The sequence below is a fragment of the Pinus tabuliformis genome, chromosome 5_2, assembly GCF_031772625.1.
Source record: "Pinus tabuliformis cultivar Carrire ecotype Pingquan chromosome 5_2, CPIR1, whole genome shotgun sequence".
In the NCBI taxonomy this organism is placed as follows: Eukaryota; Viridiplantae; Streptophyta; class Pinopsida; order Pinales; family Pinaceae; genus Pinus; species Pinus tabuliformis.
This window is the reverse complement of record NC_142306.1, coordinates 537073950-537146038: the sequence shown is the minus strand read 5'-3', so window position 1 is coordinate 537146038 and position 72089 is coordinate 537073950. Positions and strand designations below refer to the sequence as shown.

At 38.4% G+C, this 72089-nt stretch overlaps 1 protein-coding gene, 1 long non-coding RNA gene and 1 pseudogene across 2 annotated transcripts; 2 read left to right on the top strand and 1 right to left on the bottom strand.

Annotated features, from left to right (window-relative positions):
* Positions 1 to 38073: 38073 nt before the first annotated feature.
* Positions 38074 to 41741, bottom strand: LOC149160088 (ABC transporter G family member 29-like; annotated as a pseudogene).
* Positions 41742 to 42596: 855 nt separating this feature from the next.
* LOC149160087 (uncharacterized) lies at positions 42597 to 42976 on the top strand. Its single transcript, XR_016261437.1, has 2 exons — positions 42597 to 42658; positions 42844 to 42976. It is a non-coding gene; the product is annotated as an uncharacterized LOC149160087 (long non-coding RNA).
* Positions 42977 to 67835: 24859 nt separating this feature from the next.
* LOC149160086 (uncharacterized) lies at positions 67836 to 69499 on the top strand. The gene is made up of 2 exons (XM_089433643.1): positions 67836 to 68890; positions 69000 to 69499. Exons 1-2 carry the CDS (start codon positions 67909 to 67911, stop codon positions 69017 to 69019), a joined length of 1002 nt encoding a protein of 333 aa, XP_089289769.1. The 5' UTR covers positions 67836 to 67908; the 3' UTR covers positions 69020 to 69499.
* The last annotated feature ends 2590 nt before the right edge of the window (positions 69500 to 72089 follow it).

Sequence of the window (72089 nt, the reverse complement as noted above, 5' to 3'; positions counted from 1 at the left end):
AATGCTTGAGTAGTTATGGATGCTTCTGTATAAAATTCTCATCCTCCCATGTGGAATCTTTAGTAGGTAATTTCTTCCACTTGATGAGATACTCTGAAATTGATCGATTTCATAGCTGTCAGGTTCTTGTTTCCGTGACTACTTCAGGTTCCAATATGAATTTTCCTTCCTCGTCAAGTTTCGACAATATTGTTTGAACTGGGATCTTGTCACCTATAACCTTCTTTAGGCATGAAACATGGAAAATTGAGGGCACTCAGGAAGATGTAGGAAGCTCCAACTTGTATGACAAAGTACCAATCTTTTGCAGCACCTTATAAGGACCATAGTACTTCGGTGATAATTTATTATCCTTAGCTTGCTTGAGGGACATTTGTTTGTATGGTTGTATTCATAAAGATACCTAGTTGCCTATATCAAAACGTCTTTCACTGCGATGTTGATCTTCCTGTTCTTTCATTCGATTCTACGTGAAAGTGAGGCTATCATTTTTCTTCTTGATATGTCCTTCTCTCTTGAGAGTTTGAGGAGTGGTAATTCTTGCCAATGCATTACAATATATGGTCGGATTCATTTATTCTTTCTCTGGGTTTGGGTCCTGGTGTATATCCTCTTCTTTTGACATTTCTTGATCCTTTTCTTCCTCCTCTTCACAATTAATGTAAAATAATTTCTTCTCAGCACACTTATGACCTTTAGTGTATTTTCTAACACAACTGTAAGAAAGCCCCTTTGATCCTTTTTCTTCCAATTGTTCTGGTATCAACCTTGTAGGTTATGGAAGGCTAAGGGAAGCAACACTTCCATCTTTATAGTTGTGAGTGGTAGGCTTCCTTGTTGCCATATTTTTTCTTGCCAACCTGAATGCCTTCTCCAATGAATCAAGTTCCCAAAGGCAAACCTCGTGTTGGATGTTATCCTTTAAATTCCCCACGAACACATCAATCCTCTGCACCTCTGGAATATCTTTTAAAATTATATTCAATTTTTGGAAGTCCTCAATGTGCTCCATCATTGAACACTTTTGTTTAAGATTTATCAATTGGCTAAAAAAAGTGTTGTTTTTTGTATCCTCATAATGTGCTATCATTTCTTCCATAAAAATTGGCCAAATGACAATTTGTTTATGTTGAAAACAGCAACAAGAAATGATAAAAATAGAATCGAGAAATTCCAATTTTAATTTTTCCTTGAATTGAAATTGTGAATTAAAATCGAATTTAGTCTCACCAGCTGCTTGGAAATAATTAATTAATTCATTGTGGATTAATTAGTTGGATAAATTCAAGTTATAAGTCTTTCTAAAGTCATGCAACAATTATCCCTTAAATTAAGGAGATTATCCCTTAATTAAGGAGATAATATTGAGTTATATTTGAGTTGTAATTAGTTAACTCAGTTTACTGAGTTAAGTCCAGTTAAATTAGTTCCAAATTGTTTGAGGAACTAATTGTGAGTTATCAGTCAGCTGATGCATGCATGCACTCAACCAGTCTACTCCAGATAATTGAAGATTCCCTCATCAGAAACTCATGCATTTCTATTCTGAGAAAGACCCAATTGAGCTAAATGTCAAGGACAGTGTACTATTAGTTGCATGTTTTTTCCTATAAAGGAAACTCATGCATGCAGTCAACAGAAGGTTCCTTGAGGATTGCGCAATTTTGATAGTGTGTTAGAGAAATGTGTGAGAGCAGTGTTCCACTAGGTGAAGGGGATCATACAAGAGGAACTACGCAAGGAAATAGGAGCTTGGAGGGTAGAGGAGAAGGCTTGTGAGAATCTTTGATTGCCTATGAGCATCCAGGAGGATTTTACTGAGAGTTGGCTAGCTGTGAGAGCTAAGGCTTTGTATAATCTCTATGTATTTCCACCTTGAATGATAATACAGGTAGTGGGGTTTTTAGTTGATGCTTTCCCCTGAGTATTTTCTATGTTTCATGTGCATTGATTCTTCTTCTTCTAGTTATATTGTTCAGCTCTGATTTAGCTCGATCTTTAAGCTTCCGCAAAGCAAATTGATAGTAGAAGTAGATTATAGTATTTTTCTTTGGTATATTACATTATCGGGTTAATCTACAGTCAAATTTTCTACATGGTCTTAGAGCAATATTTGTAGAGAATTTGCAGAATTTGTACATGGTATCAGAGCTAGATGATCTATAGAGAAATTTCTACATGGTATTAGAGCTAGCTGATCTATAGAGAAATTTCTACATGGTATTAGAGCTAGATGATCTATAGAGAAATTTCTACATGGTAGTGGCGCCAAGTTAATTGGAGCTCTGAACAATATACGAAGAAGAGAATTCGAAGTTTGAAGTTCGGGGTTGCAGGTGCAAATCAAATTCATATCATACTTCAATTGAGATGGGACATTATGCGACTAATTCCCCATCGAAGAAGTCCAAGAAGGGATCCTCAAAAGGATCGGAAGGTGAGGCATTAGCCTCTCAGTTCGAAATGGAATTTACCATCATTGCATGCATGGTGTCATCGGTGATGGGTTGTGTTTGGTATCTTGACAGTGGAGCCTCATTCCACATGACCGGTGATAAAATTTTATTCAGTGCCTTGGAGCAGAAAGACCTAAATATGCACATAGATATGGGTGACAACGGAAGGTATAATGTTACAGGAGTGGGCATGATTACTTTTCAGAGGGAGCATGGGGCTCCTATCACCTTGACAAATGTGAAGTATGTGCCTGGATTGAAGAAGAACTTGGTATCGGTCGTGATGTTGGAGGACAAAGGCCATGGTGTTGTCTTTAGTAAGGGAAAGGTTTTCCTTAGACACATCACCACGAGACAGGTGAAACAAAACGGTTCATGAGTTAAGAACCTGTATGCTCTTGAGATTCAAGATGCATGCAAAGCCTTGAGGAGCAAGGAAAATGTGAGAGACTTGGTGGTTGAGAGGGAGAGTAAATTACCTCTCAACATGCAGCCCCAGAATAAGTCTCAGACAATTGTGGAGGAGCCACAATTGGAGAAGCATAGGGGAGACTGAGTGAAGAGATCCACTCATGCAGATACCTCCATTAGGGGGGAATTTTGATCCAAGTGGGCAGAGGGATCACATGCATCCATACCTCCAAGTATGAGGTGGGGCGATGTGAAGTGATAGTCCCAAGAAGGCTAATGTTGGGTAGGGTCCATTGAGAGGTTTTATCTCATTGTTCGTACCTTGCTACAGGAGCCCAAAGTACATAGTAGTGGGAGGAATTAGTGGGATTGATGCAGTCAGAGATCAAAGTGACAGGGGCTAGGATAGTCAGATACTGAAGAGCATAGAGAAGGACTGACAACAATGCAGAAAGGAAGAGTCAGCAGAAGCGCAAAGTTTTCAGTTGATAGAGGCAATAGCAGTCAAAGACTTTGATGACAGATGCATCATACTGATTCAGGTTGGATGTTTTTTTTGTTTCTAGAATTGTTGGAGCAACAACACTAGAGAGAAGTTTTGCATGCATAACATTCCAAAGGTTCATGATTGCGATCGAGTTGAATTCCTTTCTTGTTGAGAGGGAGTGTTGAAAATAGCAACAAGAAATGATAAAAATAGAATCCATAAATTCCAATTTTAATTTTTCCTTGAATTCAAATTGTGAATTAAAATCGAATTTAGACTCACCAGCTGCTTGGAAATAATTAACTAATTCATTATGGATTAATTAGTTGGATAAATTCAAGTTAGAAGTCTTTTTGAAGTCATGCAATAGTTATCCCTTAAATTAAGGAGATTATCCCTTAATTAAGGATATAAGATTGAGTTATATTTGAGTTGTAATTAGTTAACTCAGTTTACTAAGTTAAGTCTAGTTAAATTAGTTCCAAATTGTTTGAGGAACTAATTGTGAGTTATCAGTCAATTGATGCATGCATGCACTCAACCAGTGTACTCCAAATAACTGAAGATTCCCTCATTAGAAACTCATGCATGTCTATTCTAAGAAAGACCCAGTTGAGATAAATGTCAAGGACAGTTTACTATTAGTTGCATGTGTTTTCCTATAAAGGAAACTCATGCATGCAGTCAAGGGAAGGTTCCTTGAGGATTTTGCAGTTCTGACAGTGTGTTACAGCAATGTGTGAGAGCAGTGTTCCACTGGGTGAAGGAGAGCATCCCAGAGGAACTGCACAAGGAAATAGGAGCTTGGAGGGTAGAGGATAAGGATTGTGAGAAGCTTTGATTGCCTGTGAGCATCTAGGAGGATTGTACTGAGAGCTGGCTAGCTGCGAGAGCTAAGGCTTTGTATAATATCTATGTATTTCCACCTTGTATGATAGTACAGATAGTGGGGTTTTTAGCTAAGGCTTTCCCTTGAGTATTTTCTGTGTTTCACGTGCATTGATTCTTCTTCATCTGGTTATATTGTTCAGCTCTAATTCATCGCGATCTTTAAGCTTCCGCATAGAAAATTGATAGTAGAAGTAGATTATAGTATTTTTCTTTGGTATATTGCAATATCGGGTTAATCTATAGTCAGATTTTCTACATGGTCTTAGAGCGAGATTTGTAGAGAATTTTCAGAATTTGTACAATTTACAAGATAAAAGCCATCTATACCATACAAACTAATTTGGTTCTAAATATAAAGTTGCAATACGTACCTTTTGTTTGTTTCGCACATTATGGAGATCGAAATATTGCTCCATCTAGTATCCATGTAATGGGATCCTTGCCATCAAAATTCCTCATATCGATATTTGGAACAGGGTGGGTCTTCAATCCACTATTAGAGTGCTATGGGATAAAATGCACGGTGTATGTAAGATGAAAACTACCCTCAAAGGCCTTCCTGAGACCTTCGATAGACTGTAAGATTATCTGCAGAAGCTACCAAGTTATGCACATGTTCATCTATCAAACATAAATTGACAAGGTATGAAAATAGGATCACCTTTATTTCCTTCTAGATTTGTTTGGAGATCTGTTATGAAACCAGCTCAAGAAAAGATAGAAAAGATAGATCAACACCTTAGAATTCAGCCTCTTCGAGGGGGAAACCTCCTTTACATTACATGAATGAACAATTCTTGGATGATACAAATGACAAAACCTCCTTTCTATATATAGGAGTCTAAGGAGTCACAATATAATCTAACCGACCTAACAATAATAATATAAAGCCACAAAAATAACAATAGAGGGATTCTATGGGGCATAGAAATAACAATATGGGGGTAATAGGGGCACAACAATATAAATAAGGGGTATAACTACAATAGTAATGGGTTAATCAATAGTATTATAGGGACCCAACATGTCCCTCTCCTTCAAAAAAGTGTTGTCCTCAACGCTTGAGTAGTTCTAGATACTTCTGCATAAAATTCTCATCCTCCCATGTGGAATCTTCAGCGGATAAGTTCTTCCACTTGATAAGATACTCTGAAATTGATCGATTTCGTAGCTGTCGAGTTCTTGTTTCTGTGACTGCTTCTAGTTCCAATATAATTTTTCCTTCCTTGTCAAGTTCTGGCAATATTGTTTGAATTGGGAGCTTGTCACCTATAACCTTCTTTAAACATGAAACATGGAAAACTGGGTGCAATCGAGAAGCTGCAGGAAGCTCCAATTTGTATGCCATAGTACCAATCTTTTGCAACACCTTGTATGGACCATAATACTTTGGTGATAATTTATTATCCTTCTTAGCTTGCTTTAGGGACATTTGCTTATATGGTTGTAGCCGTAGGAATACCCAATCACCTACATCAAAACTTCTTTCACTGCGATGTTGATCTGCCTGTTGTTTCATTCTATTTTGTGCCAACACGAGGTTATCCTTTAAGAGTTGGAGGACTTGTTGTTGATGTTCGATGTGATGTTCCACTGCCTGAACCTTAGAATTTTCTCTTAAATATGATGTGATGGATGGTGGTTGATACCCATAAAGTGCCATAAATGGGGTCATTTTTGTTGCTGTATGGAAGGAAGTGTTATACCACCATTCAGCCAGAGGCAACCATTTGACCCATTGTGTCTGTTTATCAGATACAAAGCAACGAAGATATCCTTCCAAACATTTGTTTACTATCTCAGTTTGCCCATCAGATTGAGGATGATAAGATGAGCTATGAGCTAACTGAGTACCAAGACAAGAAAATAATTGTCCAAAAATTTCCAGTGAAAATGGGATCTCTGTCACTTACAATAATCTTTGGGTTTCCATGTAGCTTTTGAACTGTTTCCATAAATGCAGTAGAAACTGTACTGGCTTTAAATGGATGTGATAATGCACAAAAGTGTGCATACTTGGTAAGTCTGTCAACTACCACCATGATGACACTCTTTCCCTCAGACTTGGGTAAACCTGTGATAAAATCCATTGAAACCTCCTCCCAACGTTGGCTTGGAATGGATAAAGGTTGTAATAGACCTGGTGTCTTAATTGTTTCAACTTTATTTTGCTGGCAAACCAAACATTCCGCCACAAACTTTTGAATATCTGATTTAAGGCCATCCCAAAAAAATTCCTTCTTAACCCTGTGGTAAGTTTTTAAAAATCCTGAGTGCCCTCCTAAGGGAGAAGTGTGCAATTCCATAAGAATCTTTTGTTTTAGCTGGGAATTCTTACAGAGGTATAAGCGATCTTTGTACCATAACGAATCATTTTGCCAGCTAAATGTATCAGAAGTACTGGAATCTTGTTGTAGCTTTCGAATAAGTGCCCACACTTCTTCGTCATTCTTCCATTCCTCCCTTGCTTCGTTTATCCAATCTGGTTGGATAATAGAAATGGCACACAACAATGCTTCCACATCCTCATCCTTTCTTGAGAGTGCATCTGCCACCACATTTTGCTTCCCTTTTTTGTAGATGATTTCAAAGTCATAACCCAACATCTTTGTGACCCACTTTTGTTGCTCTTCAGAGGATAATCTTTGTTCTAAAAAGTATTTAAGGCTATCATGATCCATTTTTACCTTGAAGTGTCTTCCCATTAGGTAGGGTCGCCATTTCTTAAGTGCATGGAGTATTGCCAACATTTCCTTCTCATAAATAGCTTTGCTTAAAAACTTTCCCTTGATTGGACGACTTTCAAAAGCAATGGGTCTTTCATCTTGCATTAGAACAGCACCAATTCCATTTCCTGAAGCATCACATTCCACAATAAAGGTTTTTGTGAAGTCTGGTGTAGCTAAGACCGGTGCTTGGCACATTGCCTCTTTAAGATGTTCAAAGGCCTTTGTTGCTTCCGAAGTCCATGAAAATGAATCTTTCTTCAATAATGTTGTTAGAGGTGCTGCTATTCTCCCATAATTCTTAACAAACTTGCGATAATACCCTGTCAACCCAAGAAATCCTCGCAGATGCTTTATGGATGTGGGGATTTTCCATTCCTTAATGGCTTTAATTTTGCTAGGGTCTACCTTAACTCCTTCATGAGATACAATATGACCCAAATATTCCACCTCCTGGACTCCAAAGAAACATTTGGATCTTTTTGCATATAATTGTTTCTCCTCCAATAGTTGTAGCACCCTGTCAACATGTTCAACATGATCCTTCCAAGACTTGCTGTAGATTAGTATATCATCAAAAAATACTAACACAAATTTTCTAAGGAATGGTTTGAAAATTGAATTCATCAAACCTTGAAATGTTGAAGGTGCATTGGTAAGGCCAAAAGGCATGACCAAAAATTCATAATGACCCTCATGAGTTCTAAATGCTGTTTTCGGAATGTCTTCAATCTTCATTCTGATTTGATGATATCCCGAACGAAGATCCAACTTGGTGAAGTAAATTGATCCATGCAATTCATCCAGTAATTCATCAATAACAGGAATGGGGAACTTATCTTTAATAGTGAGCTTGTTGAGCTCCCTATAATCCGGACACATGCGCCATGATCCATCCTTCTTGTGCACCAATACTACTGGAGCTGAGAAAGAACTTTGACTTGGTTGAATTATACCAGCCTCTAGCATTTCTGCAACCATACGTTCAATTTCACTTTTTTGGACATAGGGATATCTGTACGGCCTGATGTTTGGAGGAACACTTCCTGGAATCAGATGAATAGCATGATCATGATCACGCATAGGTGGGAGACCCTTGGGAGTCTCAAATACCTTGGAATGATTGTCCAGGACTTTTTGGAGATCTGGAGAAATAGATGATTCCAATGTGGAAACATCTAGCGAACATAATTGTGCAATTACACCTCTTTGCTCCTTTTTTAGAAGCTTTGTCATACCATTAGAGCTGATTATCTTTCCTGGTTTCCCTGCAATACCCCTTAATTCAACTTCCTTTCCTTTCGTAGAAAATTTGATGAAAAGTTCTTGAAAATTAAAAGCTATTGTACCCAAGGATTGTAGCCATTGGACTCCTAGTACAACATCAGCACCTCCCATTGGAATGGAAAGCATTGGGCTAGTCAATACATATTCTCCCATGGATAGCTTGATATTATGGCACTTTCCAGAGCAATTTATTGTTCCTCCATTTGCAATCATCACTTGACACTCTGGTGCTGGATATAGGAAGCAATTCAATTCTTTTGCTACCCTACAATGAATAAAATTGTGGGTGCTTCCTGAATCAATCAACACTATTACCTTTTTCTTCTTGATTTGTCCTTCTATCTTGATGGTTTGAGGAGTGGTAATTCCCGCCAATGCATTACAAGATATGGTCGGATTTATTTTTTCTTCATCTAGGCTTTGTTCCTGGAGTATATCTTCTTCTTTTGACCTTTCTTGCTCCTTTTCTTCTTCCTCTTCACAATCTATGTAGAATAATTTCTTCTCAGCACACTTATGACCTTTAGTGTATTTGCTATCACAACTGTAACAAAGCCCTTTTGCTCTTTTTTCTTCCAATTTTTGTGGTGTCAACCTTATAGGTTGTGGAAGACTAGGGGCAACAACACTTCCATCTTTATAGTTGTGAGTGGTATGCTTCCTGGTTGCCATAATTTTGCTTTCCATTTTTCTTGCTAACCTGAATGCCTTCTCTAATGAATCAGGTTCCAAAGGCGAACATCATGTTGGATATTATCCTTTAAAGACCCTATGAACACATCAATCCTATGCTCCTCTGGAATATCTTTTACCCTTATGTTCAATTTTTGGAACTCCTCAATGTGCTCCATTACTGAACCCTTTTGTTTGAGACTTATCAATTGGCTAAAAAAAGTGTTGCTTTTTGTATCTTCATAATGTGCTATCAATTCTTCCGTAAAAATTGCCCAAGTGATAAATTGTTTACGAGAGCAAAGCCATTGATACCATACAAACTGATTTGGTTCCAAATATACAGTTGCCATACGTACCTTTTGTGCGTTTTGCACATTATTGAGATCGAAGAATTGCTCCATCTGTAATATCCATGTGGCGGGATCCTTGCCATCAAAATTCCTCATATCGATTTTTGGAAAATGGTGATTCTTCGATCCAACAGTAATGTCTATGGAATCATGATTAACATTTCTTTTGTTCTCATCATGAGTTTCCTTTACTACCTTTTCACCATTAGTGACCCTTTCTTGTAGCAACTTCTTCAATTCTTCCATGTCTGTCTTCAAATCTATCTTCAAATCTGCCATGTCTCTCTTCAAATCTGTCTTTGAATCATCCATCTTAGCTTCCATGCCCTTCATCTTAGATTCCACGCCATTTATCTTAGATTCCACACGATTTATCTTAGATTCCATGCCACTTATCTTAGCTTCTGTTAGCTTTTGTGAGCGTGACATTTGTTGCACTTGTTCTTGTAATTTTGATATATCATGTAGCATTTCTTCCTCTTCTTCATGAGTCATGCTAGAGCTTTCAGGTTCCTTACTAGGTGTTTTCATTTTCTTTCCTCGGGGCATCAGTTACCGATAATAATGCTTTACTATGCCCTTTGAATTCCGTTAAACCAAGCTTACACAAAAATTAAAAAAAAAAACTACACACCTTTTTCCACTTTATAGAAACCTAATATTGAATCTGATGTATCTTTGTAATTTCGGATCATCCAGTTCTGAAATTTCTACCCATAGTAGCCTTTTGTGTCCTCTTTCCAATGCCACAAGTCTGAGCCAAATTGGATTCTCCAAGGAAGAGTTATGTGAAATCTCCCACAGTGACTTGCTTTTAGACTGGTTCAGTAGAGAGAACTTGTACGACGTGCCACGAGTCACTGTTTCAACCTTTGAATCTTAAACACACATACAAGAAACTACAGTCTGTCCTCTTTCTGTACCTTCTTACGAAATTTCAATCCGATCCCCAGAGAGAAAGTTATGACGATTTTCCCCAGGTCACCTGTTTTGAATGTAATTCAAGAGTCTGCAAAAAGACCAACTTCCTCAGATCATATCTCCGCAAATATCGCGCAAAAAGCTCTGAAATTCGGACCCAAGGTTCAGTGTGATTTCTTCTCAAATGGATTTTTTTTGCGACTTCTGAAACGTCACAAAAAAAAAGTTATATCGAAAATGACACGATGACCTATTTGGAGCAGCGAAACCCTAGAATCCAAAGCTCTAATACCAAATGTTATGAAACCAGGTCAAGAAAAGATAGAAAAGATAGATCAACGCCTTAGAATTCAGCCTCTTCGAGGGGGCAAACTCCTTTACATTACATGAATGAACAATTCTTGGATGATACAAATGAAAAAACCTCCTTTCTATATATAGGAGTCTAGGGAGTCACAATATAATCCAGCCGACCTAACAATAATAATATAAAGCCACAAAAATAACAATAGAGGGATTCTATGGGGCACAGAAATAACAATATGGGGGTAATAGGGGCACAACAATATAAATAAGTGGTATAACTACAATAGTAATGGGGTAATCAATAGTATTATAGGGACCCAATAAGATCTCTATGTGGCAAGAAGAACTCCCTCAAGGCCGGCTCCAAGACAATTCCTGCACAAAGGAAAAGGTAAACTAATCACAACATATGCTCTTGAAAAATAATGTAAGAATGCACAATAAACATATATTAGTGTATAACTTAACTACTCATCTTGACAAGCATCAGAATGAACAAATAAATGAACAACATTACCAACACTATGGAGTAGGGAACACAATTGCAATTCTATATTTATAATGGAAGAGTGATTACAATCACCTGTTCTTCAGCCTTCCTTTACCCCTTCTTCCTCTCTCTCTCTCTCCCTCTTTCATCTCACTTCTTCAAGTTTATGACAGTTCACAACAATTCAATGGGCTATCCTTCCAAATGCTCAGGCCCCTTTCACAATGGCCCTCTCGCTGCTTATGTAGCAATTGAATTAGGGCTGCCAAGTTCCTCTTAGAGTTCATTAGGGAAAAAGCCATGAACTTGCCCTATTTTCAAGCTTTTTCCCATTTGCCTTCATTCTCAGATTGGAATTTCTCCAAATATCTTGATTTTTGGAGTTTCCTTTCTTTTCTTGAGCAAATTTAGGGATTAATATCTAGATATTTATGAGTAGATTCATTGGCTTGATATTCTGAACTTACCTTAGGTTCACTAACGCTCCCCCTGGTCTAACAACTTGAGTTAGGAGGGTGACCAACGCTCCTCTATACTTGGTAACAAGCTTTATAAACTAAGTTAGCAGTGTGTAGAGAGCGTTAGTGTGGAATCAAGGTTTGCAATTGTGGTCTTTGCTTCAGTCATCTTGTCTTTCAACTATGAGTTCATGAGGAGGTCATTTTGTCCTATAATAGATGCCCCCTAAAGTATGAGATCAGAGGCAAAGACAATGGCCGAAATACTTTAGAAAAAACTGTAATTTTCTGTCAAAATTTTTGTAGAGAGAGAGAGAAGTTTCGGGCGGCAAGGAAAACCTGATACAACACATACATATATATAAACTGCTAAAATCATGTCCTGAGTTGGGCATTCCCATGCTCAGTAGCTATGTCAGAGTAATTTTCTCTTCTGAGATATAACAATGCTAGCCGCCGATAAGCACAAAGCGGATCCAGTGTCATAATAGATCATCTTGAAATAGCTGTCTCCAAAGAACAATATTCACAGCTTGGGAGAGGAAACAAGGCTGAATGATGCAAGCCTCCACCCAAGGTCTTGATTTCCACTTCACCGAACAGCATAGATCAGTACATGTGATAAGATGTGTTCACTTCGAACATGCACGAAATCGTCTGATTACCAGTCAATAATGGAGATCGTTAACAGATTCGAGGAAGGCCACTGATGATGGTGATGGTCTCCAAGATGCACAGTGCAAACTAGCGAGTTTGAAAAATTTCTTTTTCATCGAACACTTGTAGAATCGCTTAACCAGGAGCCAATAATGAAAACCCGTGATCAAGCACAAGGTAACCTACCACTAATGTCTAGAAGTACCAAGGCACTGAATGTGTTTCTGGGTTATCTTCCTAGATAGAGTGTTGAAGTCGATAAGAAGAAACCTATCGAAAGGTAGGCAATGACATGTCCTACATCAGTCAACACGAAACCGGACAAGAATGATTTTGTTTTTTGAGGAATCTTTTGAGAATTTGGGTCTAAACAACGGAGGGCATGATGAAAGGATATGTATGATCGGTTGATAGAGGAAACAAATGGGGACCCTTGAACAATAGAAGGCACGACAACGGTTTTAACCAGACAGCACTAGACTCATGAACACTACAGAGTGTTAAGATACGGAGATGCAATTACATCAGGGTATATAGGCTAAAACTCATAGATTGGTAGGGTTCATATTGAGAGGCTATCAAAATGAAGGTTTATCTTAGGGAGTGCCATGTTCAAGGGAATGATTACTGCCAAACCATGCTTTCAAATATGGAATACAGTTGTATTGTCCACTTTCCCTGTTTGATTTTTTAAAGAGTCCAGATGAGTAAACTCATTGATCTTTTCATGTTTAAAGAGTCTGAAAAGGATCGCAAAAAGAACGACTCTTTTCCCTATCTAATTAGTTTAATGAGTCCAGATAGGCAAACTCATCGACTTTTTCATGTTTTAAGAGTTTGAAAAGTATCGTAAAAAGAACGACTTTGTATCTTGTCTGTGTATTTAAAGAGTCTAGACTAGACATCTCGGTGGTCTTTTCATGCTTAGAGAGTCTGAAAAGATTGTAAAGAGAGACTCCATGGTGGTCCCTTTATTATAGTTTTTAACTGGGTGCGACAAAAGGTTAATAGTATACCCAGATTGGTTACTTTTCCGTCTTTTAATCTATTTAACCCGGATAAAGAGAAACCTTTTTCCAATAGATTTCGACCTCATTTTGTTACAAGTACGAGGCAACGGACTAAACTCGTGTTTTTGTCGTGAATTTTTAACGCGCCCAGTAACAAAAAATCGATATTTTTCAATTTTAACAAGCGAGAAAAGTACCTAAAATAATGCTTGGGTCGTCTTTAGCAAGTTTAATGAGCAGCAAGGCAACTCGGGATTTTTTTTCTTCAGTTTAAAGAGCGAGGAAAAAGCACCTAAAAAGAATGCTCCTTTGGTCTTTTTCAGTTTATGAGTTGGAAAAAGATCAAAAAGGAGTTTCTCAGATCATCGTTACATGTATTTAACGAGCGTAATGAAGAAAACTCAGAGATGTTTTTTATTTTTTAAAGAGCAATAAAAAATCACAAAAAGTTCTCTGACCATCATCGCAAAGATTTAACGAGCTTAACGATGAAAACTCGGAGATGTTTATATTTTTTAAAGAGCAATAAAATATCCCTAAAAGTGTCCTATTGATCACGGTATATGTTTAACGAGCCCCGCGACAAAAAACTCGGAGATGTTTATGTTGTGGGGAAAAGTATCCAACACGGAATGACCCTATCCCACTCTAAGGGTGATAGTTCCTTAGCAACAGCTGAAGCAAAGCTATCTAAAGTTACTTCTTTATGACATGCAAGAGATGAAAGGAAGAGATCCACTTACCGATGTCTTGCACAAATGGTCGATCCAATCTCCTCTATTTGCCGCTCGCTCCCAGCTCCATGTCTTCTCACGGGCCCAGCTACACGAGATCCTGCGAACAAGACAAGAAAAGGAAACTACAAGAAGCATGCATTCATAATTGATTCAAGGATTAGCATAAATCAAATACGCAAGTAAGACAATACACCATTGAAACACATGCGAATAGAAGAACCTCAAATGCTTTATTAATATAAGGAAGTAAGGTTCAGGCGGTGATACAACCGTGAGAGGTCCAATCCAGCATCACCTTCCCGACGGAAAGAAATCTCCTCTTCACCTCCCTCAAGCAATCACCCAATACTCACAACTGTAAACCAACAGCAATTCTTTGCACAAAATTCTGGCCTCTAGATCCCATGGGATGAGATCCTTATATAGAGTTTTGGAGTGAAGATAAGTCAGCTTGATGTGTGACTTGTTGTCCTCTTCAACTCCAGTTGTTCTTCAGTCCTTGAGTCCACTCGGAGTTTCTACCTTCCACTTGGAGTTTTAGAACCTCTTTACTCATCATTAGGCGAATCTTCTGATCCAAGTGTCATTTTGGAAGCTTCCTGGGCCCTGGCACATTGAGAAAAGATTCCTCCACATGTCAAAGTACGCCCAGCGCAGGTAGCCTTTGTTGCACTTGCTATGCAGCGTAGGTACACCATGGAGCTTTTGACATTCAGCGCAGATGCTTAGTGGAGCAGCTGCTTTGATCCAAAATTGACCTGTTTTTGAGTGTTTTTCAGTGGAGAACTGATCTGAAGTGCTGTGGTTTGCTGACCTTGTTCCTCTAGGGGTAGGAACAACATGTTTAGGGACTTTGGATCCCTCAGATTATTGACATTTCATGCTCCATGCTGTAAGGCACAAAAATGTCTATAATAGTTGCCCCCTAAAGTATGAGGTCGTTTATCGGGTGAAATGCTTTATTAGGAGGATCCGAAGTTCATTCAATCGTCGGGAGGTGACCTGTAACAAAATACAATACAATACATTATCTTTTCATACTTTCTTTTCATGATCTAGCTGATGCGGGCATTTCCCATGCTCAGCTTTATAAATACATTTGCTGTACATAAACAGACGATCGTCTGATAATTCTCTGCTTTTAATTATCATCCTTTTAGTAGGATGATCATCTGCTGCACATGTCTATGTTTTTATCTCCTGAATATATATCGCAGCCCGGATGGATGAAACTAGATCCGGGGTCTTCAAACTTGTCCGATCTTCACTCTAGTACAAGTCGATCCATGTGAGAATTTCTTGAAGTCGAACATGGAAATACATCGCTTGATTACCAGTCAATAATGTAAACTGTTAACAAGCGCGAGAGGAATCACCGATAATGATGATGACCCTCAAGGTACTGCAGCACAATTCACATGGCGTGAATATAGGATCTGACGTCGAACACCACGCAAAGTCCCCCGGTCGAAGGTCATTAATGTATACCTATCGCCGGAAGTGAGAAACTTGCCATTGAGGCATGCAAGCTTCAAAGTACTGGGGGGGTGTTCCTAGATCAACTTCTTGGATAGTGAGCTGATGTCGACAAGAAGTGATCCGTCAAAGGAGGGCCTTAATGAATCCCACATCAGTGACATGGAACGGAGCTAGTGATGATGGTGAAAACGATCTGTGAAATATGATTCAGGGTGGCGGTCATGGAAGGACGAAAGATGATGTATGGTAGTGGATGGGACCCGGTTGACACTTTCTGAATGACATCCCTTGAACATATAACGACACTGATGTGATGGATCGGTAGCATTACCCCATGTATGGATGGTATGGCGAGACCATGGTGAAGGGACCGGTGAATGATAATAACCCAACCCGATATTTACAGAGGCAAAAGTGTCATGTTCAAGAGCGACTTGCTACCATTAAGCTTTGAGGTTCTTCCCAATTTTTCCCCAATCATTTCTGACCAGTACCTCTTTATTTTTGTCAAGCTTGAGGAGGATAACATATGCTTGTTCTATAACCTGCCGTTCGGGCAAGCCCATCGCTATGTTTTAACGAGCTTAACGATAGGGAAACTCGTTCTCGTCTAAAGACAAGTTTGTCGCTATCTAATATTTTTAACGAGCCCAGCGACAAAGACAACTCGGTCCTTTTCATCTTTAGAGAGTCTGAAAAGGGTACATAAAGTGGACTCCAGGGGTCCTTTTCCGTCATCTAATCCCTTAAGTCCGAAAAAGTATAAAACAATACAAAAGGGATGAATGTTCGATATCTTTATCGAGCCGAACTAGACAAGCGCTCGATCTTTTTGTGCAATAATCCCTCAGGTCCAAAAAGATTAAAATCTAGAGGAGGGATAGCTCTTCCGGTCCTTTTAACGAGCTGGAAGGCCAAAACTCGGAAAACTTTTCATATTTTACGAGTCAGTGAAAAGAGCTCAAAGAAGACTCGTATTTTGAGGAACGAGTGATAAACAGGGATAGCAGCAGATTCCAGGTACAGGTTGGAATTTTCCAATCACGGCAGTGTCACAAGGATGGCTAGGTGAAATCACTCTTCGCAGCTGTTCCTCAAAATAGGTAAACAATCAAGTGGATGTGAATGATCGGCCAAATGAAAAGTGGAGGTGACGGTGCACAAACACGACCAAGGCTTTTATGGCTGATGAATTTACGGTCTCAAATGGTTATTTACCAGTTCATTTTTTCTGGATGAGCTTGAACTCTGGGGGGGAAGCCTGCTCACATGCTTATGTTTATTTTTTAACGAGCATGAAGTCCGCGTTAAAACTGCTCGGATCTTGTGTTTATTTTTTAACGAGCATGAACTTTGCCAAAACTGCTCGTTTTGTTTGCATGCCCCCAGCATCATAATAACGCATGTCAAAGGAGGGTGCCCCCCAAGCTTCATTACATTCAACTTGGTGGTTGGAATGAAGGTTTACCTTTGAATTTTGAAAAGGGGATTTGTTTCACTTTTTAATGAGGTTGACACAGTAAAAGAACTACCCTCATGACTCCTTGTTTCATTTTTTAACGAGGTTGACACGAGATAAGAACCTTCCTCGGGGCCCACTGTATTTACAGTATTTCCATTAGGGCGACGATCCATGCTGACAAAATATTTAGGAATCTTCCGAATCCGTTGGATATAGAAGATTTCATATTGTAGGTTTCCACTGTGGCTACTTCCGCCAGGTTACCTGCCGGCGGTAGGGCAAAAGTACCCATTAAGGCAGGGTCTTTTAGGAGACCTACTCCAATATTTTGGAGCGATTGATTACTTTCATGGATCATTGTGCTGCTTCCCGTAACTTGGGAACTGTTGAGGAGAAATGTTTGTTGGTCGACGATTGTAATTTTTCCTTGAAAAGGAAATACAATCCTCCTGAAGTAGGTCGACACAACTGCAGCCATGGCATATATCCAAGGCCTTCCCAGTAGGATGTTGTAATCGAGGTTTCCGTCGATTACTTCAACATCAACTTCTACTGTTTTGCCCCCCAGTTCAACTTGCAAGTTACTTAAAATCCCGTATGGAGTGTATGATCGTCCATCAAATGCTTTTAATGTCGTTGACTATTTCGACAAGGGTGGTGAGCCTAAATTTTTCCAGCAACTCATCGACATAAGACATGTAGATGCCCCCTCATCAATAATTGTTCAATGAACAGTTTTGTTGAGGGATTTCACTTGAATAAGGAAAGCTAGTTGAGCTGGTAACTGAGGGTCATATCCATTATGATCAAAGGCCACAAGATTGGAATCCATTGGGCCAATCCCACTTATCGCTAATAGTAAAGCTTGCTCTTGGGAGGGGCAATTTTGCGGTACCTCAAGCGTCGACATAGTGGACGGCGAATGGGCCAGGTCCTCTACTATATTATAATTCTGTGCTATTTTTGCACGAGGATTAAATGTCGATTTGTGTACTACTCCCTTTGGCGACTTTATCATTGGTTCAGGAATGATGGGTGGCACGACTTTGGTCAAAGTTGTTGTTGAACTACTAGGTTGTTTATTTGCCTTGTTGTTCAACTGCTTTGGATTCCTGTAATCTTTATTCCTTGTCAAACGATTATTCTGCTGCTTTGAGGTGGACAACATAAGCACTTGGGATCGGGAAGCATTTCGATTAGCAACCAGATTTTGGCCTGGGTTAGGAAACGGATCAGTCAATATTGCTGGGGTTTTCAAACTCTTAAAGAGCTTCTTAACTTCAGCTATATGTGGACAATCTTTCGTCCAATGATCCTCATCGCATATATGACACCCTGTCGGGGGTTTCCCTTTCCTTTTCTTTTTCTTCTTGCCCCCTGGTTGCTTCAGTTGTTTGCCCTTGTCGGTCGACATGGCATTTAATTCTGAGGCAAGAAGTTCCTCATTTGCATTTTGACTAGAAATTTTGCGTTTGCCAGTCACGCCATTACTGGCGTGATAGTCAGTATTCGATTTAGGAGGGGGAGGAATTGAAAATTCAGGTCTAGGGGCATCAGGTATTTTGTCGTAGAGCGTGCCGGACTGAGTATATACTAAGTCTAAATATTGAGCGCGAGCAATGACTTGCTCCTCTGTTACGACTCCTCCCTTGGCCACATCTTCCGTTATAGCCGGAAGTAACGACTTTATAAACCATTCAGCTAATAGCTGATCAGGAACGTATGTTTTCACCATCCTACGACGACGACGCCACTCATGTATATGATCAGATATGTGAGTGGCCGTTGTCTGTTTGAAGTTGGTAAGGAGTTCTGTTCCCGTTTCATACCTTATCGGTAATTGAAAATGGGTTAAGAAAGTCGTGGCTAAGGAGCTGAAATTGTCGAAAGAGGCTCTTGGCAATTCAATGTACCATTTAGCCGCTGGACCTGTCAATGTCCTCTGGAAGAGGCGAAGTCTTATCAAATCATCGCTTAGCGTGTTCGATGAACACCACAGATGAAAAGTCATGACGTGATTAGACGGGTCTTCACCTGGATTTCCATTGAATTTAGGAATGTCCGATGGAAGTTTATGCGGAATTGCTGGCCACCAAGGGGCATAAGCAATTGGATCATTCGTCAGCCGGTTTAGATCTGGTAATTCTAGAGTTGCTACAAAGGGCAACTGTTGGTTCGGGTTAGGCGAAGCATATCCAGGATAAGATGGTATCGCCTGAGCAATGGGTCTTTGCAGACCAGCATAATGCTGACAACTTTGACAAAGTTGATGGGCATAACCATTATAGCATGGTTGCCCATTACTTACAAGGACTTGTTGCTCAGGTCCTTGATATGATTGCTGGAATGGCGGTTGTTGAGATTGGACCAGCTCTGGTTGTTGGACCATTTGTTGTTGACCAATACTGGATGATTGACCAAGATGAGGAGTCACAGTACTTGTTTGAGCCTGAGTCGCTCCAGATAAGGAGGCACTACTCTGAGATTGTGATTGAGCCACTGAGACAAGAGGTTGTTGTATTACAACAGGTAGCGCTTGTACTTGCAACGCATTCGCCATAGCAGGTGTGGTGGTAATATTCGACGCAGGGTGTACTGGTTGCATTGAATATACAACTCCTGGTTGTTGGGGCAGTATTGGTACCCAACCGCTGGATGTAATTCCAGTTTGACCTGAACCTTGTTGTAAACTCCCATATGGTTGTTCTCCGGGAGGGAACAATGAAAGAGCATACTGCCCTCCATATGGTGGAAATCCATTACTTAAAGGGTAAATTGGCCTTTGAAGACACATTGGATCAGTTTGTTGAGTTTCAACATAAGAAGTACCAGATGATAATCCGGATGAAGAAATAGGAACTAACCATATTGTCGCCCCCGATTGGACTCCGGCTTGTTGTTGACAATTTGCCGGGACAGATGGTATACCAGCGAACATCGTTGGAGTAGCAGCAGGAGGTTCTGCTGCTGCTGTGTCAGACGACACAGTCCTAGATGTCGACGGTTGTTCAGACATATCTAGTCTATCCAAAAGATTTCTTGGCAATTCTACAAGAACTTACGATGCCAAAAGACTAACTTCGAAGATCAACACAGGAATAGGAGGTGATTATGTTCCGTTTAAAATGAATTTTATATGACGACGCTTTAGACACAACTTGCTTTTTCACTTTTTAAGAGTCGAGAAAAAGCTAAAGATGACTCTAGTCTCCTTCGATGTATTAACAAGCCCGAAGTGACAAATGCTCGGATGGACTTTTTCAGTTATAGAGTTTGAAAAAGGCCAAAAGAAACTACTCTGGAGTTCTAGGCAGAGGGTGTGCCAAACCTTTCGCGAAACCACAGAATACGTTTTACGGTACGAGTGGTCGATCTTCGTGAATGCTGTGTTCACTGCATCGCGATCAGTAGGGCGGCCGACACGGCTTCCTATGGATAAAGGCTTTGTTCCTATAGGGGTCCCCCAATATACGCGACGGTACGCGGGGGCACAAATCCATATTAGTGCTATCGTCCCTCAGGAGGAATCACCCACCTTCATAGAGATCGACAGTCACTATGTTTAACGACGCCGGAACACGTCTCTACCTAGACCTCTACTGTGTTTCGTTATGTTTCAAAGCGTTGTTAGATAAATTCAGTTCTTTTTAGGTTGATCTTGCTTAGCAGTTTGCCTTTATGGATCACCATGTGATGTATGATACAACTCCTAAATGCAGTCTAAGAATGATAAGCAAGCTTTTTCAATTCTTTCAACTTATGAAAATCTTAACTACTGAGGGAAAAGAAAGACATCATCTTTTCAAACAGATCATAGAGCACACACTGATGCACTTTTCCTAAATCGACATGCAAACTGTCAAAATGCACATGCACAATGCAAGTATTTCTTTTCTTCTTCCTTAATGTTGATGTATTACAAAAAGAAAGTTGTTGTATAATTTCGAATTCAATTTCAAGTGAAAGAAAACAAGTTTTTGTCCAATAATCAAAAGAACACCTTAAGATTCACTCGTTTCAACACAAGAAATACTAAAATTCGAACCATATAACGAAAGCAAATGTTCAAGCAGCTATGAACAGTAATAAACTAGCTCTTAGAATCACAACGACACTTTCTTACAGGCCTACATCCAAGAGGTCACAGCAAGACTAGTTCACTTTCGCTATGGGAAACTGTGAATGAAAGCAAGAAATACAATAAGAACAATCACGGTTTCTTCATACAACTGAGGCGGAATGAAAGCAAAGAAAGGTAGTTTCAGCTGGGTATACAGGTTGACAACAGGCTGCAAAAACAATATTGAAAACTGGGCAACAGACAGTAGGGAACCCCAGTTGCACAAGGCAAAACTGGATCAGCGCAGGTACTGCACTGTCAATCTGACATGCAGCGCAGGTAGCCCCTTCAGGACCTGCGTTGCAGCGCAGGTATCCTTTGCTGCAGCTGCACTGAAGAGACAACTCTCGTCTCTCTCAGATTCCAGGTCACAGTTTGCTCAAAAATCAATGGTTTTTGGCCAAATCAGAGGCTATCAGCCAAGTATACACTAGAGGATGATTAAGGAAGATGAACACTATCACAAAGAGCTAAAAAGAGTCCTTGTGGATCAGCTCTTCAAATCATAAACATGCCCAGCACTGAGCTAGAGTAGCTGCCCTCTACTTTGCATTCGAAGGATTCGAATGCAGTTCGATTCGGTACTCCCTTTGTTTAGGAAATGAATAGCAAGAAACACAAGCTACCAACAAGACACGATCCCCAGCGGAGTTGCCAGTCTGTTGTGGGGAAAAGTATCCAACACGGAATGACCCTATCCCACTCTAAGGGTGATAGTTCCTTAGCAACAGCTGAAGCAAAGCTATCTAAAGTTACTTCTTTATGACATGCAAGAGATGAAAGGAAGAGATCCACTTACCGATGTCTTGCGCAAATGGTCGATCCAATCTCCTCTATTTGCCGCTCGCTCCTAGCTCCAAGTCTTCTCACGGGCCCAGCTACACGAGATCCTGCGAACAAGACAAGAAAAGGAAACTACAAGAAGCATGCATTCATAATTGATTCAAGGATTAGCATAAATCAAATACGCAAGTAAGACAATACACCATTGAAACACATGCGAATAGAAGAACCTCAAATGCTTTATTAATATAAGGAAGTAAGGTTCAGGCGGTGATACAACCGTGAGAGGTCCAATCCAGCATCACCTTCCCGACGGAAAGAAATCTCCTCTTCACCTCCCTCAAGCAATCACCCAATACTCACAACTGTAAACCAACAGCAATTCTTTGCACAAAATTCCGGCCTCTAGATCCCATGGGATGAGATCCTTATATAGAGTTTTGGAGTGAAGATAAGTCAGCTTGATGTGTGACTTGTTGTCCTCTTCAACTCCAGTTGTTCTTCAGTCCTTGAGTCCACTCGGAGTTTCTACCTTCCACTTGGAGTTTTAGAACCTCTTTACTCATCATTAGGCGAATCTTCTGATCCAAGTGTCATTTTGGAAGCTTCCTGGGCACTGGCACATTGAGAAAAGATTCCTCCACATGTCAAAGTACGCCCATCGCAGGTAGCCTTTGTTGCACTTGCTATGCAGCGCAGGTACACCATGGAGCTTTTGACATTCAGCGCAGATGCTTAGTGGAGCAGCTGCTTTGATCCAAAATTGACCTGTTTTTGAGTGTTTTTCAGTGGAGAACTGATCTGAAGTGCTGTGGTTTGCTGACCTTGTTCCTCTAGGGGTAGGAACAACATGTTTAGGGACTTTGGATCCCTCAGATTATTGACATTTCATGCTCCATGTTGTAAGGCACAAAAATGTCTATAACAGTTTATATTTTTTAAAGAGAAATAAAATATCTCCAAAAGTGCTTTATTGATTGTGGTATATGTTTAACGAGCCCCACAACAAAAAACTTAGAGATGTTTATATTTTTTAAAGAGCAATAAAATATCTCCAAAAGTTCTCTAATGAGAATTGCATGCAGCTTTTACTACTTTTCATTCCTGAAAGTACTTTCATCAAAAGCGGTAAAAAGTATAAAAAAGCAGCAATTCCTATTATCTAGGTTCATGCATGATAAAAAATCATGGAGAATGGACTACTTCCTCTTTAATGATTTTCAAAAAATCATGTCTCTCAAATTTATATAAGGAGATTCTTTGAGCTTTCACATGCATCATTTTCACTATTTTGAAGTTTGTGAGAGCTTTCTGGAGCTAAAGAGGAGCAAATTTTCCACAAATCATTGCAGGAGATTCGGGCAACCATTCGATGTGTCGTCAGTCCCAGGTGAGAGCTAAAACCTTTCTCTATGCCTTACTAAACCTTCCTTAACAATTTTATGGGTGGAATTTTATAGATCCGAGGTGCCCTGGAGCCTTATTTGTGCACTTACGCCCTCCAGATGACAAATAGGGAGTGTTAAACACTCTATATGAGCCACTAGAGGGCATTAATCCTCCCTGTGCAGCACTAGGGGTAGCGTTAGGGCTATAGGGCGTAGTTAAAACCCTCATGCATGGATTTCTTAATTGTTTTTGCCCCATTTTAACTGTTTTTAGGATTATTTTGTGCATGTTTCAGGCTTAAATGACTCACCTATGGACATAATGGGCCCATGACAATGAGGAATTTCTTATGCGAAACTATCCAGTATGCATACTTGCATTGTGCCGCTGCAGTTTGTTGAAGCATGCAAAGCTAGAGCTGATGAAAGGACAAGAGGATTTACTGAGATGGATCATACAGCATTGGGATGAACACAAGAAAGTATTCAGGATTGAATATCAAGTGTTGGTGATTTCCCTGGATGACATTTACTTTTTGACTAGTTTGTCATTCTGTGGGGCACAAGAAAACATACCGGTGGCAGGTCAAATCCACGATCTACTTCAGAGCTGGTACAGATCTACTGCATCTCTTAGAGTGGACTAGTCAGCAACAGAGTCCCTATAGAAAGGATTCGATCTCGGTCTGTGAGGGTAGTTTTATGATTGATTGTACAGTTGGCGGGGTCAAAAGTCCCCATGTAGTGACAAAGGCCCAACTATTGCTTGTGATTGACTGTGTCCAGCCACAAATGTTCAACTGGTGTGAAGCAGTGCCTCGCCAGTTGAAGGTAGAATTAACAGCATGCAAGACCCATACCCAACACAGCTTTGGGTATGGTACTATCATAGTCTCATTTTTCCTTGAGAGGGTACCTTTCATGCGCCCACGGATGAGCGTAGGTCCCTTTGATCCGAGGGAGCCAAGGCAGGGTTGCTGGTCATCACTCGATCCTTGCACAGGAGGAGGACCACTCCGACACTTTTTTGACAAAGACTTATTCCAGTGGCTCCGTAGCTAGATTGTGATTATTGATGACTATGCCTATGAAGGCATGGACTTTACCAGCGACCCAGACTTGATGCTACCACCCGGGACCAACTGGGGTCCTCAAGGTGAGAATAATTTTGACAGTACTTAAGTATTTTTGCGCTTTTGAATGTATATGTAATGTTTTTTAAAGGTGAAATAAGAACTGACATGAAACTTTTATGCTTAACACAGATGTGGCACCAGTACGACCTGCAGGCGAACCTCGCTATGTGCAACAAGGCGGCCAACTACTTGCTGGAGGGGGCAATGCCGACAGTCTCCGTGAGGTTCTGAGGAACCTAGAGGGTTTAACTATGGGTGCCCCCCCCTCCTATGAGGGAGATTCCCACTCATATGCAGCGGCACACCGTTGGTGTACCTGAGCGGTTTCTGGTTCCTCTTCGGAGGGTAGCTAGAGTTGTTTTAGCTTTTTTGGAGCAATAGGATCTTTTTAGCAGGTGTTTTGGCATAGCCATATGAGTGTTTGTAGCTAGGATTTGAGCCATTTTGTACTTAAATCATCCAAGTTTTGGAATATTTTGATGTAAAAAACTAGATTTCAATCTATATACATATACAGATATTTTTGGTATTTTGGTGGTGTAAATGTGTTTTTAAATTTTTTTTGTAACAAATTTTTAACTTTAGTAAATGTTTTTACTTCTCATGCATGCTGCTATAAAGAATGAGACAAATGCCAATCCAATACATAGTTATCTAACGAATCAGCAACTGTATTTAATTCTCGAGGAACATGCTCATATGTGATTATTTCAAATCAACGTTCCAAGAGTCACACCCTTAGATAGTTACATAACAAGGCTGGATTACGAATGTGATAATGGTTTGTCAATTGCATAATGACTAGCTGGGAGTCTAACCTGACCACCAGATTGGAGATTCCCCTTGATGACGCTTCCGTGAGAAGTGAAACGACAGACATGTACTCGGCAATATTGTTGGTGGTGGTACCAAGAAAGACCCCCCCAGAGCAAAATAGTTCTGACTCGAGTGTGTAGATGACCCAAGCAGTTGATGCAATGTGCCATGTGTGACGACTGGCACCATCCACGTATCCTACGTATGCTAAGGGCAATGACGACATCTGCATTGCGAGAAGAATGCATGAGACAAGTATGCCACTAAATAACAAAACAATCCAATCACATCAAAAAAGGTAAGAAAAACTTATGAATACATAAAATTACAAAGCACATGCCTAGTGTAATACTAGGCACAATACTTTTTTAGATAGAGCCCATATTTGGGCTCCTTGAGTGGGATTCCTTCCCGGTCCTGTAGTTCATATGCCCCCGTGGGGAGGACTTTCGTTATGACATAGGGACCTAGCCAAATGGGTCGAAGTGTGCATGCCTCCAAGAAGTTATCTTTTGGATGATAGAGCGATACGAGGTCGCCCTCTTGGAAAGAACAAAACCTAACCTCTTTCGCAAATTGGGATTGTACCCGCTCCTTGTGAGCTGTGAGTGCCAAATCGGCATCTCGATGGGTTTTATCCAGCTATTTAAGGTATAGTAGGTGTTCTTCTTTGGCAGTAGGGCCAGGCATGGGTTCAACGGCTATTTCTAGGGAAGGGATTGGCCACCCATTTCATTTTGCCTCATTGTAAAGTTGGATCTCATGCGCAACAAACGACGGATTAAAGTCAAGCATTTCCTCATGAGACCAAACAAATTCATCATGGAATTCCTCATGTAGGTAGGTGGAGCTTGCAATTTCCTCAGGACTGCAATTTGCTCGCATCTGGGTGTCTTCCACGATGCCTGTCGTGACTGAAATATCTATGGGTAATGACCTGGAAGTGTCATCCATGTTTCCTTCCGCATCTTTGGATGACTGCATATGGTGAGGAAACAATTTCTGGTAAGTCAGAGGACAGGATTTCAAGAGGCATCATGTCAGAATTAGATATCGGGGGACGATGTTGCCAATCCTCCAAATGTTGCTCTCCAAAACTCATAATATCCTGAACAACTTCATCTGTAGGTATCAGTTGATTGAATGGATCTAAAGGAGGAGCGGTTATGGGAAGGGCAGTGGTACTGTCAGCAATAGCCAACATGACCGGAGATGTGGATGCTGATTGAATGCCTTGATAGGTTGATTCAGCTGGTGACAGCGGCATCAGGTCTCCGAATGTGTCAAGGTTTGAAGGAGCCATTAGGATCCAGGGATCGGTCAGTTCATGAGGAATTGATGAAAGCATGTTGACTGATTGTGAAACCTGGGGTGGCTGAAGAGGAAAACAACCCATAAGGGAAGAAGCCTTTAGTAGACTGGTACCTATACTAACATAACTGTCAGTTCCACCTCCTACTAGGGGTACAGAGCCACTTGGTAATGGTGAATAATCGGGAGTGTAGAAAGACAACTGATCCACTGTAACAACTTTTCCATCCAATGGAAATAGGATGATACGAAAGATAGTTAATATGACAGCCATCATGGCATATGTCCAATTGCGACTCAGCAACAGATTATAGTCGAGTTTCTTGTCCATGACTTTTACATCCACCGTTACTATTTTCACAGCCAAAGTGATGGGAAAACTGGCTAGATATCCTTTTGGGATAAAGGTGTGGCCATCGAAAGCTTTAAGGGAGTTTGATGGCGGGGATAGGGTTGGGGAACCCAGGGCGAGCCAACATGAAGCCGACATGACGTAGGTTGAAGCACCTTCATTGATGACAGTTCTATGTATACATTTACCTTTCGAAGTGATATGCACTTGAAATTCAAGCTGGTGGGAAAGGGGAGGCTTACACTTGTCCATGTTGAAAATAGCAAGCATGGAATCCGTAGGGTCAATACCACTGATAGCGGAAATCAAAGCTTTCCTTTGGCTGGGGCATGTTTGTAATATTTTGAGCGTCGACATAGCCGACGGCACTTGTGCCAAATCCTCTATGATATTGTAGTGTTGGGCGGCATGTGCAAATGTATTGTACATTGTGCGTCGAAGTGCCCCCTTGGGGGATCAAATTAGAAAGTCCTCAACCGGCTTTTCGATATGCAGATAATTGGGCGGCGATGGGTTTTGACCTAAGGATGGTTTTGCTACCGGAGCGACAGGAGCTCCATAAGATTTTGCTCTTGTGTTGAGTTCTACCATTTCAAATGTGTAAACAATATAACTTCCTTCACCAACTGAAGGATGTTGCAAACCATTGTTGCCCCCTAGCGTGGGTTACGGTTGGTTGGCAACGAGATTTTGGTGTTGTTGAGTAGGAAAAGGATTTATAAGGACAGCAGGTGCCTTACCAGAATCTCTTTTGGCAAGTTAATCTATGCATTCTTGAAGACGTGGACAGCGCCAGGTTACGTGGTCTTTAAGACAGAATTTGCATGGATAGCTAGTGCCTTTATCCTTTTCCTCATCAGTAGGTGCAACGGCCTTCTGTTTGGGGTTGGGCTACTTGGGTGACTACTCTTCAGAAGGAGCAATATTGTTCCTATTCTTCTTGTTCTTGCCACTGGATTTTTGTGTAGACTGCACAGAGTTTATCGTAGTGGCAGGAAGAGTAGTCGCTTTGGTAGAGGGGTCCACTACCAGCTTGGCAATGGAACCACTGAGTTGTTTTACAGTGACCCCAGAGGTTGCACCGACAATCCCGTCGGCGTGCACTCTGGGGTGCTGAGTGGCGGAAGCATTGGGGTTACCAGGAGCATTGGGGATGATGTCGTAAAGAGTGACAGACTGTGAATAAATAAAATCTAAGTGCTAGGCACGACATATGGATTGGTCTTCTGTGACCGCACCACCTAGAGTGACATCTCTAGCGATTTGTGGGAGTAAGGACTTATAGAACCAGTCTGTTAAGAGAAAATCAGGGATGGGAGCTTTGACTAACCTCTGCCTACATCTCCATTCATGAATATGATCGGAGATGTGGGTGGCGGTATCCTGACGAAATGAAGTAAGGAGCTCTATCCCAGTCTCATAGCGGATAGGTAACTGAAAGTGCTTTAGGAACTCCATCGCTAAAGTGTCAAAGGTATTTACTGACACGTGTGGTAACTCAATATACCATTTCGCGGCATTGCCAGTGAGGGTGTGGGGAAAAAGACGTAACTGGACACTATCATCCACCATAGAGTTTGAAACACACCAGAGATGGTAGGTGGTGATATGGGTGCCCGGATCCTCCCCTTGTTTTCTGTCGAACTTTGGAATGTCCGTTGGTATTTTATGCGGGATCGACGGCCATTGTAAGTTGTGGTAGATGGGGTTGTTTGTCAATTTGTATAAGTCAGGAATATCCAATGTTGCCAAAAAAGGCAGATTGTTGGGTGCCCCCGACTCAGACCATGGTGATGATGGATGACCTGAGGAGCTCTGTGCTCCTCCCATCGTTTGGTTCCCCATAGTGTACATGGGTTGCATGGTGTAGCAGTTGCTTTGCAGTACAGTGTTGTAGAGTGGATTTCCATGAGTATTTTGATACTTGGGTATGAAATTTCCCCCAGTATAGGTGGTGCTCCCTTGACTCATTTGAGTCTACAAAACTAACCATATGGCTTTCATTGACAGAGGGAACACTCATGTCAATCAACGACTGTCCACGCATGCTTGAGAATGGAGGGGGAACTGTGACATTCCCCACCGACATGTGCATATTTGGAACCCCCCCAGATATCTGAATATGGGGGTTGGAACTGTACATTAGCGGCCGACCTTGTTGTTGGTAAACGGGAACCGCACCCATAGTGCCACATTGAGTGTTATATGGAGCACTATATGTGGCACTAGTTGAAGGTATGCATTGTGGCACCATAGGAGTGGAACCTGGCATCTGCTAGGTTCCACTTATAGAGGGTGTTATGTGAGTTTCTGTACCTGGGACAAATGGGATAGCGGGATTCCACATTACCAGTGTTGTGATGACCGTCGACTGGGGAAGTGGTAGAGGACCAACAATGTCTCTAAAATTCCACAACCCTTGAGGCGTCGACTAGATAGATGGGAAAGTTCCACCTACTGAAGAAGGAAGTACAAGTACCACGGGAGCAACGATAGGATCCGACAGATTTGTAAGCAGAGTGTTAAAGTGAGGAAGAAATCCTTCCATGAAGAAATCCTATGGCAAACTGGAATCGTTGGTCGTCCACACAGATCTCGTGTGATATTTAGGAGACTGATTCCTCAAACATGAGGAATCTGAGTCAATGGAACTCGGCGGATCCTCCACAATGAGTGGAGGAAGTCCTAACAATCGTCTGGAGTGTCGATGAGGGCCTGATGTAGCCACAATGACCGTTAAGTTTCATCAAATAAATTTTAATGTGATATTCTTTAAAGTCTTGAAAATGATAGCACTCTAGTAGCTAAAAATAAAAAATACACTAAATATATCAAGCAACAAATAGAGGGAAATTACCTCATATGATAAGCACCGATTACTGGAGATGAAACCCAGTATCTCAATGAATAACAAAGAAGGATGGCCAAATGTACGGTTACGGTTACTTTAGAACTTCGCCCGAACCTTAGATTAAGGGGCCTTAGTACTCTCGTGAAGATGAGCACCCTCCCAAAAACTGAAGACAAAGTAGATCTGTCTGTTTTAGGTACTAGGACAGCTCGTCCTAGTCATCTTGTGTAAGTACCTAGAAGTTTTGGCCACTAGAGATACCTCAAATCACAGACTTTACCAGGGGGGACATAGTTGTAGACGGCATGCTATGTGGGAGGGATACCTGAGTCCCCGACTCAGTTCTGAAATCCCCGAAGGGACCCCCAATACACAGAATGCCCAAAGGATTTGTAAGAGAAGGCGAGCTACCTTCAATTACAGTTCGATGTTTTCTCGTATTTCGCTCCGTTGTTATTGGAGTGGTCCTGGTAATATGAGTGCAGAAGGCTTTTTCACTCATTAACGACACTAGTTTTTGTTTTCAACCTTGGGCAGTTCACTCACATGCTTATCCCAAGGTCCTAATCTAGCTAATGTTGGTTTGCTCAAAAGAGGAATTGATTGATTTTAATGTAAATTTTAGTGTACTTGATTATTTGTCTTCGGTAGGAGTGTTGATGTATGAATATGGTGAGACTCTCGACTAAATAAATCATGCAGAAAAATGCTCTGAAAAGAAATTTCAATTTCTTATGCAAACAAGTCTTATTCTACACATTCATCTTTTCACATATTCATGGATTCGTATGTGCATCTAAAGCCATTCAACACTTGCATAACCAAAAGATTATTTTCCCAATGTTTACTAAGAAATACTGAAAACCAAAATGAAGCATCTTACAACTATTTCAACAGAAGGATGAATACAATTTATCAGTCTTTCTTTCAAAAGAAATGTATTTTAAGAGAGAAAAACTAAAACATTTTCTTAAATATAAATTTTCAAGACACCAAATTTGTTAACATAATATTGTTGCAGATCTTACTTTAGCCCCTGAGACAAGTTTCCTCCCCTTTTGGTCCACAGAATCTTCTAGAAAACATGGAAATGGGAGACTAACACTCTGTTTCAGTGTAAACAGAGAGTTAGTTGGGCCACTAATGCTCCCTGTACACAGGCACAGAGCTTTATAAAGCTCTGTTTAGCCTGGTAACCTACGTTAGTGAGAGAAATAGCTCAAATAAAGGGAATTTAGGATCATTTTCTGAGGAGAATGCAAACTAGTAGGATCTAACAAGATAGTTGGTGGATCAGAAAAGGATTTGCAGAAGTAGGAAGTTCTTAGAAGAAAGAGAAGAACTGAGAGGAGTCCAGGTAGACCAGGAACTAGATGTATAGTCCCCAGCGGAGTCGCCAATTCTGCTATGGGGTAAAATGCACAGTGTATGTAAGATGAAAACTACCCTCAAAGGCCTTCCCGGGACCTTCGACAAACTGTAAGATTATCTACAGAAGCTACCAAGTTATGCACATGTTCATCTATCAAACATAAATTGACAAGGTATGGAAAGAGGATCACCTTTAGTTCCTTCTAGATTTGTTTGGAGATCTCTATGTGGCAAGAAGAACTCCTTCATGGCTAGCTCCAAGACAATTCCTGCACAAAGGACAAAGTAAACCAATCACATCATACGCTTTTGAAAACTAATGTAAGAAAGCAAAATAAACATATATTAGTGTATAACTTAACTACTCATCTCGACAAGCATCAAAATGAACAAATAAATGAACAACATTACCGACACTATGGTGTAGGGAACACAACTACAATTCTATATTTATAATGGAAGAGTGAATACAACCATGTGTTGTATCAGCCTTCCTTTACGCCTTCTTCCTCTCTCCCTCTCCCTCTTTCAGCTCACTTCTTCAAGTTTATTTCTGTTCACAACAACTCAATGGGCTATCCTTCCAAATGATTTCACCCCTTTCACAATGACCCTCTCGCTACTTTTGTAGCAATCAAATTAGGGCTGCCAAGCTCCTCTTAGAGTTCATTAGGGAAAAAGCCATGAACCTGCCCTGTTTTCAAGCTTTTTCCCATTTGCCTTCATTCTCAGATTGGAATTTCTCCAAATATCTTGATTTTTGGAGTTTCCTTGCTTTTCTTGAGCAAATTTAGGGATTAATATCTAGATATTTATGAGCAGATTCGTTGGCTTGACCTTTTGAACTTCCCTTAGGTTCACTAACGCTCCCCTTGGTCTAACAACTTGAGTTAGCAGGGTGACTAATGCTCCTCTATGCTTGGTAACAAGCTTTATAAAGCAGGTTAGCAGTGTGCAGAGAGCGTTAGTGTGGAATCAAGGCCTGCAATTGTGGTCTTTGCTTCAATCATCTTGTCTTTCACCTCTGAGTTGATGAGGAGGTCATTTTGTCCTATAACATAGAGTCTATGAAATCATGATTAACACTTATTTTGTTCTCATCATGAGTTTTCTCTATTACCTTTTCACCATTAGGAAGTATTTCTTGTAGCAACTTTGTTAAACCTTCCTTCAAACCTTCCACATCTTTCTTCAAATCTTCAATGTTTTCATTCTTTGTATCATGATTAACATTTATTTTGTTCTCATTCTGAGTTTTTTCTACTACCTTTTTGCCATTAGGAAGCCTTTCTTGTAGCAAATTTGTCAAACCTTTCTTCCAACCTTCCATGTCCTTCTTCCAATCTTCAATGTTGTCTTTCATACCATCCATCTTAGCTTCCACGCCTATCTTTAAACCATCCATCTTATCTTCCATGCCTTTCTTTAAACCATCCATCTCATCTTCCACATATTTCTTTAAACAATCCATCTTAGCTTCTATTACTTTTTGTGAGATTGAAATTTGCTTCACTTGGTCTCGTAATTTGATATATGATGTTGCATTTCTCCCTTTTCTTCATGAGTCAAGCTAGAGATTTCAGGTTTCTTACTAGTTATTTCCATTTTATTTATTTGGGTAATAAATTAATGATAATTATGCTTCACTATGCCCTTTAAATTCCTTCAAACTAATTTTTCAAACCAAACTTATGCAAAATTAAAAGAAAAAAACTACACACCTTTTATCACTTTGTAGGAGCTCGATATTGAATCTGACGTATCTCTGAAAATTTGGATCTCCAAGGTTTGAAATTGAGAACTGTGGTAGCCCTTCGAGTCCTATTTCCAACGGCACCAACTAGATCAAAATTGGATTCTCCAAGGAAGTGTTATGCCCAATCTCTCAAGATGAACCGATTATACACTTTTTCAGTACAACAAACTTGTATGAAGTGACACATGTCACTGTTTTAACCTTCAAACTTGAAAGAAATTCTCAGAAAACTACAGCCAGTCCTATTTCTGTAACTTCTTACAAAATTTCAATCTGATACTCAAAGATAAAGGTATGACGATTTTCCCAAGATCACATGTTTGGGATGTAATTCGGGAGCCTGCAAAAACCCTAAATGTATTGAACTATATCTCCAAAAATATAGAGAAACAAGATCTGAAATTCTAGTAGGAGCTTCACCACGATTTTGGCTCAATTGGGTTTAATTTGAGATTCTGAACCTTTGTAGAAAAACAATTATAGTGACAGTTCCACGATGGCCTATTTGAGAAGGAATTCTGGAGCTTGCAAAAAGCCTAACGTCATTAGATTATATCTCCGAAAATATAGTGAGACAAGATCTGGAATTTGGAGCCGAGGTTCAGAAAGACTTCGGCTCAAATGGGTTGTTTTGGTATATTCTGAAACTACATAGAGAAAACGTTATAGCGAAAATTCCAAGATGACCTGTTTGGAGTAGCGAAACCCTAGAATCCAAAGCTCTGATACCAAATTTTATGAAAACAACTCACACAAAGATAGAAAAGATAGATCAATGACTTAGAAATCAGCCTCTTTGAGGGGGAAACGTACTTTACATTACATAAATGTAAAATTCTTTGATGATACAAATGACAAGACCTCCTTTCTATATATATAGGAGTCTAAGGGGTCATAATATAATTAGAGCTGACATAACAATAATAATGTAAGGGCACAATAATAACAATAGTGGGCTTCTATGGGGCACAATATAATAAGGGGGTTGCACTAATAACAATAAGGGGTTACACTAGTAGTATAGAAACCTAACAAATATATACTTAAATAAACCTCCATTAAGACTCAAATGATATACATTTAAATGAATGGTTCTATGAAAATGCCATACTATGTATGTAACACAAGTAAAAGTTTGTGCCAGAAAAATATCTACATAACTTCAAGCTCAAAACACAAAAGATACACAAGATATGTTAAACCTTAGGAATTACTATATTTAAGAACCAAAAGCCAACATATACTTAAATAAAACACAAACTAAAATCTAGTGAAATGCTAAGACACCATGCCTTTAAATTGAGAGGTGGAATTATACAAATGTCACAAATGCCAAAGACTTTGAATATGAGCCTCTCAAAAAATTCCACATTACATATAGATAATAAGAAAATATTTGATAAATCTTCAAGAGAATGATTCTCATATAGTCTTAAATAGAGAAGGTAATCATTGGTTCTATCTACGTCTATACAACACTTAGACTACACAGAAACCTAGAAATAAAGAATTTAGTTAACTTATGAATCCACGGTAACACATGGTGGGTGGGATCCTTTGTAGATGATTAGTTATTCATGGAAAGTGGAATACCTACTAGCATTTGCACCAGAGGTTGCAAAGGAAACGCCGTAAGGCATAAATTGAAAAATACAAATACAACAAAAGAATACTTTGATAAAGAATAAAAATATATTGAATGCTCAAATCAATGCCCCATTAAGTGGAAGCACTTAGTAGACATATCTATCAACATTAGGATTATACACAATGATCAAGAAATTTCCCATATACAAACAACAACTTCCACAACAACCTTTTGTCACATCCACATTTTAAGAAATGCCTTGGAACGTGATCGGAATCTTCCATATTGCCTTTTTCATTATGCAGATAAATCTTCCATATTGCTATTTTCATCATGAATATTGTTAGTTCATTGTTGTAAAGTGTTAGTGTGTTAAATTCATTACTATAAGTTCGACAAGCGAAAAACATTCCTCAATTAGCATAATATGCATTTTTCTCTCACCGTGTATTTTTCAGTGAAAGAGCACAAGTAACATATTAACATGTATTTTCCCTTCATTATTTTTATCATAGAGCCAAGAAATCTATGCCTTATCTATAAGGTAACAAAAACATTTTGAAATAAGTTTAATATTTCAAGCCAATGTCTAACCTATAAAGTAACAAAAACTTTTTGAAATAAATATAATATTTTAAGCAATTGACTAACCTACTTTAATAATTGAAAAATTCTCAAAGATGAATTATACTCCATAATAAGAGAGCCAACATTGGAGCCCATACTTTCACTAAAACCAAAAGAAACACAACCACTTGTTAAGAAGAAATTCAAGTAATAATAATAAAACAAAAATAATAAACATTAAAGTATAAAATGGTATTTCCAACACACAGGTATAAATATACATGCTCTATGTCCATTGTTAGATTAAATGGGTGTGGAGAAAATTATTAGAGAACCCAAAATTGTATTTCTATTTAGGAGAGGGGTGGAGAAATGCTTTAAATGCGGGTTGTTGTCATTCTAATGAAACCCTTTGCAAAGGGGATGTTAAGATTCTGAGAGAGAAGCTAGGCTTGGTAGAGAACACCTTCCTTGTTAAACATTCCCCTACTGTAACCAAAAGGAAAGGGCAAGAGAAACAATAATTAGGTTTTTGTTCACAAGTTGTATAAAATATATAGGTTCTATTGATGTCTGAGTGAATAACGGGAGAGATTATTTATGAAATTGTGATAAGGCGCACCTAGTTTTGTCAGAAAGAGGCATATTAATGACAAGTACATCACATTTAGGTAGCATTTCGTCAAGATTTGTCTCCAATGTTGCTCCAGTTTCCTTTTCCAATTCGGGTCCAATAGAAAGACAGTCGTGGTAAAGAAGCTTACAATTGAAGGGTTGTACAAAGGAACGCAATTCAATTCAACATCATGTAATGTTTATTATTATTAGATTGAAATTTTGAAACAAACAACATGCATGCATAAGAATTATGGAGCACTGATTTTTGAAAAGAAGTTTGCAACTTCATGAAGTAGTACTAGATCCTAAGAATGAATACCTTCAAACACTTAAGTAGTTCTTTGCCAATACGCCCTACACCAATAGTACCAATAGTTTTCCCTTCTACATCATATGACCTGTAAGAAATTGCTGCCACTTTCCAATCACCCTCAACAATTTGCTTATATCCAGGCACAAAGTTTCGCATCAATATGAGAATGCGCATTAGCTCATCTTCTGCCATGGACACCACATTACTTGCTGTAAAAATTGTTGAAGAAGGTGTCAGTTAAATTATGAAGAATCATTGCAGAAACTTGTTCATACCAAAATGTCCATAGCGTGAACAGGGCAGTGACAAGCGGTATAATTTCAGAAATAGTACCTGTAACTTCTGCGACAGTCACAGCAGCGGCTGCTGCAGCATTTAGATCAATGTGATCAGAACCAATACCAGCTGTCAAAAGAAGCTTTAAGTTCTTTGCCTTCTTGATCCTCTCTGCTGTCACATAGGCCGGGTGGAAAGGCGTAGAAATTAAAACATGTGCATCAGGTATGTGCTTTTCAAGTTCTGCAAAGGAAATTAATTGTGTAAGTTTAGTCCGTAGTGGGTTACAATTCTCAAATGTAAAAGCAAGCAAGCAATACACTGATTTCGACGATCCATGGTAGCAAGAAGTAGGAAAGGGAAGGCATACTAGAAAATTAATAGATTGGATTGTGGATTAAACAACCACCCAACTTCAATTGTGAATAACCAGAAGTCATTTATGACTTGTTCGACAAGATATATATTCTGTAAATCTCTCTTTTTGAAGCAGCACATACGATACCATCTAGATTGATTATTATTCAGGATATGAGGAACAAAAGGAAGTCTAGGACATAAACTATTCATCCATATCAATAACAACAACAAATAACACGATTTTATATCCCATGGGGTGGGTGGCCCTTCACAGGAGCAAATCTCATTAAATACCTTGGGGTTACCAGCTGGTATTTCAGCGAGTAGTTGGTTACTACCCTCGTTGTCCATCCAGGAAAACTGGGAAGAGGGAGGAACTTTGCAAGGGGCTAGCAAGATGCTTGGAACGCCTAAACTGTGGGACAATATTTTTCCGGACCCGAAAAAGAAAGATGACTCCAGGTGATGTGGAGTTGGAGTATGATGTTACTAGGTACCATATAATTATACCTCCCTCCCAGGTCAAAGACATATGAGTTGAGTTAGAAGGCCATCTCAGGTTTCAAGGGAAACTGTTTGTCAAGAAGATTCTACAATACAAGAATCAGCATAGATGGTGCCCTGTCCAGCAGTCAAAGAAACTCTACCAAGCAAAACCCTGCTGATACACATTTAGCATTAGCTCTAAATCTTTTTCTGTGCTTTTGATGGCTAGTAACTACAGTTAGACAAATGAGACCTGCTAACAATTAGACCACAGTTTATTCATTTATTAAGAAGTCTGGTGTACATAGCTTGATGATGAGTGTGTCCCAGCACTCTAGTGTTAGCAGATAAAAAATCGCAATTCCAAATCAGTTATCATGATTTAAAGTTTCACGGGGTCAATTCGACAGCACAGTACATGTAGCCTAGTAGGGAATTTAAATTCCATGTTATCACTTCACCAACACAGAGAACACATATAGCCTAGTGGTATACATGGACACAGAAAGAAACAGGGCATTTGGGGGGCTTCTAATAGTTTAAAGAAAGAGATGGCGTTTAGCACAGCTCCCTCCAAGCGTTACCAGATGCATAATCAAGGAAAATTCGGGGAGGCCAAGTTTTGGGCAAGGATAAGGAAAAAATTCGGGACAAAATTGGAGAGTAGAACAAAAATATAAAGATATACACATATATATTTTGATGAAAATATATAAGCAATGGTGAGTGCGACAACATGACCTCCCTTCAGTCTGTTTCACAGAAATTAATCACTCAGTAGAGGAGCAATGAACCCAGCAGAGGTAAAAATAACCTAAATTGGGCTGGATGAGGGTTTTTATTACACAAGTTTGATTCAGTCAACTAAGTCATACTCATGCTCAGAGGTCAAACTCTGTCAACAAACAAGTTACAAGTTGGAAAATCAAACTCTCTGTCAACAACCAAGTTTGACTCAGACAAGTTGGGAAAATGGCAGGTTCAAGCCACGATCCTGGTAACACTGGTTCAAACTTCCCCTTCTATGTTCTGAACCTACAGATCCCCTGCGCAACTTCTATGCATATGATCGATGATGTTAAATTAAGAAGTTCAAAAAGACACATTAATTTTATTTTATTTTGCAGGAGTGCTAACTTAGACATAACAACAAAAGAAATTATTTGTTATATTGGCTAATGATTCCTTTGACAGAGAGATATTTTTGTAATTTCTGTTTCCTTTCTTGTCAAGTCAAGTTGGGAGAGCATTGTAGTTAGCTAGAATGAGTAGAGTGAATCTACTGAGAGGGTGCCTCAGGCTTTTGAGAAGCCATTGTAATCCCTTCACGACAGCGGTGTAACTTTTATATTATGTGGATAAGAAAATATTAACTGTTGTTTCAAACTACGCGGTGTAACTTTTATATTGTGTGGATAAGAAAATATTAACTGTTGTTTCAAACTACTGTGTGTTGTCCACTATATTCATGTTACTGAATTATTAGATCTAGTTATCTTCTGATATGCCATGTTTGTGGTCTTTGAGTTCACCATTCAACAACAGCAACTTGGTAGCTTGGAGTGATTGCGACAGCCAGCATTCCATAATATGTAAAATAGAGAAAGGTGAAGAACATGGTGAATATATACCAGAAAAATTTCAGTGCAGACCACTGAAATCCTATCATGGTGTACGTGAGCAATCCATACATGGCTGTCTGAATAAGTATGTAGGGAATCTCAATTACAATCTGAAACAAACAGCATATTGTGCAATTTAGATAACATATTGGTATATTTCAATCTAATGTAGTAATGCAATGTCAGTATCTATTATAATTTATCAAATATAATGTATTTTCCTAATTGAAATATTTATTATTAGAATGAAAAATAGGTGAAGTTTTAGTTGTAGGCTATCATATATATATATATATATATATCTATATATATATATATATATATATATATATATATATATATATATATATATATATCTGTGTGTGGGCTAAAGAAGGTAGAAAATCATTTTAAAGTTTGGTTGAGAAGGTTTATAGTCACTAAGCTTGCCTGTGATAGAGCATAGGGTAAAGCAGAGTACATTCCAGCTGCCTTTTCTCTATAAAAGACAGTTCGCTCCACAGCCACTATGGATTGCACTAAAGAGGAATTAGTGACTCCCAGAAATAAAGTTGCACCATACAAAGCCCCCTTGACCTTTAACAAGTCGTTTTTAGTTTCTCTGCAACAGATGCAAACAAAACAGTTAATACTTATTGTTTTTAAAATTATCGGGTCCCATGGCAAGAAAATAATGGCAAGAAATATTTTCTGCCAATTTTGTGATTCTGGTCATGAATTTGTTCTTTTTTATATTTAAAAGGATTTTTACATTAAAAGGTCTTAACCCAAAATTCCTCCATCAAGTTGCAATGCTTCAATTTTGGCATCACCCATGATATATTGTTTGGAACATCTATGGATCATGGATATATAATACTAAAATTATAAGCCATATAAACTTTCTATTTATTATCATTGCTAAGCAAATGTTTGTGGTACTTACATTTTCATTCCACACTACTAGTAGATGGTGCCAAAAAAGAGTGCCGATATAAATGTGAAGAACAAACGGAGTAAATTGTAATCTGTGCTTCGCCAATATGTCCAGTGCTTCTTCCACAGACAAGCAGTAAATGGGGCCCATGTAGATTGGGCAAACTTGGTTGGAAAATAAAGATCCGTGGCACGTTGAACTTGTGTGGATAATTCTTTAACTAGCTCTATATGATACCTGCAAAAAGAATAACACCATATCACTCAAATAATTGATCTAATATGATATTCATATTTCTTTGAAATCTGTTACGGGCATTATAAGAGCGTTTAATCTGGACTTACTGGAAAAGAGGAGACTTCTTATAAATTTCAGCAAAATCTATCTCAAGGCATCCTCAGCAGCTCTAAAGTTGATTTCCAGCATCCATGTTGCAGGGTTACATTTATCAGTAATCTTTGTCACACCTTCAATAGCCTGTCCAGGACATTTCAAGTTGCTAGATTCAATGAGACTTGAATAAATTGTAATATGCCTTAATAACATATGTTGCATTAGCAAACATTAATCATATACCTAGAAGTACTCTATGACATGGATTGAATGGCGACCCAGTGGACCGCCATATATAATTTGACCACCTTGTTTCATCAACAGCAGCTGCAAAAAAAGAAAGAATGCTATTGTAGTTGGGATTGTTTGGGAAAGTAAGCATCATTAAATATTTGCAAGGTGTTGTTCAATAAGCATTGCTTTACACACATGATTATCAAGTTTTACCTAGGTGTCCAAATGCATTGCCCTTCGCAGTGGGCAGTGAAAATTGTCTTAAACATTGATATTGGTGGGCTTCGAAAAGATCTTCCTTTCTAAAAATTTACAGAACCATCTACTTCTTCCTACAATCCATCTTATAACCTTTTCAAAACTAGCCATTTTGCTAAAGACCTTTGATATTAAATATTGTACTCCATCGCCTTGGATTTGAAATTTAAATATAGCTCTCCGAACTCTAGATACATCACTACCAATTGGCCCCCTATGATTATTGTCAGGGGTTTGGATTTCTAGTGAAAAATATTTTTCCTTCCATGACATGTGGTGTCTGATCGCAATTTCAGATTTGGCTATATTAACAACCTGTAAGGAGTTAGAGATGTATCTCACCTCATCAAATCCTTCAAAATATCTATACTTGGCTGATGGATAGTACATACTACAATTCGGCTTGTGTCCACTGTATTCCTAACTGTACGCATCACGATAGCTACAGCTCTGGCATCCAGACCAGATGTCAGCTCATCCATGAATATGATTGAAGGATTTGCAACAAGTTCTACAGCAATGGTTAGTCTCTTCCGTTGCTCAGTTGATAGACCACTCACACCAGGAAGACCCACCAATGTGTCTCTCAAGCTATCAAGCTCTACAATCTCCAGCACTTCATCCACAAACATCTGTTAAATAGAACAATCTCAATCTTAGGAAACCCAATATTAAGAATGAAAGAAAGAAACTATATTAAAGTCCACAGGTGGTTCATAAGCGGCTCTCAACATTTCTGTTGCATCAGGAGTGTATTTTTAAGATTAAAATCACCAAAAATATTTACCTGCTTGCTCTTGGTATCTATTTCTGGTGAAAGTCGCAAGTAAGCATAGAACACTACTGATTCTCGTACTGTTATCTGAGGAAAGTGAATATCATTTTGCTCGCAATAATCTGAAACGCTGGCAAATGTCTCCTGTACCTTTGGAAAACCAGAGATATGTATAACCCCCTCAATATAACCTCCCGTTTTTCTTCCATAGCACATCCATGAATATGATATTCATATTTCTTTGAAATCTGTTATGGGCATTATAAGAGCGTTTGATCTAGACTTATTGGAAAAGAGGAGACTTCTTATAAATTTCAGCAAAATCTATCTCAAGGCGCTCCTCAGCAGCTTTAGAGCTGATTTCTAGCATCCATGTCGCAGGGTTACATTTATCAGTAATCTTTGTCACACCTTCAATAGCCTGTCCAGGACATTTCAAGTTGCTAGATTCAATGAGACTTGAATAAATTGTAAGATGCCTTAATAACATATTCTGCATTAGCAAACATTAATCATATACCTGGAAGTACTCTATGACATGGATTGAATGGCGACCTAGTGGACTGCCATATATAATTTGACCACCATGTTTCATCAACAGCAGCTGCAAAAAAAGAAAGAATGCTATTGTAGTTGGGATTGTTTGGGAAAGTAAGCATCATTAAATATTTGAAGGGTGTTGTTCAGTAAGCATTGCTTTACACGCATGATTATCAGGGTTTACCTAGGTGTCCAAATGCATTGCCCTTCAGAGTGGGCAGTGAAAATTGTTCTAAACATTGATATTGATGGGCTTCTAAAAGATCTTCCTTTCTAGAACGAAGCCACTGGATATGGTGCCGGAATCAAACCGTTCAGTCTCTTCAAGTAAAGACGGTATTTCTGCAGCAAAACATGACTTATTTCTTTGTAAGGGACATGCCTGAGAATCCAACAAGCAAGCTTTCCTCTAGTCACAACATTCAGTCATAAGCTTTCTGAATTTGCATCTGGCCAAACCTAAGAGAATTGGATTTTCTAAACAAGTGCCTTGCAAATGTTCAATCCAGTTAAATTTATTATATTTTTGTTTAAAAATTAAGGATTAAACATTGTTTTTTATTTTTATATGCATCCAGTAAATAATTATTGAATAAAAACAATTTATTAAATTTAAAGGGAAATTCCAGCCCTTTACTATACATCTGTAAAAAAAAATATGTGTATTCAATTTTTATGTGTATTTTGTCTTATAGTTTTCAGACCAGCATTTTGAATCGTACATTACATGAATCAAAATAGTTGAATTTTCGTACATTACAATGAATCAAAATAGTTGAATTTTATCATTACTATGAGAAAAAGCAGTGATGAAAGAACAAGACTGGAAAGGGTTGTGGGCTGGCAATGGCATTAATCTACTTCGGATAGTTCCTACCCAAGCAATTGAGATTTGCACATTTGAATCTACAAAACGATTTTTAACATCTGTCCAAGACCACTGGGAGAAGAATGGATGTCCCCGAGTTCAAATTGTTGGGCAGACTCTAGATTTGCCAGTATCCTGGATTTCCCCAGTTGCTATAAATGGTGCTGTTGCAGGTGTCGCTGGCACATTGTCTTGCTATCCTTTGGAGGTCTTGAAGGTAGTTTTTTTGCTTCTGTAACTAGTAATGCTTTTATACAACTTTCTAGAAAGGTGCTTGAAATAGATATTCTACTAAGGATCCAAGTCACATTTCTAGATATATTGCATACTCAAGCAGGAATTTCTTTGGCAATCTGTGAGTCAACTCAGTAAAGGTAATTTCTTTCTTATCTTGCAAATCAGGACCGTTTCACTGTGCATCCTGGAGTGTATCATAGCATCAGGCACGCTCTAAGGAAAATATCACAGGAAGAAGGTCCAGGAGCTTTATATGCAGGCCTTGTACCCACTATAATTGGTATGGTTCCCTACAGTACATCTTATTATTTTGTATATGAGTCAACAAAGAGAGCATATTGCAGATCATGCAACAAGAAGTCTCTGGACCAGGTAGAAGCACTTCTTATTGGAGCCTTTGGAGGTGTGTTCACTTTCTAGCTTATGCCTACTTTAAACGGAATAAAACAAAGTAGTTAATTATGAATCCACATAAGATTTCCTCAGTTATTATTATGAAGTTCATTAATTTATTGTAAACCACTTAGTCCTGACTTCTTGTTTCTATATGGGCAGGGCTTACATCCAGTGATTCAACTCACTGCAAGAGTGTTTAGACGGTAACCTATGTCTACCTGAGCAGTCACACTCCTCCAACCTTTTCTCTGCCTTCCATAATGTTTGTCCTCAGAAAATCATTTAAGTAGGACTATATCTCCAAAACAGACCTTGCAGGGATACCATATATGTGCTGTAATATAAATTTTGTGTTGTTTCTGAGTTTGGGTCAGAAGCAAGGTGCATTTTACTGCCCAGTATGATAAAGATGTATAGCATTTATATGTAAGGCTGACTTGAATTTTTCTTTTCTTTCTCAGAATGCTGACAATGGCTGACATGAGATATATTATATATTGATCTAATATAATATTTAAAAATACAAATAAAATATCAACCCAACTCTGTGTAACATCCACCCTTACCAATCAAAATAAAGAAACAAATAAAATTTGTAATATAGAAAAGAAAATTAAAGGAAAAACAATAAGCATTAATATTACACACACCAGCATGATTAATCGTTAATTCAAGATTTTTAGATGCCTAGAGAATTGTATCTTAATTTCTTTTTGACCTCTCTCAATACTTAATAGATCTGAAATTAATATGAATCTGCACTACTTAATACCTCAATTTCTTTTTGACCCTTCTCAATACTTAATAAATCTGAAATTAATATAAATCTGCACTATTTAATAACTTAATAGATCTATAATGAAATTAAAATAGATCTGCACTAGTTTAACTCACTACAACACATTATTTAGAAAACAACCTGGGGACACCATCCACTCACAAATTCAATCATCACAATTCAACTGCTTAAGATATGATTGTCAACTGTATAAATAGACTGCAGCTATATTCTCACCATGGTTCGGTGTTGAGAAATATAATAATCCAAAGTTCGTAATTTTTTGTTTTCTTATAGCATAGCTGAGAAATGCATTGCATTCAATTAAGTAGTACTATTAGTTCCATGGACCTTGGATCTATATCAATTTAATTTTAAGTTTTTTTACATAATTACAAATGGCCTGAGCTCCCTTCTTAACATTGATAATTGGACCTTCACATTTTATTTTCATTTTAGTTTATTAGAGTTACCTACCATCATGGCACATTTCAGTGGCTATGGAGTGCACCTAGCTTCTCAAGGTGCAAATAAAAACTAAGCAATTAACAGCAAACCATCCTATTTATCATACCCCAAAAAGTTTCTTAAAAATGCAAAGTATCAAATCACCTGGAAGAGCAATAAAAGCATCAACTTGACTAGCCATTTCGGCCTTCCTTTCATGCATGTCAGCAACAGTCTTTACTTCACCGGCTGTATGACCAGATATCTGTGATATAATTTACCATCTCAAACAGTTTAGGTTGTAGGATCTTTACGAAACATCGTTAGAAAAACTATTTCAATTACATAAAAAGCCAGAATAGTCATGGCCATAACATCAAAAGCACACATCAATCAGTTGCAATATGCAAAATCCTAATCATCCGATTTCAGAGCAATCAGTCTTTGGAAAAGAAAACTAGAAGCCTTATGACAGAAATTTCACTGCAATACACTGTTCCTCTTAGCATGTTTGACTGATGTTATACAACAAAACATCAGGTTGAATAGGTCATTGTTCTTTATTTTATCTCCCTCTCTTATATCCTCTGTTCTGTTCTGTGTACCTTCTGATTAGCGTGATACTGTTCTGGTTGGCCTGGATTTAGAGAAGTTTGAGATAACTGTCCCATTTTCATTTTGGCCTGGTTTTAGAGAATTTTAAGACTGGTCTTCCATTTTCATTTTGAGTTATTTGTGTTTGAAAACATTTGATACCCGATCTTCTGAAACCTCAATAGGACTGATGTATCAAAGATGGACTAAAGATTAGTAATATGAGAAGGCCAATAACCACTAATTTCCCAAACTGTTTGGGGCAGCAGATATAGGTACCAATGGTTCAATGTCATTTAACATGAAAGAAAAGTTACTTGTAGATAAGAACAATCACTTGGTTGAAATTTTTGAAGCTAATTAAACAGAGAAAAAGGATGCTTCCCTTAATTTTAGAGTAACGTTTTCCCTGCAGACCATGAAATCCAACTTCTCGTAAAACATAAATTTTAGAAAGTATTGTTGATGTCTAATGCTGAAAACCAGGCATGATTCAAATTTCTAGTTACCAGGCATGATGGATCTATATCAATTTACTTTAAGTTTTTTTACATAATTACAAATGGCCTGAGATCCCTTCTTAACATTGATAATTGGACCTTCACATTTTATTTTCATTTTAGTTTATTAGAATTACCTACCGTCATGGCACATTTCAGTGGCTATGGAGTGCACCTGGCTTCTCAAGGTGCAATTAAAAACTAAGCAATTAACAGCAAACCATCCTATTTATCATACCCCAAAAAGTTTCTTAAAAGTGTGAAGTATCAAATCACCTGGAAGAGCAATAAAAGCATCAGCTTGACTAGCCATTTCAGCCTTCCTTTCATGCATGTCAGCAACAGTCTTTACTTCACCGGCTGTATGACCAGATATCTGTGATATAATTTACCATCTCAAACAGTTTAGGTTGTAGGATCTTTACGAAACATCGTTAGAAAAACTATTTCAATTACATAAAAAACCAGAATAGTCATGGCCATAGCATCAAAAGCACACATCAATCAGTTGCAATATGCAAAATCCTAATCATCCGATTTCAGAGCAATCAGTCTTTGGAAAAGAAAACTAGAAGCCTTATGACAGAAATTTCACTGCAATACACTCTTCCTCTTAGCATGTTTGACTGACGTTATACAACAAAACATCAGGTTGAATAGGTCATTGTTCTTTATTTTATCTCCCTCTATTATATCCTCTGTTATGTTCTGTGTACCTTCTGATTAGCGTGATACTGTTCTGGTTGGCCTGGATTTAGAGAAGTTTGAGATAACTGTCCCATTTTCATTTTGGCCTAATTTTAGAGAAGTTTAAGAATGGTGTTCCATTTTCATTTTGAGTTATTTGTGTTTGAAAACATTTGATACCCGATCTTCTGAAACCTCAATAGGACTGATGTATCAAATATGGACTAAAGATTAGTAATATGAGAAGGCCAGTAACCACTAATTTCCCAAACTGTTTGGGGCAGTAGATATACACACCAATGGTTCAATGTCATTTAACATGAAAGAAAAGTTACTTGTAGATAAGAACAATCACTTGGTTGAAATTTTTGAAGCTAATTAAACAAAGAAAAAGGATGCTTCCCTTACTTTCAGAGTAACGTTTTCCCTGCAGACCATGAAATCCAACTTCTCGTAAAACATAAATTTTAGAAAGTATTGTTGATGTCTAATGCTGAAAACCCTAGAAATCATTTAAAAAAAATACAATTACCCGAACATTTTCGTTTGGAAGCAAAGATCTCAGCGTTGAAAAGAGCGTCTTCATCTCTCTACGCCGCTGTCTTTCAATCGTTTTAGCATTCCTTTTCGCATACGGTACGGCACCTGTTAGTCTATTCCCAGACTGAACATGAGCTGGAAGACTGGAAGTGCAGCTGGTGGCCATTAAATTAGGATGTTCCAGAAGGTCATGGCACGATAAAGGCTACATCTCTAGGGCAACTGTGTGAATCAGGAAATCGAAACTCCAACGAAGCCATCACTAATGTCTGCGAAGGGTTTCGAGCGGATAATCTCTCAGGCAGTTCAACCAGCACATGCAATCCTAACTGATTAAAATTTCACCTATAATGATCTGATCCAACGGCACAATTTCTTTTAATCGTCTTCTGATCCAACGGCACAATTTCTTTTAATCGTCTAACACATCAGATCAATGGTCGAAAATAGAACACGGTGGCATATAAGGGAGTTCTTCCCAGAAGGGAACGCCTTACGGCGTAATTACATTTATTGAACCTCAACTAAAATGGGACAAATAATGCAAATTATTTTATTTTAATTAAATATTTCAAATCAGTTTTTCAAGAAGGTGATAATTGATTCTGAAATCAATATGATCCTTGATTTGTGCATACGACTATGAATATTCCTTGGATATCCTTTGGATGTTAAATGACCATCGTCCACCTATTTTTTTCACATAAATAAATTAATATTATGGAATCACACTTTCGAAATAGACACACCTATCAATAGAGGAATATCGCAATAATAAAATTGATCTCTTCTATTTCTTTGTTGACTTTAGAAAATCTTTTGACATAGTTCCACGAGATAAGCTATGGAAGAGACTAGAAGAGATAATGGCTCCTCTCAAGTTGAGGGTTGTTGTAACTAAGCTCTACGAGAATTTTATTTCCAACCTTAAGACCACCAAGGGTTGGTCAGAAGAAATTAAATGCAATATCGAAGTTAAGCAAGGGTGTCCCCTATCCCCAGCCCTTTTCGGAATTTACATTGATATGCTAGAAGAGTGTTTGGAAGTTGCTGGATGGAATGGCCCCAGGCTCGCTATTATAATTTCGTTTATGATAATAAATACTTGGAGAAAATTTCTTCATACAAATATCTGGGCATTGAAATTCATCCTTAGCTCAAATGGAATTATGTAGAAATTTTGAATAATATGACACTTATTCACAGAGATTATCCCGATTATACACTATTTTGGAATACATGCATAATACATAACCTCCTCTACGTTGATCATCAATTTTGCAGAATTAAAAACAATGAAACATCAATCGCATGCGCACATTAACACAATATGTAACCCGGGGAAAGCATACAGCGGAAAACCCCACACTATCTATATATTATAATGATTGACAACATGTAACAATACATAGTACAATACTCGTCACAAGTACTCAGTACTATCTCCACCTGTTACACACAAACTAGCTCAGATCTGATGCCTCAAATCTCCTCCATTGTTTGTCTGCCTCCACTGCGCAATCCTGCATGAGAATAATGATGAATGGATGAAGCAAACTCTTATTTCCTTAGCTGAACCACGCAATCCTCATTGGCATTACTCAATCCCATTGATTGTGCACGATCTCATGCACAACTATAGTCACAATTGATAGCAATCTCAACCTCTAACACCTGTGTCCACTAAACTGTCCATGCACTAAGTTAACTGATGTATTCTTTAGTTGCTTTATGAGTTAATAATTAGTGAATTAATTCACATCACTCATCACTAGTGTATTTGCAGTTAGACTAAATACAACTAGTTCAACCAAGTAAAATTGAACACAACTCCATCAACTCCTCAATCAACTCCACCAAACTCAACCACATGAGTTCTAACTGAAGTCCTGCATGCAATAGCTCAACTAACCCATAAGAAAAGTGTATTTCCTTCTGACAGCTACATGTGCCACATCTGTAGCTCAAACTGAAGTGCTCCAAGAGGATAAGATAATGTTTATAGTCCAAATATTATTATGAGCTAATAATATTCGACTGTTCTATTTTTAGCCTGGTAGTCTAAAAATAGAAACCGCCCATATGTCTAAAAATAGAAGTCCATCTATTTTTACCAACATGACCAATCATCCACAAATAGCATCCTACAACTCATAGACCATGATCCATATGTCTAAAAATAGACATAGTTTAAAAATACACTTTGTGCCAAAAATAGCATGGGGCCCACTTAGTGAAGGCGACTTCTTTCCACTAAGCTCCATCATCTTTTTGCATTCTCAACACTCCCTCTCAACAAGATATGGATTATCAGCAACCCCTATCCTGCCTCGGTGGTATTTGAATTTTCCCCTGGTGAGCACCTTCGTCAAGATATCAGCATCCTAATCCACTGTTGGAATGTATGAAAGTAACATGATTCTTCGCTGCACATAATCTCTGATATGATGGTACCTAACGTCAATGTGCTTGGATCTATCATGAAATACTGGATTAGCCGAGAGTTTAATGCAACTCTGGTTATCACAATAAATCACTATAGGCTCCAAGTATGAATCGAACAACCCGACCAGGATCTTCCTCATCCATATAGCCTCGCATGCAGCCAAGCTTGTTGCCATATTCTCAGCCTCTACTGAACTGAGTGCCATGGATCTCTTCTTCCTGCTGTACCAAGAAATTTTTGTCGACCCAATATTCAAGAGCCCTCCTGATGTGCTCTTTCTGTCCGTTGGGCTCCCTGCCCAATCTGCGTCCGTGAAGCCACATAGCTTCACCTCATCCTCCTGTCTGTAGCACAATACATATGCCGATGTGCCTCTGAGATAACGCAATACATGCTTGCCTGCCTTCCAGAAGAGCTTGGTTGGCTTAACCATAGCTTGTGAAAGCTGGTTAACAGCATAGCAAATATCGGGTCGTGTATTCACTAGATACATAAGCGACCCTACCAACTGTCGATAAACAGTGGCATCCACTGCTTCTGCTGAAGTAGCATCCTCCTTCCTCCAACCTCCAGGAAGAGGAGTGTCAATAGGTTTGTAGCCATGCATGTTGAACTTCTCCAATATATCTCAAGCATACTTACCCTGAGAAACAAATAGTCCATCACTGCGCTGCCAAATTTCCAATCCAAGGAAATAATGAAGGAGACCCAAGTCCTTTATCTCAAACTCCTTAGCAAGATCATCCTTGCATGAAAGTATCAACAGCTCATCACCTGTTAGAATTAAATCATCTACATAAAGTACAATTATAAGCAACTTACCCTCCACCACAATCTGGTATAGGTTAGGATCCGCCTCACTCTTGGAGAATCCAAGTCCGGTGAAATAATTGTCTATCCGTGTGTACCAAGCATGTGGTGCTTGTTTCAACCCATACAGTGCTGAAGATCTTGAAACCTTCGGGCTGCTCTATGTACACCTCCTCCTCAATGACTTGGTTGAGGAACGCCGTCTTCACATCCATCTGATGAATGTGCCACCCCATCTGCGTTGAGAGAGCAAGAATCGTCCGTATGGAAGAATACCTTGCGACAGGTGCAAAGGTCTCCTCATAATCGATCCCCTCTATCTGTGAAAAGCCTCGGGAAACAAATCTTGCTTTTTACTTCTCCACACTCCCGTCAGTTTCCTAATTCACTTTGTAGATCCATCTTGAACCCACCACTGATCTCCCCTCCGGTCTTGGCACAATCTCCCATGCACTGTTTCTAACAATCAAATCATACTCTTCCAACATGGCATCTACCCATGCGGGATCCTCCACAGCTTCCTCGAAAGAGGATGGCTCAGTCACAACACATTTTCTCACAAGAACCATGTATCCAATGTACCGATCAGGTGACTATCTCTGTCTACGTTGAGCTGTAGGTGGTCCTACAACCTTCCCTTCATCTTGAGCCAGTTGCTCAGCTTTTGTAATGCGCTTTCGCCCTTTGATGGTTGGCGCTGCATGAGTGGTCTCTTCCACTCCATGAACTTCGTCCTGTGGCTGATCCACGTCCTGAAGCTCATCCTTAGGAACTAATAGCTCCTCATTTGCATGCAAGTGTAGCTCCCTCTCAAGTGAACACTTCATGGCTTTCTCCCCCTAAAATTTTATATCTCATCGCACAACAGTCTTGCCACTGTCTGGCAAATACACAAGATAGTTGTGGGGCGTATCAGTGTACCCCACAAATATCCCAACCTCTGTGGTCAGCTCCAGCTTCTTCCTAGCATCCTTCGTCACATGCATGTAAATGTTATAACCAAAAATCCTCAAATGAGAAAATATCGGGCCTCTTACCAGAATAAGCCTCCTCGGGTGTACTCATGCCAAGTATCCTGTGAGGACAACGGTTCTACACATAAACTGTAGTATTGCATGCTTCTTCCCACAAGTGAAGGGGTAGGCCCTGATCATGCAACATCGCCCATGCAACACCCACGATCGTTTTGTTCTTCCGCTCAGCAACCCTGTTCTTCTGTGGGTTTTGGGGAGCTATGAGCTCTCTTCGAATCCCTTCTGCGCTACAGAAGTCCTTGAACTTGCCAGAGATGAATTTACCACCATTGTCGCTCCTAAGAGCCTTCACCTTCTTCCCTGACTCCTTCTCGACCAGTGCTTTCAAATCACAGAACTTTGAGTATGTCTCACTCTTCTTTTGCATGAAGAAGATCCAGCACTTTCGAGAGAAATCATCAACAAATATCACATAGTCCCTGTGCTTTGCTGTCGAAGCTATTGAGAAAGGTCCACACATGTCTGTGTGAATTCTCTCAAGGATCATCGTGGCATGATTATCTGTCTCGTGAAAGGTGGATTTCAAAAATTTTCCCAAAGTACACCCCTTGCACTGATCTGACTACGCAAGAATGCGTTTAGGAAGCCTAGTAGTTATCTGCTGCAGTATCTTCAAGGCTCCGTGGTGAAGGTGACCCAATCTCCTGTGCCATAGCTCGCCATCATCCCGACTCACCAATCCTTCTGCCTTGCATGCCATTGCTGCACAGCCATCTACATGCAACTGATAAAGGTTCTTGACTCAAACCCTTATCTTCTGGGTTTCTCCGGTTGTCTTACTGTGCAGGAAAGCCTTTCCCTCACTGAAAGCAACATCATATCCCTTGTCTTCTAACATCACCACAGAGATAAGATTCTTCTTCAATCCTAGAACATGCATCACTTCCTTCAATACGAAGGGTTTACCAGACTCCCTCTCAAAGGAAATGGTACCGATACCGGTTGCACTGTATCTACCATCATCACCCATCTCGATGTGCACTCCAAGATCTTTCTCCTCCAGATCAGAAAACAGATCTCAATCTCTTGTCATGTGAAAAGGCGCACCACTGTCCAAGAACCATACCGATCCCATCACACTTGATACCAAGCATGCGATCAATGAAAAATCAAGCTCAAACTGCGAGGCTAAGGCCTCTCCAGCTGTAGATCTAACAGCTTGGTTATTTTTCTTCTTCTGTAGACAATTTGTGGCATAGTGTCTGTGCTGGTGACAGTGAAAGCACTTCACCTTGGACATGTCCTGCTTCTTGCCTTTTGCACCAGAATGAGAAGCTTTTTTGTTCTTCCCCTTCTTTTCTCTGGCAGCCAAAGAACAATTTTCTTCATCAGTTTCCTTTGATGAAGATCCATCCCTAGTATTCCGTTTGATATCCTCCTGCACAAGATCTGACCAAAGTCTCTCCCATCCTGGCAATTTCTCCCGACCATTGACAGAGTCCTGATAGGAATTCCAACTCTTCAGAAGACCAAGTAGAGCTAAGCTCACCAAGTCCTCATCATCGACAGTCACCCCCACACTTCCCAGGTCATCCCGACATTGAGTGAACTTCGTGAGATACTTGGGCGTACTGTCTCCTTTCTCACACTTACTGTTTTTGAGTTTATCCTTGAGCGCCAACTTCCTTTGATCACTCTTGCTTTGGAATATATCTGTCAATGCTTTCCACATCAAGTATGCAGAAGCCTTTCCATGCAGGCTGAACACAATGTGATCCTTCACGCCCTCCAACAGAATCCTTCAACACTTTGCTGTCTTCTTTTGCCACGCATCAACTTGAGCAGTATCAGTAGGCTTTGGGACCTCAGCCTCTATGAACTCCTTCAGCCCATTATCATCTAACACCACCTCCATCCTGTCTTTCCATGCAATACAATTTGAGCTGCCCTCAAGAGCATACTCCAATTGCAATCCGTTGAAAGACATTTCAACTTTGACACCAAGAAAACACTGCTGCAAATTCGAATTCCACCAGCTCAAAACTCAACTGCTTCTAATCTAAAATTAGTGAGAAAAAAGTATTTCTCATATAGAGATTGACTGTATGGGCTTTTACCAGAAATCTCACCTTCCAAAAGAAGGATGAATCCAGAGGCTACCTAGCCCGATTACAGACTCTGCCTGAAGAAATAAAATGTAAACACTTTCTGAATAATAGATTTGATGATCAACAGCTCTGATACCATGTAGAAATTTTGAATAATATGACACTTATTCACAGAGATTATCCCGATTATACACTATTGCAGAATACATGCATAATACATAACCTCCTCTATGTTGATCATCAATTTTGCGGAATTAAAAACAATGAAACATCAATCACATGCGCACATTAACACAATATGTAACCTGGGGAAAGAATACAGCTGAAAGCCCCACACTATTTGTATATTATAATGATTTAGAACATGTAACAATACATAGTACAATACTCCTCACAAGTACTCAGGACTATCTCCACCTGTTACACACAAACTAGCTCAGATCTGATGCCTCAAATCTCCTCCACTGTTTGCCTGCCTCCACTGCGCAATCCTGCATGAGAATAATGATGAATGGTTGAAGCAAACTCGTATTTCCTTGGCTGAACCACGCAATCCTCATTGGCATTACTCAATCCCATTGATTGGTCAAGATCTCATGCACAACTATAGTCGCAACCGATAGCAATCTCAACCTCTAACACCTGTCTCCACTGGACTGTCCATGCACTGAGTTAACTGATGTATTCTTTAGTTGCTTTATGAGTTAATAATTAGTGAATTAATTAACAATTAATTCACATCACTCATCCCTAGTGTATTTGCAGTTAGACTAAATACAACTAGTTCAACCAAGTCAAACTGAACACAACTCCATCAACTCCTCAATCAACTCCACCAAACTCAACCACATGAGTTCTAACTGAAGTCCTACATGCAATAGCTCAACTAACCCATAAGAAAAGCGTATTTCCTTCTGACATCTCCATGTGCCACATTTGTAACTCAAACTAAAGTGCTCCAAGAGGATAAGATAATGTTTATAGTCCAAATATTATTATGAGCTAATAATATCAACTATTCTATTTTTAGCCTGGTAGTCTAAAAACAGAAACCGCCCATATTTCTAAAAATAGATGTCCATCTATTTTTACCAACATGACCAATCATCCACAAATAGCATCCTGCAACTCATAGACCATGATCCATATGTCTAAAAATAGACATAGTTTAAAAATAGACTTTGCGCCAAAAATAGCCAGCGGGCCCACTTAGTGAAGGCGACTTCTTTCCACTAAGCTCCATCATCTTGTTGCATTCTCAACAAATTAAGCATTGAGAAATGATGATTGGAGCTTGGAAAGCTTATTATGGTATTAAAAACAATTGTAAGTCAATAGATCTTTGGGTATGGAGTAAAAAAAGTTTCTCTTTTAGACTCTTGTCAACATGTTATTTTATATTGATGTGAGGTTTTGGGTTGCAGTATATTTAGAGAATCATGGAGAAAGATCGAGTTGTTCCAAAAAAAAAAAAATTATAACCTACAACCTCAAGATCAAATGAAATATTCTCTACCCTATCATCTTGATTGAAGCCAGCCTTTCCTTACTTGAAAGCAAGGATATGATTAGGTATCTTATGCGTAAGAAGAATCAATATAACCTGGAAGCCAAGAGGTTCCCCAAAATTACTTCTAAATCTAGCCAAAACCCCCACCTCCAGCTCAAGCAGAGATGGCATAAGGATGCCTAGTCTTAGCTAGACCATTTAGAGGTAAAGGAGGAGATCATATTGAAGAATAAGGATAATATTATGAATATTATTACTTCCAAATTTAAATATAATTTTTGGGATGATAAAGAGTTAGAGGGAAAAAGGAAGCTAAGGTATTATAAGGAGGTGATCAACCCCAATCTTGATAACCGAAATTATCTTTATGTCTGTTGTGGGGAAAAATGCCTATGCAGGACGATCCTATCCACCTAAGGTGTGACAGTGCCTTAGCAACAAACAGAGACAGCTATTCTAGTATTCTTCCTTTATGAATTAAGAATGAAGAGAGATGGATGGACTAATCGGTGTCTTCCGTTTGTCCCTCGATCCGGTTTCTCTTCTCTTTGGGAGTTCCCAGCTACTTGCCTTCTTGCTCGCCCAGCTTCAAGAGGTTTCTGCAAGATCACAAGAAGAGAACACTACACAAAGACATAGATTCATATTCATAACTAGTTCAGGATTAGAAATAAACTAAACATACTAATGCAATCATACATCAAAGATACACCAGTATATAGGAGAAACCAAGATAGCTTTATTGATGAATAACAAGGTTCAGGAAGAGATACAACCCAGAGGGCTCCAATCCAGCATCTCCTTCCCAGCAAATGAAATTCCTATCTTCACCTTCCCTCAAAGCATTAAGCACCCAATGATTCCAATCTCAAACCAACAACAATTCCTTGCAATAACAAAATTCCAGCCCCCCTGATCTCATGGAGGAGAGATCCATATATAGATGTTTGGAGAGAGGATGAGTCAGCTTGATATCTGACTAGTGTCCTCTCCCTCTGTCAGTTCTTTCTTCCACTTGGAAGTTCTTGCTGCCACTTGGAGATTGAGAACCTCTTACTCATCACTAGTCGAATTCACTGAGGCAAGTGTCATTGAGGAAGATTCTGGAAGCTTCCAGGGTCTTGAAACCTTGTTGAATGAACTTTCCATTTGTCAATTCCCGCTCAGCGCACCCTGGTAGTGCTTCTACCTGCGTTGCAGTGCAGGTAGCCAATGCAGACTTTGCATTTCAGCGCAGACAGCTAGTGGAGCTTCTAAATTGATCCTGAATTGACTTGTTTTTGAGCAGTTTCTGGTGGAGAACTTCTGTGAATTGCTGTGGTTTGTTAGCCTTGTTCCTCTAGGGGTAGGAACAACATGTTTAAGGACTTTGGATCCCTTGGATTATGGACATTTCATGCTCAATGTTGTAAGGCACAAAAATGTCTATAACAGTTGCCCCCTAAAGTATGAGGTCGTTTATCGGGTGAAATGCTTTATCAGGAGGACCCGAAGTTCATTCATTGCTGGGAGGAGACCTGTAATACAATACAATACAATACATTATTTTTCATACTGCTTTCATGATCTAGCTGAGGCGGGCATTCCCATGCTCAGCTTTATAAATTCATTTTTCTGTACATAGAACAGACAATCTTCTGATGGTAGACTGATAATTTTGATGAAATTATCATCCTTTGGGTAGGATGATTATCTGCTGCAATGATGTACATGTTAATGTCTTTATCTTTCCTGAATATATATCGCAGCCCGGATGGATGAAACTAGATCCGGGGTCTTCAAACTCGTTCGATCTTCACTCTAAGTACAAGTCAATCCATGTGAGAAATGTTCTGAAGTCGAACATGGAAAGACATCGCTTGATTACCGGTCAATGAGGTAAACCGTTAACAAGCGCGAGAGGAATCACCGATAATGATAATGACCCTCAAGGTACTGCAGTACAATTCACGTGGTGTGAATAAAGGACTTGGCGTCGAACACCACGCAAAATCTTTCGGTCGAAGGTCATTGATGTATACCTATCGCCGGAAGTGAGAAACTTGCCATTGAGGCATGCAAGCTTCAAAGTACTGAAGGGGTTGTTCCTAGATCAAGTTCTTGGATAATGAGCTGATGTCGACAAGAAGCGATCCGTCAAAGGAGGGCCTTAATGTATCCCACATTAGTGACACGAAACGGAGCAAATGATTTTAATGGAGGTGAAAACGATCTGATGACATATGATTCAGGGTGGTGGTCATGAAAGGATGAAGGATAATGTATGGCAGTGGATGGGACACGGTTGACTTCTCTGAACGACTTCTCTTGAACATATGGTGACACTTATGCGATGGAACGGTAGCATTACCCCAAATATGGATGGTATGGCGAGACCATGGTGATGTGACCGGTGAATGAAACAACCCAACCCGATTGTGGTACGGAGGAAAAGTGTCATGTTCAAGAGCGACTTGCTACCATCAAAGTTTTCTTGAGTTTCTCCCAATTTTTCCCCAGTCATTGCTGACCAGTACCTCTTTATTTTTGTCAAGCTTGAGGAGGATAACATATGCTTGTTCTATAACTTGCCCTTCGGGCAAGCCCATCGCTATGTTTTAACAAGCCTAGCGATAGTGAAACTCGTTCTCGTCTAAAGACAAGTTTGTCGCTATTTAATGATTTTAACGAGTCTAGCAACAAAGATAACTCGGTCCTTTTCATTTTTAGAGAGTCTGAAAAGGTACGTAAAGTCAACTCCGAAAGTCCTTTTTCGTCATCTAATCCCTTAAGTCCGAAAAAGTATAAAACAATACAGAGGGGATGAGTTTTCGATAGTTTTAACGAGCCGAACAAAACAAGCGCTCGATCTTTTTGTGCAATAATCCCTCAGGTCCAAAAAGATTAAAATCTAGAGGAGGGATAGCACTTCCGGTCGCTTTAACGAGCTGGAAGGCCAAAACTCGGCAATCTTTTCATATTTTACGAGTCAGATGAAAAGAGCTTAAAGAAGACTCGTCTTTTGAGGAACGAGTGATGAAACGGGTTAGCAGCTGATTCCAGGCAAGACTTGGAATTTTCCAATTACGGCAGTGTCACAAGGATGGCTAGTGAAATCACTCTTCGCAGTTGTTCCTCAAAATGGGTAAACAATCATATGGAGGTGAATGATCGGCCAATGGAAAAGTGGAGGTGACGGTGCAAACACGACCAAGGCTTTAATGGCTGATGATATTACATTCACTGTGGTTATTTACCGGGTAGTTCATTTTTTAACGAGCTTAAACGTGGATTGAAACACTTGCTCGATCTTATGTTTATTTTTTAACGAGCATGAACTATGCGCTAAAACTGCTCGGATCTTGCGTTTATTTTTTAACGAGCATGAACTGTGTGCTAAAACTGCTCGAATAATCCAGTCATATGATAAGAATTTCTCATTAAGATTCTATTTTTTATGGAGCTTCATCTCACAAAGCTTTTCTCTGGGTCCTTTCGTTATGCAAGCTCGGAAACGACCAATCCTACGAGTTTAAAGGGTTAGACCTACAGGTTTAAAGGGAGGACCTAAAAATTTAAAAAATAAATAGTCGCCCCTTGCTTGCACTCCAAAAGGTTTGCATGCCCCCAGGCATAAAGTACGATTTCAAGGTTACCCCTTCTTATGTCCAATAAAACATTTGTTTTACCGGGAGAGGCCTACCTCTTTCAGGCTACCCAAAGATTGTTTTGTTATTCTTTCAACAAAACACTTCTTCGGCGATGTCTACCGAGATAAACAAAGGTGAGTGACGACGCCCGCCCTCTCACATAACTTTGACAAAAGAATCTTATTCCAGAACAACCCCACTTCCAACCACGGACGGGGTACGGACTAGTCATATTCTCCCATGGAAACCTACCCTATACCCAAAGTTTTCCTGCCGAAGCAGACCAGGATGCATGCCCCCTGGGTTCCAGTCATATCCTCCCGGATTACTCGCGCTCATCAGGAGGACGGACCGTGGGTTGAGACATTTCTTGCGTGAAGAGACCATTTAGGGATGGTATATGACTATTTGCGATGCGTGATCCGGGAAATGAAAGCTGGTCCACGAGCTTGACCACTCTTCCTTCGTGCGGAAAACACATTACTCTAAAGAGTGAGGAGACGATGGCTCCCATGCAATATATATAGTCTCATCCAAGGAGTAGGTTATAATCCAAGGGTCCTTGAATGACCATTACGTTCATTTGAACGGTCTTCCCTTTCAATGTTATAGGCACATTGGGGAGGATCCCTAAAGGTCGACTAGTTCCTTTATCAAAGCCTGTCAGATTTCTCATTTCAGGCAAAAGCGCTGGCGAACCAAGCGCTTTCCAAGCAATAGAGGAAAGGATACTCACAGATGCCCCCTCATCAATGATGGTGCTAGCCATGACCATTCTGTATATTTGAACGATAATTCTGAATGGTATGCTTGCTGGCAAACGGGGTCTGCCTAGTTGGTTCCAGTCGAACGAGACAACTAGGTTGTTTGGTGGTGGGACCGAATAGACGGTCGGGTATGACTCTGACGAAGTTCCTTCCTGCGATAAAGGAATGGGCAAATTTCCCCCTTGTTCGTCGGAGTCTGTGTTGATGAAGAGAATTTGGACGGTGTCGTCTTTATTCTCCTCTGTGATGGTATCATTCGAGGATAGAGCCTCTGAAGGCAAAACCAGGTCAACTGCCGCCTCAACCTTTTGACTTTCGTTAGGTATGGATTCAGACAGTTCATCCTCAATGATAGGTGCTTCGGCTGACCACCTGAGCGGGCCAGCCGGGTTCTCAACTGGTGAAGGACTTGGCAGGAGTTTTCGACATCCAGGAGGAAGTTGCGCTCGTAAAATCGGGCGATCTTCCAAAACTCTTTTAGCCTCGTCTAAGAAGGGACAACGGTGGATGGCATGGTTGCCTTTACACAGTTTGCAGGGAAATCTAGCTTTCCCTCTCTGTCCTGTGACTTCACTTTCACTAGTTGACGGTGAGCTGTCAACATGGCTATCAGAGGTTGACGCCACCGAATTGTGCAAACAGGGAGACCAGTCCCTTAGTATCCGAGGGATGCAGGGACAATCTCTGTGGAAGTGGTCTCCCTTGCATATGACACATGACGATTTAGGCCTGGTCAGTGTTGTGTGTGGATTTCTGTCAGACGCCACTTGTTTGCCCCCAGTCGCTTTTGGCTCCTTCTTCTTCTTTTCTTTCTTCTTCTTCTCCTTCTTCTCCTTAGGAGCTTGGCTTTTGGCTTGGCCAGCTCCATCATTCGAAGAGGAGGGAGGAGAGGAAAAATTATAGGAAGTTGAAGGCTGGTGGGCAGCTCTGGACTGGTCTAACTGTTGATTCGACTGTTTAGGAATAGTGGTGTTCTGAACGACATTGGTTGAGAAGAGCCAGACCGGCAAGCCAATTGTCAGTCCTGGAAGCGACAATGTGGCCATATGAGGCGCACCAACATCTCCCCAAGAGGAGAAGGGACTAGGATTTCCACCAAGGGGAATTCCTTGGTTGGTGTGCTCCATTTTCTCAACCTAAAGATCAACGCAAGAATAAGGGGTGATTGTTCCGTTTAAAATAAATTTTAACGACGCTTTAGACACAACTTGCTTTTTCACTTTTAAAGAGTCAAGAAAAAGCTAAAGATGACTCTAGTCTCCTTCGATGTTTTAACGAGCCCGAAGTGACAAATGCTTGGATGGACTTTTTCTGTTATAGAGTCTGAAAAAGGCCAAAAGGAACTGCTCTGGAGTTCTAGGTAGAGGGTGTGCCAAACTTTTCGCAAAACTGCAGAATACTTTTTAAGGTACGGGCGGTCGATCTTCCTGAATGCTGTGTTCAGTGCATTGCGATCAGTAGGGCGGCCGACACGGCTTCCTAAGGATAAAGGTTTTATGCCTATAGGGGTCTCCCAATATATACGCGACGGTACATGGGAGCACAATCTGTACTGGCGCTATCGTCCCTCAGGAGGAATCACCCACCATCAGCGAGATCGACAGTCACCAGACTTTACGACGCCGGAACACGTCTCTAGCCTAGACCTCTATGTTGTGTGTTATGTTGCAAAGTGTTGTTAAGTTCATTCAATTTATTTTAGGTTGATCTTTTTAGAAGTTTGCCTTTTGAGGTTCACCATGAGATGTATGATAGAATTCCTAAATGCAGTCTAAAGATGATAAGCAAGCTTTTTATATCTTTTCAACCATGAAAATCCTAGCTACAAAGGGAAAAGAAAGACACCATCTTTTCTCAAAGAGCAATCAGCACACTCTAATGCACTTTCCCTAAATCAAGCATGCAAACTATCAAGATGCAAATGCACAATGCAGGTGTTTGTTTTCTGCTTTCTTAATATTGATGCCTAAAAAGAAAGCTTTTTGTACAACTTTGAATTTGCTTTTAAATGACAAATACAAACAAGTTTACTTTTTGGAGATCAGAAAGGGTAGAAGAGATTACAACACTTAACGATTTTCGAAATGAATACTTGTTTCGACACTTAAAAGAGACAAACTCAAACCAAAAGCAAAAATGAATATATAACCAACTGTAAACAACCAATGAACTCTCTCCTAAGATCACAATCAACAGATATGAATCAAGGGCTACAGGATGACTATTTCACTCTTGCAATGGAAAACTGTAAATGACGCCACAAACACATAAAAACACTCACAGCCTTTTTGTAAAAAAGGAGGTGGAATTTGAGCAGAGAAAAGGAGTTATCAGACAGGTACCTATGCTGGTTACAGGCTGCAAAAATCAGAGATCAAAACAAGGCAAAACAGAGCAGAGAACCCCAGTTGCACAAGGCCTAACTGGATCAGCGCACCCTCACCACAGGGGTTTTGACATTCAGCGTAGGTAGCCTTCACGGGACCTGCGTTGAAATGCAGAACCTCTTCACAAGGTCTGCGCTGAAGGAGAAACGAGAGTTTCTCACTGGGTTCTGGGTCACAGATTGCTATTTAATCTACAGTTTCAGGCCAAATCAAAGCAACAAGCAAGGTACAATCAAAGGGATGCTTTGAGGAAGGGCTAAGATCTATCACAAAGGATCATCAAATCATTTGTGAGTCCATTGTTCAGATCATAGACAAATCCAGTGATTGGATCAAAGCAGCAGCTGTCTACTTTGCATCTGAGAATAGCAGATGCAGTTCGATTGTTGTTGTTGAGTCTATGAAACAAACAATGATATAAACACAAATAAAATGACTAAACAGATCTCCCCAGTGGAGTCGCCAATTTGTTGTGGGGAAAAATGCCTATGCAGGACGATCCTATCCACCTAAGGTGTGACAGTACCTTAGCAACAAACAGAGACAGCTATTCTAGTATTCTTCCTTTATGAATTAAGAATGAAGAGAGATGGATGGACTAACCGGTGTCTTCCGTTTGTCCCTCGATCCGGTTTCTCTTCTCTTTGGGAGTTCCCAACTACTTGCCTTCTTGCTCGCCCAGCTTCAAGAGGTTTCTGCAAGATCACAAGAAGAGAACACTACACAAAGACATAGATTCATATTCATAACTAGTTCAGGATTAGAAATAAACTAAACATACTAATGCAATCATACATCAAAGATACACCAGTATATAGGAGAAACCAAGATAGCTTTATTGATGAATAACAAGGTTCATGAAGAGATACAACCCAGAGGGCTCCAATCCAGCATCTCCTTCCCAGCAAATGAAATTCCTATCTTCACCTTCCCTCAAAGCATTAAGCACCCAATGATTCCAATCTCAAACCAACAACAATTCCTTGCAATAACAAAATTCCAGCCCCCCTGATCTCATGGAGGAGAGATCCATATATAGATGTTTGGAGAGAGGATGAGTTAGCTTGATATCTGACTAGTGTCCTCTCCCTCTGTCACTTCTTGCTTCCACTTGGAGGTTCTTGCTTCCACTTGGAGATTGAGAACCTCTTACTCATCACTAGTCGAATTCACTGAGGCAAGTGTCATTGAGGAAGATTCTGGAAGCTTCCAGGGTCTTAACACCTTGTTGAATGAACTTGCCATTTGTCAATTCCCGCTCAGCGCACCCTGGTAGTGCTTCTACCTGCGTTGCAGTGCAGGTAGCCAGTGCAGACTTTGCATTTCAGCGCAGACAGCTAGTGGAGCTTCTGAATTGATCCTGAATTGACTTGTTTTTGAGCAGTTTCTGGTGGAGAACTTCTGTGAATTGCTGTGGTTTGTTAGCCTTGTTCCTCTAGGGGTAGGAACAACATGTTTAAGGACTTTAGATCCCTTGGATTATGGACATTTCATGCTCAATGCTGTAAGGCACAAAAATGTCTATAACAATGTCTTGTCATGTGCTAAGAATAAAATGAACATTACCTAGACAAAAGCTAATTTTCATGAGCTTGAATGCAAAATTGGGCATTGGTCAATTTCCAAAACACCTTGGGACGAAAGATTTTGTCACCTTTGATATGCAAATAGGATTGAAGATGAAAAACTCTTTATCTTGGATTTCCCATCTCTTACTCACATCCATTCTAATTTTCAAAATCTTTGCCACACTTCCAATCCTCTTGACTTGTCAAAATCAACAAAACTATGATGATCTAGAAACACTTATCTCCCTTCTTTTCGATCATAGAAATAAAATATTAAAGAATCTCAATTAATGTAATACTTTATTAAGGTCTAATAGACCATATTGGTCTTAGTGGATGTTAATCATCATCATCATCATCATCATCAATAATATTGAAAAATAGAAGGGGTGGCAAGAGCGGGAGAGGTTATTCTTTAAATCGTTGGAAATCAAACTACAATACGCTTGGGGATTGGGGGTTGCCACCAAAAATAATGTAGAATACATTACACTTTGGAAAGGCCTTGATTTAGCGATTGTTGGGAATATCACCAAAATTATGGTCTTTGGAGACTCCCTTCTTGTAATCTAGTGAGTCCTGGAAACTAAAAGGTATAACCAAAGTAAAACCCCATAAAGAATTTAAATCCAATTAAATCATTTTGAGCAGATAGAACTATTTCGTGTGCTTAAGAACTTAAATTAAAATGCATACACATTAGCAAGTAAGGGGTCTCGCATGGATCAAGGAGTTCTAGAAACAAATAATAGTTCTATATCATTATGTCCATTGGCATAATAAACATGTGCATAGTATTTGGTAATATCCATCCTATGAATAATTAGACTCTTCATCAATATAAGGTTGCATATCGGGTGCAACTAGACTCGAGCCCACCAAAGAACTTATTGATACACATTCTATTTCCATTTGTGTGTCAAATTTGGGCACAATCGCGATGGTACCATGCATTAATACTTTGCATAATCCCTCCACCTCCTATGTGCATAGGTGTATGCATCATATGGTGATAAACATAGGTATGTGGCTCTATGGATTAGAATGCTCCATGGGGAAAGTATCCCATTTAATTCGCCTTGGGCAGGCTCTCCCTTCATCTCATTTCCATATCAACTTGCAATAATAACAACATTTTCAAGACATTCTTGGTGCGGAACACATCCCTATGCCTTTAATTGTTGTAGGAGAAATTAATAACAAAGGAAGAAACAAAGGTTTGGAGGTTGGATTACCAGTGCTTATATAATGCGGGGAGTTTATAATTTCAATGTGTGGAGGGAATTGAGCAAAAGGATTATCAATTCAAGTGCTACCTCATTGAAGCAAGCATCGTTTTTTTAGTGATTTGAGAAATTTGTGTCTCCTTCGATGGCATAACTCCCTATTTGGCCTTCATATGGAACATATACGATCCTCATCTCAAGGTTTTGAGAATGAGAACATGGACCCCCTATTGGGACAACTTCTAAAATATTTGGAAGGTTTATTGGCACCTTGTATCATTGTAGTGAAGCCGAGGAATTAGAAAGGAAGTCTTTCCAATTGTTGGCCAACACAAAAATTGAGACGTTGCAGAGTAAACTCAATTGTTTGTAGAGAGAGTTCAGGATAAAGATGGTTGTCATCCACTGTAAACTTGACGAGATAAAGGACAATTTCTTAGGTGAATTCTAGTTGACCCTAATAAAAGATGAACCCAACTCAGGCCCAACACGAAAGAAAAGAATGAGAGCGAAAAGACCAGAACATCATGAAATGTGTGTGAATAAATAAATTCATTCTCATCTACTTTAACTATAATATATAATCATTAAATAATATTACTAGTGAACAAATAAAAATATCCAATATTAAACCAACAAACCTAAAAGAAATAATTAACCTACCAAAAAAATCATCATTACAGGAATTTTGAATCTACTACATCACATGCTAACAATGTGATGAGCGCTTACAACCCAAAAACCATCCATCGCCATTATTTATACATATAGCAAGACATTATCTATAAGCAATCCTAAAATTAATTAAAAAAAATTGAAATAATAAAATAAACTAATTATAAAAATATTATTATAATTTATATTAATAATAATTTTAAATAAATATAAAAGTAAAAGTTTAGGTAATAAAGAGAAATATTGTTGATTTTTTTAATCGTGTGACCTGTTAAATTCATAACAAATATTTTGTTTACTTTGCTATAATAATTTATAACCTTATTATAATATACAAATAAAAATATTAATCAATTTTAAAACATTTTTATTTATTTTTAACATTATTGAAAATATATATTATTATGATATGGTATATGTTTTTATTATTATATATTGAGAGAACATTGTGTTTTTTAATTATAATAGGAATATGGAATGTAACTTAATTTTAGCTTTATAATAAGTTTAATTGTGAGAAAAAAATTAAATTATAATAATTGAAATTGGAATTTAGTAAAATTTAATAAACATCTCATGATGGAGTGATAAGGAAAGTTAAAAGTGGGTAAAAAGCAAGTCTATTGTCACACCATGCAGTAACTAGGGATGATGTTTCTCACCATATCTATTCTACTCGAGAAGCTAAGCACCTCCTCATTATCAAGTTAAGTAATGATAACCATTAACTCTTGTGATCGCCTTCTCAAACAAGCTTGATGTGATAATAATACTCTAGGTTGTATCACAATGCAGCGCATTTCACCCTTGGATGTCTCTTTGATGATGATATACTCCTTTTAAATGTTTCATGCATGTAGAAAATCCAATCTATCAAAAAAAACAAAGGAAGGTTCTCTAATTTGGTTATCAGTGGTTTCCTTCCCACCTCTAGTATCATTAGGAATGTTTCAATTTTAATCTCTCACGTGTGTGCCCAAATGTTAGCCCTGCACTACAAAAGTCATATTAGTGGCTATTGAGCCTACCCTTCCCAACCTAGTCTTCTTTCTACTTCATGTGCTATTCTCATCTCACATATCTCTCTTTGAATTTCTCCCTATCTCATTGTCTTCTCCGTTTTCATGCCATGACTCGCCATCGGGGCCAAAATCAAAGAGGAGGTGGCAACCATGGTTACCGTAGTGGTTCGTGAACTAGTTTAATGGTAGATTCTTTTGCTAAGCTCATTCGAACCCAAGTACCTCTAGAAATTAGGGTGCCAAAAGGGAGGTTTCCTAGAAAATAGAATCTATGTCTCAAATAAAATTTCAAGATTTTTGCATGGGTTTCTAATATGAGACACACTAGAGAGGAAGATGAAATCAATATCTACATACCATTGACCTATAATGGCAGTCAAAAACATACTAGGCAAGGTGCTTCTAGAGTGAACTGACACCAAGGATGAAATCCTTCTCGTACTTGATGGATTGTAGCAACAAATGAAGGACATGGATAACAAAATGGAATACATTGAAGTTCCCTTGGCCTCGTCATTCGACCCAAAGACAATTAATAAATCTATTGTAAACCCCATTGAAATGGAACTCTCATGTTTTTCATAACTTTTATAATAATTCTGAAGCATATAGTCCATTTGCTTTTAAATTTTAATAAGTACTATATAGCTTGTCAACCTTACCATGTTATGTTTTTAAATAATTACAAATTTTGATTTAGGTATATAATTATTTTCTTATAAACTTTTTACATTAACATTATTCTAATTCACAAAAAAAAAAAAACTTTTTACATTAATATTATTATTTTCTTAATAACAAAGCAAAAACTTACAATAACCTTTTTAATATAAAATTAAATTAATAATCAATAAAATTAATTTTAAAAAAACATAACAATTAAAAAAAACACAAATTTATAATAATTTAAATTAAAATTTAATTAATAATATATAAAATTAACTTTAAAAAACATAACAATTAAAAAAACACAAATTTATAATAATTAAAATTTAAATTTGATAAAACATGTTTTGACATTTATTGAATTTGTTACGATATATTCCTTAGACTTTTGAATTTGATAAAACATTTTTTTGACATTTATTGAATTTACAAGATATATTTCTTTGATGGGATATATTCCTTAGACTTTTGAATTTGATAAAACATTATTTATTTATTTTATTTTTTTTTGACATTTATTGAATTTATAAGATATATTTCTTAGACTTTTGTTTTAGGTATGATTATCAACCATTAAAAGAAACAGGTAGAATTTAATGTTTTTAACTAGGTTTGATTTAATTACTATTATATATATATTATAATATAAAATTTATAAATATAATAATATGAGTAGCTTGGTATATTATAATATAATAATATGAGTAGTTTTGTATAAAAGTTTGTTGTAAATTTGTTATATATATATTTTAATAGAAGGAAAATTTATTATAATTTAGTTGTCAAATTAATAGTCTGGATGAAGATAATTATCACTTGACAAATGTAAAGTGACTCATCAAGGAAAACCATACCACCTTACCAGTTAATAGTTTCTAAAAAGTAAACTTTCACTTTTATATACTTTTGAATCTTGAACAAAAAACAATTTTAAAACATACACCATACCTTATTTTTATTATATATAAAATTAATTTTTATAAAATGTTTTTTTAACATTATAACAAAACATAAACCTAATAATAAATAAGTTTAGAATTAAAAAAATCATATATATAATTTGGTAAATGGTATAAAAAAAGGTTTTCATGAAAATTAAGTATTTTTTAAAATGATTTTATATAGAAAAGACATTTTGAAATAATACAAATATTTGTAAATCAATAACAGATGTATGCAACCTATCCCATTGGTTAGCTTCCTCACATAAAACACTCCATTTCTGTTCATTGGCTATTTGTTCTTTTAATTTTTCGCATTTCTCACTCAAAACCCAGCCTAGTCGCATCAATTCCCACCCTGTACAAACACGTTATCGATCCTTAAGTTGCTGCGTATGCCAATTTTCTTCCACCCTCATAAGTCAAAAGTGCAGATTTTGAAGACACTTAAAACTATATCTGCAATACTTCGAACTACCCTTGTTTGCTTCCACAGAAGCTAATCTATAGATTTTGTGGATACCCACAGTCCAATTCTGCTCAGGATTCTTGATTTTCTATGGTTAATTATAGAGTAGAAAACACATTAATGGATACGGACTGTGTCGAGACTGATAATAATTTCACGTTCAGTTGTTTTGAAAATGACGATGGACTTTATTTTGATATGGATTTCAGTGGAAACAATAGCCCCAATAGAGAATCGGAAGAATTTGAATTCAGTGTCTCAGTTTCTGCTACTGATAAGCTCAATAAAACAGGGCATGTTTGCGATGTTTCCCCTGCAGATGATTTGTTTTACAGAGGCCAATTGCTCCCACTTCATCTGCCCCCACGTTTAGAGATGGTCAGAAATCTATCTTTCCCCAGCGAACATGAAGCTGACACAACTACCTCTGATACATATTCTTCGGGTTCCAGGGACTCGAACCAGAGACCTGGTTGCTGCAAGGAGTCTCGGTGCAGGCCTGCGGAAAAGGAAGAGAAGACCCACATCCAGTCCGTAGTTAAATCTGGCAACAAATTGAAGGTGAAGGCCCCCATGTTTGGATTCTGCAAGTCTTCAAAAGTGGGCATGGATGATTTTAATTATTCTCCTCCTGAGGGAAAGCCTCTGAAATTCATTATGAAACTCAAGTGCATGAAGGTTGCTTCTCTGCCATTTTCAACCACAGATTACAGCACTAAGCAAAGCCGAGACGATACATTTAACAGAGACAACAGGATTAGTACTAGTGCTAAACATATTGTGAAGAAGTATGTGAGGCTGGTGAAGCACAGAATCTCTTCTCAGAAGTATGATGGTGCTCATACTGGTGATCGTCGGCTAAAAATGGATGAGGGGTGTGGATGGCCCTTTATTGCAGGGCCCTGTATTGCAGCTACCTGTATTGCAGATGAATCAGGGAGACAAACCCATGTGGGATTCAGTGACTTTGATGTTGATAGCTGCTTGCCCTCCATGAATTCTTCTCCAAGCTTCTCCAGAGAGGACCTTCAGAGTGCCATTGATTATTGCAAACAATCCAATACTGTAGTTGGTAAGAAAGAAGTTTTTGATTTGAAGTTTTTGTTTGTTGTCCACCTGAATTCAATGTGATTCAGCCCATACATACTGAAAATGAGTTCTACTCATATTTGTGATTGCAGATACCCACAGAGGGATCTGACTATCCAGCATAGCAACCAAGATCTCTCAGCATTGTATCTATTAAAAACTTTCAGGGAAGTACTGTTTTGAAGCTTATTTTAGTTTACAGTATTCATTATAATGTTCTCTACAGTTTCTGTGCATCGCATTCTATGAGGCGGGGTTATCTAAGCTTTTGCTTCTGGGGCAATTTTACATTAATGAAATTGTAACATTTTCGGAAACCCACCATGCTCTGGAAGCCTGTGATGCCTTGAAAACATGTTTCCAGATAATGGTATGAAATGATGAACTGCAATATTGGAATGGAGATATGTTTTCTGATGAGAGTTTGTAAAATTGTTCTTTTCTTTTTAGTTTGCAAATCTCAATCTTGTTTTAATTTTTTAGGGTTGAACTTTTGAAATTCAAAGCTCGGTTCAAATATTAGTCTCTGCTTATAATGCATCCCACATTCTTAAGAGTTACCACTGGCTTTGCACCTTATTAATTTCATATCATGGTTCATCTATATTGGCTACTAAAAGAGCTGAGTAAGCTGAGCAATGTAATGTTTTGAAATAATAAAACATGTATCTTTTATAAGTTTATTTGTCATTTATAAGTTTATATTTGTCGTTTTATAAGTTTATATTTGTCGTTTATAAGTTTGTTTGTCATTTATAAGTTTATTTATAAGTTTATGTGGTTGGATGATGGTTCTGTTATAAAGTATTATGTAAATTATAAGATTTAAGATTCAAATTCGATTCCAATCGGTAAACAAAAATATTAATATAATATATAAAAAAATTAAAATAAAGATAAACAGAATACCAGTGATCCACTGTTATTTATCTTCCTCTTTCACTGTTGTTTATCTTCCTCTTCCATTTATATAGTTTATGGATAAAAACAAAGTGCCTTTATAATTATGAGGTTGAGTGTGAGATCTAAATTGTGAAAATGAAAACTATATTCCAATTTAATAAAAAATTAAATATAATTTTGATAACAATATTTATATTAAACTATCCCATACAAAAACTTATATATATATATATATATATATATATATATCACCCATTTAGAAAAAACTAACTTGGAGAAAAAATGCTTTCCCTGATTCAAAACATACGTCTAACTTAAAACTCTTTAGTTATATAAAGCGTAAGTTGAAATGATCTATAACAGAAAAACTTCATTTATTTATTCATATACAGCTTTGGTTGTCCTGGTTTATTTAATTCATCTCTAAATTAATTAAAAAACATCATTTTTATTTTATTTATTAAAGATTCTTTCCTGAATTTTTTTAATTTATTAATGTTATCTGTTGAGTAGATTGCGAATGAAGCAAGAAAGTTCAAGGCCCCAGATAATAATAGTGGGATTATTGGGAAGTACATTTTTAAATATAGCCATCACGACCTAACCATAATTATTACGTATATAGATCGATATTATATATATATATATATAGAGGTTTAGGTTATTTCAAATAATAAAAGGATTTTTTACTATGAGGATATTTTATAGTTTAATATATTTGTTGTTAGACAACTGGTCTATAATATTAAAAAATATTAATAATAATAAAATATTTTAATATAAATTTTAATTTTAAATGTAGAGAAATAAAGTAGGTATATCTTTATATTTTTTAATAGTCAAATCTATGTTTGAAAGTGAGTTCTTTGTATCAAAAACAAAAAAGTCTTAAACACCATTTTGATGTTTAATTTGACTATGATTTAAAATTAGATTATTATTGATATTAAAGTAAATGAAAGTAAAAAGTTCCTTATTTTGTCAATAAGTACCTTTTATATCTAGTGAAAGACATATATAATTTCTTCAACCTTGAGCTTGGAGTTGACATGTATCACTCAAAAAATATTTCAATATGAATTATAAATACAATATTTCAATTTCTATAGTCAATAAATAGTGTGTTGTTTATTATAAGGGAGAAGTGCAATTCCTTTTACGCATAGCATGGAGTTTATATATATATATATACACCTACCTTTAATAAATAGTGTGTTGTTTATTACAAGGGAAATGCCTAATTCCTTTTATGTTCAATATGGAGTTGATAACGAACATATACAAAGATTCTAATTCTGAATTTATTATGCAAAGATCAAATCCTTTTAAATATTTTATTTTTTGTAAATTGAGAAAAAACTTAAAACTTAAATTGAATTGATCTCTATCTACATATGATAAATCCAAAATTAAGATAGATTTATGTTAATTCTAAACAAAATCATTATCAACAATAAATTAAGACTTACTAATGAATAATTATTTTATGTTATGTATATTTTCTTATTGCAACAGAGCCAAGTATGATAGTGATGTTGTAGTGGTGTAATTGTTTGTTTGTAAATATTTACATGTGACTCAATTAAAAGTAATAAAAGGTTAAAATTAATATAGAGCCCAATATTAATAATAAAAAGTTAGGGGGAGAGTGGAGGGGGAGGGGTCATTTTTGGCCCTGGCAAAAAATTAGTTTTTTAATTTGTGCGAGGTCATGCAAGGGCAACACATAATCAAGTAAAGTACCTTCCCCTTTGTAAAGGTTTGGAGCTAGCTAGTGAACAAAGAATTAACTGAGTCACTGTCTTTGGTGACTCTATGTTAGTTATTCGTCAATTCACCAAAGCGAAGAAGGTTATTTGTTCTAAGTCTCTGCCTCTGATTCAAAGGATCCAGACCTCAATTTCTCAATTTGAGCTGGTGGATTTCTTTCATATTTACAGCAATTTAAACTTGAATGTTGATGGGCTAGCAAAAAAGGGGGCTAACATGAGCCAAGGAATAATAGAAATAAAATCAAGATTGAGCCCCTATCCAATCTCTTAAATGATTCTAAATTTATTTAGCAATTGGATCACCATGAAGTGAGCTCATTTCTCCACTCCCCAAGCTAAATTTTAACGGGTTTATTAAGACCCTCCCGCTTGTATGCACTAGTGGAATGTTGGGCCCATTTTTTATGGTTGGCTCCTCCCTTTTCCTACCTCCTATATTGCATGCTCTCTCTTGGTGGCACATTCCAACGAACAGGTGGAATCAATCTTCGACCATATCCATCCACT

Excerpts from the sequence above, each read along its gene's own strand:
- LOC149160086 (XM_089433643.1), top strand. The coding sequence starts at position 67,909 with ATGGTTAATTATAGAGTAGAAAACACATTAATGGATACGGACTGTGTC. Across the intron at positions 68,891-68,999 it reads ACAATCCAATACTGTAGTTG|ATACCCACAGAGGGATCTGA; the intron begins GTAAGAAAGAAG and ends TTGTGATTGCAG.